This window comes from Pelobates fuscus, chromosome 1 (assembly GCF_036172605.1).
Source record: "Pelobates fuscus isolate aPelFus1 chromosome 1, aPelFus1.pri, whole genome shotgun sequence".
Lineage (NCBI taxonomy): Eukaryota > Metazoa > Chordata > Amphibia > Anura > Pelobatidae > Pelobates > Pelobates fuscus.
The window spans coordinates 172952935-173025023 of NC_086317.1; the positions used below are offsets into that span (position 1 = coordinate 172952935).

The following is a 72089-nucleotide window of genomic DNA, read 5'->3' on the forward strand; positions in this document are numbered from 1 at the left end:
TTGATCCTGACTATGCTGACTTCTCCCAGACCAGGAACAGACATCACCACGAATTCCTCCATATTCTACAGGGAACCATAATCCACACTATTCTGGAAAGGGCTTACATGCTCATCATCCAAAGAAAGCAAGATAAGTTCTCCAGTTAATGGATTATTAATTGGTTCAATTCTTATGTTTTTTTGGAAGGATAAAAAGGGAATACACTTGTCTGCCTTCTGGGTTCCAGTTACTCCTAAATTGTTCTATTATAAGTAACAATTCAGCTGATTACTATTATCTAACTTAATTCATTTCTTGACTGTGAGATATTTTTCCAAATCAGGATCTATTTTATTTTGTGTTACTATTGAAGTCTAATGGACATTGCTATTTAATCCAAATTAGGATCTACTTTATTTTTCACTACTGAAGTCTAATTGTCCCAAGTGGGATCTATCTTTACTTATGCATTATATTTTCAATTTACATTGCTGCATAGGATTATAAAAGTGGAAATACCAAAATTCAGTAAATTATATTTTCTTAAAGTGACAGTATCAGGTTTATTCTTTCACCTGCAGTTGTGTTCCAACTCCCAGCGGAGAGGCGGCCTGAACGGCCCAGAGGAGTAAAAACCACACTACCAAATGGAGCCCGGCGCCCCTGTCGCTGGAGTAACACCTATCCCTGCTTTTGCAAGCTGGGGGATGCCGCCGGATTAACGCAGCCATGTCTTCGGGGTTAGTACTCTACTGTTACCTGTTTAACATTGTTTGCTGTCCCGGGTCTGCAGTTTATTGGCCTTATGGCCCCCTTGAGGTGGGGGTGGGTGCTGGGGGGTGACCCGGGACTTGGACTACAGCTGAGACTGGGGGTGATGGGACGCTTACACTCTGCCGATGATCCCGCTGGGTCTCCCATGGGGGTACCTCTCACCCTGAGCCCCACACTGGTGGTGACACAACTACCCAGGCATGGGTAGCCAAAACCCTAATCAGATCTGATACCACGTTGCAGGACACAGCAACAGACACCCTGTAAGAAATGCCCACTTGCCCCTCCACCCTTATACGTTTATGAGGGATGGCTGGTGAGGCAGGGATGCCTCCCCGTCCTCGGTGGACTCTCCCGGGCTTACCTTCCTCAGGGCCCACCTGGATGGAATGCCAGGGGCTGCTGGTGGGGGTGGACCAAGGTGGGCACGCGTGTTGGGGGACGGGGGTTACTGTTTCACGTTGGTAATGAGACTCCTGAGACTCTTGCGCCCACGTCGCCACTCGGGGGGATATAGAGTGATCCTACGGAAGCCCTCACAGTTCAGGATTAGAAGTTAGCACCAAGTTACTGATGCCTAAGGTGTCCATAACCTAAACAATTGATCTGTCCAGCATGTGCCTCAGGCTACCACCTGCGTGAACACAGAAACGGGCATAACACTTAACATTCACCCTCCCAGGAGGTGACCGCCCTAACCCCTGCCAGTGGCCACAGCAGTCCCCGGGGGAGACCTTCAGTGGCATCAATGCACTTATAGCCAATGTCACTCACGCGGTATGAGCACACACTCCCGCACCCAGCCCCCTGTCCTCTGGGAGGGATTGACAGCAGTATCCCTGTAACATGCCCTAATTGGGTAGATGCCCAGAAGCTGAGCTCCCGCTCCAGAGGTTCCCCCCCAGGTGGTTAGTTAGTCGGGCCGGCTCAACGTAGTCCAGTGATGTTCCTACCCACAACAAGTTTAACCCAACATTTATGGAAGCCACTATGGAGACACAACTCGTGGGCTGGACGTGGGCAGTCGCCAGGTGTCTGTCTCCCCTACGCAACAGACTCCCCTGTATAATTGGTAAGAGTTCAGGGGTAGTGCAAAACCCTAGCAGGCCGCACGCATCCACGCATAACTCTCACAAAAGACCCAGGGTCACCGTTGCCTATCCATACAACCACTTGATAGTACTCCACCCGCCACTGCTACCCCCCCACCTTTTTTTTCTCTTATCTCTTTCTCGCTCTCTCTCCCCTCTCTTATTGCCTATCATTTCACACACCTCTACCAGCTTCACCTCTCACCATGGCGACAGACAGACCGGCCCGCCCCACTGAGTTTTAGGTCCAACAATGTCAGGGGACTTAACATACCCGAAAAACTGAGGCAACTCCTTAGGACACTGTGGTCACACAGAGCCTCAGTTGTGTTCCTCCAGGAAACACACTTTAGGTAGAGCAATGCCCCCGCGCTTATTGATAGGTGATTCTCAACAGGCTTTTACGCGATTCACCCCAAAGCCAAACGCTCCAGTGTGGCTCTCCTTACCGCACAGACGGTCCCATTCCAATGCATATAGACCCTTCAGGGCAGATTTCCATTCATGAAAGGAACCATAGCAGACCAGATACACTTTCGCCACAGTCTACTGCCCCAATCAGGCCCAGCACCTGTTCCTCACGAAAACACTAACCCTCCTACAAAAGTTTAGGGAGGGCCTCCTGGTGCTAGCCGGAGACCTCAACTTACCCATCACATTGCATACGCTGCGCCGAGCAGGCTCTTAAAGGAACACTATAGTCACCAGAACAACTACAGCCAATTGAATTTGTTCTGGTGAGTAGAATCATTATCTTCAGGCTTTTTGCTGTAAACACTGTCTTTTCAGTGAAAATGCAATGTTTACATTACAGCCTAGTGATAACTTCACTGGCCACTCCTTAGATGGCTGTTAGAGATCCTTCCTGGGTCATGGCTGCCTAAAATGCATCCACACATTCAGTATCTCCTCCCTCTGCATGCAGACACTGAACTTTCCTCAGAGAGATTCATTGATTCAATTCATCTCTATGAGGAGATGCTGATTGGCCAGGGCTGTGTTTGAATCATGCTGGCTTTGCCCCTGATCTGCCTCCTTGCAAGTCTCAGCCAATCCTATGGGGATTGTGATTGGATCAGGCTACCACTTCTTATGATGTCAGCAGACTGCTTGTTTTTCTGCGTCTAACAGCAGGCAGAGTTACAGATTCAGGCTTGAATACAGTAAGATTTTGCTATATTTATGGAGGCATGAGGGGCACAGGGGAGCTATATGGTGGTGTTAACACTATAGGGTTAGGAATACATGTTTGTGTTCCTGACTCTATAGTGATCCTTTAACATAATGGGATTGGCTGATTGCTGGAGGATGGTGCATCCTGATGCCAGGGACTACTCATTCTATTCTGCAGCTCATAACCGATATAGCAGAGTAGACTACATCTTCCTGGAATTCCTCCCACTTTTGATTTCCTCTATCATAGGAATTCAGGACGTGTCGGATCACTCCCCGGTCTCAATCCTTCTAAAATCACCTCTGCTTAAACCAAGTTCCAGTGGAAACTTAACGAGAACATGCTTACTGACACAGAGTTCATAATGCAAACGACACAAATACTTACCCAATACTTTACCACCAACATCACGCCCAAAGTTACCCTTTATCATATCCCTAGCCTATACCTTAACACTAGCCTATACCCTAACCCTAGCTTATACCCTAACCTATACTTTAACCCTTTCCTATACCCTTAACTGTAGCCAATACCCTTAACTGTAGCCTGTACCCTAACCCTAGCCAATACCCTTAAATGTAGCCTATACCCTAACCCTAGCCTATACCCTTGCCTATACCCTAACGCTAGCCTATACCCTTGCCTACAGTCTATACCCTAACCCTAGTCAATGCCCTTAATCCTAGCCTATATCATAACCCACACCTATATCCTAACCCTAGCTTATACCCTAACTCTAGCTTATACCCTCAGCCCTAGCCTATACCCTCAACCTTTGCCTATAACCTCAGCCCTAGCCTATACCCCAACCCTAGCCTATATCCTAACTCTAGACTATACCCCAATGCTAGCCTATAGCATAAATATAGTTTTAACCCTCAACCCTAGCCTGTACACTTAACCTTGCCTTAGCCCTAACCATCATTAAAAAAAAAAAAAATAGTTATGAAATGTAAAATCAAATTAGTGATGAAGTGTATTGGGGAAAATAATGTCAGTTTAGAGCTGTGGAGACATTCATAAACCACATGACCATCAATGGTATCTTTTTAACAGAACTCATGCTTCCCTGCTGGGTATCTTCTATATAAAATGCATATCATTAAAAGAGTCTGGCATGCCTTTTATCGATATACATTTGTTTTGTTTGTCTTAAGTACCTCACTCTGATAGTGTTAAAGGAGCATGGCAAGCACCATAACCACTAAAGCACAATGCAATGATTATGGTGGCAGGAGTGCCTTGAGACCTCCTCCCACCCTTATACGTAGCAAGACAATTTTAGAACAGTTTGTTTTCTTACTTGAGGTCTTCTGGCCACCACTCACCATCTCCAATAAAACTACAGAGACCAAAAATCACTTTAAGCTAAGCACAGTATGCAGGGCTTAGCTCATTGACTAAGAAAGATCATCTGATGCTTTCGGCCAATGAGCAAGCTCAGGATAGCTAATAGAAATTCCAAAGCAGGAGCTTCTGGCTCTCCTTTAGCTGCAGAGGTGGCAGGGAGCAGCACCCATTCTGAACTGGTTTGACTATTTACCAAAGGGGGTTGCACTACAGTGCACTGCAGTGTGTTTGATGCTTGAAATGTTTCTTTAAAAAACATTCCGATTCCATAACAACTTAATTTAAATGATGATGTTGTTATGGTGCAAGGTGGTTAAACTGTTAGTTATTTAACACCAAAGTCTGGTGCCCGTTAGCTTTTCCCCTTCACTTCCTTTCTTCGCCTAGGGCTAGGCCCTAAGGCCTAAGGCTTCGAATAGGAAGCCTCAGACTGGACACTGCTGATAGGCTGAGAGGGCCAGCCTATCAGTATCTCACCATTCACAAAAGAGAGTGAGAAAAATACGTATCTTTCTAACTGCATTTTGTGAATAGAGTTGAATCAAATGTTTTGACCCCTTTACGTAATCCAGCACCTGGAACCTCCTCGCACCATAACAACTTCATTACAATGTGTCTCTTCCATATATGAAAGTTCAAGATATAAACTTTAAAAAACTGTCAATGTATTTACTTATATATTTCATCATTACATGTCTTTAGAACTTGGAAAAGAATAAGAGATATCTGATTAAAAATAAAAATCCTACTATATTCCTGTAATATTTATGAATGTGGATTTGCTTAATATGTTTTGACAGAAAAGAGGGACAAAGGGATCTGGGCCCAAACTAGAGACTGTCCCTCCTAAATGGTGAATCTTGAGATATGGTATTGGTTTGTAAACTCAATTAGGGCAAAAATAGCTGATTTTGAAAATGTAAATAGCTCAACTGTAGTGATAGTCACAGCTTGGCTCTGTCTGCCTAAAATTGGTTTTGAAAACACTGTTTATAAACCCCACGTTTATGAGTGGTTATTTCCAAAACAATGCATTATACCACCTGCTCAGTCCCTGTGCTCCACGTCTTTATTGCTCTGTGTCTGCTGTGCTTTTGTGTTTTGTATCTGCTTGATACTGAGTCTGTCCATAGTCTGCCATGTCCAGCCTCTGAGTCTGCTGTGCTCTGTAATACTGAGTCTGCAGTGCTCTGTCATACTCTGCAGTGCTGTGTAATACTCTGTCTGCAGTGCTGTGTGCTCTGAGTCTGCAGTGCTGTGTGCTCTGAGTCTGCAGTGCTGTGTGCTCTGAGTCTGCAGTGCTGTGTAATACTATGTCTGCAGTGCTGTGTGCTCTGAGTCTGCAGTGCTGTGTAATACTATGTCTGCAGTGTTGTGTGATCTGAGTCTGAAGTGCTCTGTTATACTCTGTCTGCAGTGCTGTGTGCTCTGAGTCTGCAGTGCTGTGTGCTCTGAGTCTGCAGTGCTGTGTAATACTCTGTTCTGAGTCTGCAGTGCTGTGTAATACTCTACAGTGCTGTGTGCTGAGTCTGCAGTGCTCTGTTATACTCTGTCTGCAGTGTCGTGTGCTCTGAGTCTGCAGTGCTGTGTAATACTATGTGTGCAGTGCTGTGTAATACTCTGTTCTGAGTCTGCAGTGCTGTGTAATACGCTGCAGTGCTGTGTGCTCTGAGTCTGCAGTGCTCTGTTATACTCTGTCTGCAGTGTCGTGTGCTCTGAGTCTGCAGTGCTGTGTAATACTATGTGTGCAGTGCTGTGTAATACTCTGTTCTGAGTCTGCAGTGCTGTGTAATACGCTGCAGTGCTGTGTGCTCTGAGTCTGCAGTGCTCTGTTATACTCTGTCTGCAGTGTCGTGTGCTCTGAGTCTGCAGTGCTGTGTAATACTATGTGTGCAGTGCTGTGTAATACTCTGTTCTGAGTCTGCAGTGCTGTGTAATACGCTGCAGTGCTGTGTGCTCTGAGTCTGCAGTGCTCTGTTATACTCTGCCTGCAGTGCTGTGTGCTCTGAGTCTGCAGTGCTGTGTAATACTATGTCTGCAGTGCTGTGTGCTCTGAGTCTGCAGGGCTCTGTTATACTCTGTCTGCAGTGCTGTGTGTTCTGAGTCTGCAGTGCTGTGTAATACTCGTTGAGTCTGCAGTGCTGTGTAATACTATGTTTGCAGTGCTGTGTAATACTCTGTTCTGAGTCTGCAGTGCTGTGTAATACTATGTCTGCAGTGCTGTGTGCTCTGAGTCTGCAGGGCTCTGTTATACTCTGTCTGCAGTGCTGTGTGTTCTGAGTCTGCAGTGCTTTGTAATACTCGTTGAGTCTGCAGTGCTGTGTTATTTGAGTGTGCATTGTTCTGTAATAATGAGTCTGCAGTGCTGTGTGCTCTGAGTCTGCAGTACTGTGTAATACTCTGTCTTACAGTGTTCTGTAATACTCAGAGTCTGCAGTGCTCATTCTTACAGAATACCACGTGTAGACTTTGAAAAGATAAGTAAGAATCCTATCAACACTGTTGCTCAAGCACTCACACAATGCTGCTCATTGACTGCCACTTGGCCAGGGGAGTGAAATAAGTGTCCTAGGGGCTATTGTTTTAACAGTCCGTTTGAACTTGGTTTAAGACAGGATTAAGTACATTACTGATACACTGCTCACACTAAATGGAAACCTTGTTTGACTACTTGGTCGACAATATAACAACAACAAGGATTTACCCCTTTTAATGTCTATTTCCCCTCTAATCTATGGATTTAGCGGTAGGAACCATTTCTGACTGAACGTTCTATTCCTGATACATAATTATATTAAACACATACACCACTTAGCATTCTGCAATGAGAAAAAAAAATAGTATTACTAAAAAACATAACTTCAATCATGAGTAGCTAATGTTTTTTTTTTTTATTAAATGTATTACTACCACACCGCTTTTTTACTCTTTATTTTTAAAATTAAATTGAATGCAAAATGAAAAAAAAAAAGAATGAAACTGCATTTTTATGTTATCCCAGGAACAACAATCAACAGTTTCTTATATCTCAAACTACTCTGTTACAATATGTGTAGGAATTTAGAGATAATCCCATCAATAAATATATTCCTGTAATATAACCCAGCCTTTATAATTGCCACAATAAACGTTAAGTGTTTTAAAATTGTCATATACACCAGCAGCCATATAGCACATTCAAACCCCTCCTGGTGTTTTTTTTTTTTCACCAAGGCACAATATACACACAATATTATGGGCTTTATTTACTAAACGGCGAATTGTAGTGAACTGTAAACTAAAATAGCAAAATAATGACTAAACTATAGAAACTATGTCGAAACGTTGCTGTTTAGAATCCAATTCACTGCAATTCGTTGTTTAGTGTTTAATCCACTAAAATAGACTCTGAACATATTTCAAAATGCTTCATGAGAGAGCGAGAGAAAGAGAGAGAGAGAGAGAGAATATGTGTGTAAAAAAGTATAGTATGAATATATTCGTATATATTTTTTATTTTATTTTAGGGAAGAGTCCTCGTGGTGTATACTAAACCTAAACAAAACAAAACAAAACACCATCTCCTAAATGGGTTCAGTTTCCTTTTATTGCTTTTCCTCCTTTGTGTCTGAAGAGAGAAGTCCTATAAAGAAAAGAGAACTCAGATTTTAGCACAAGCAGTCTCATAGACCTGCAGGCCCCAGGCATATTTGATTTGTAGTGTACCTTTTTTTTTTTTTTCTTTCTTGCACTTGTTGAACAGGTCCAAAGTTCAGCTAAAGTTTGGCTGATAAACAGAACCAATAAATGTCGATGCAGTCGTCCCTAGCATAAACAGGGAGAAGCCGGCCCCACCTCCTCTTCTCATTGAGTCCTGAGAGTCCTACTGCCTTCCCACTTATTTGCATGAGTTATATGGGCTAATGGAGGCGATCATGGCTAGTTAGTGTTAGCTTGATGTGCAGGAGGAGGATTCCTGTGAACGCTGGAAGAACAGGTGCCCAGAAACAAGGGTTTTTACTTCTACCTCCCTTTCTTCTTCCTACCCCTCTATCCCCCCTAAACTTTCTAAAATGGTATCCAAGTTATCATCACTGCAGCAGGAACTTCTCAATGCCCTCCTGAATTCTGGAGTAACCAAAGATGTTCTGATGCAAGCTTTGGAAGATATGATCCCCACACCCAGTTTTGGGGTCAAACTGGAAAACCTACAGATGTCACCAGTGCATGATCCAGACACCAAACCTGTTTTCCATACTCTGACTAATGGCCACAGCAAGGGGAAACTATCTGGAGATGAGGGTTCAGAAGATGGAGATGACTATGACACCCCACCAATACTCAAAGAGCTCCAGTCTCTTAACACTGAGGAAGCTGCAGAGCAAAGGGCTGAGGTTGACAGGATGTTAAGGTAAGATTACAAATATATATTTTTTGGGGGGGGGGGGGGGGGGGAGGGGAGGGAAGTATAATAGTATAAATATTGTTTATGGTTCTTCTGCTAATTTACTTCCAGTGGACTAAGATACTTTATTTTCAATACACTGATTAGAATTAAACATTAGTATACTAAATGTAATTTACTCCAAAATTACATTAATTAACTCTAGACAGTAATTTTAAAATACAATATTTAGCAGTAAAGAAAAAATAATAAAAAATGAATCAGAATTCAAGAATCTGCTCATTTTAAGTGACATGGCGTGGAATATAACTTTGTATTAATTAATTCCTCCGTTTTATTGTTACCTATGACATATTTATGGATGTGCAAAATATCACTGGGATTTTGTTGTAATCATTTAACCTATTCCTAGCCTTTACTGTAAACAAGGACCACGACAGAAATTAAAACGTCCCGCCAGATCCTATAATCAGGCAGACTAGTTACTAATTATCTAAATCGTTTAATATTTCCTCTCTTTAGCAAAATATCAACTAAATACACCGACGTTATTTATTATTAACTACCCGAAGTGTCTTAAAATACTATATCGAAAGGTCTGGCTCAGCAGACTGGACTTTCATCAAGGGAAGGTGAATTGGTGGAATAGTGGGATTAATAGCTGGGATTAGAATGCAAACATTTCATTTCTTCAGATTATCGCTTAGTTACTAATATTTAGTTTGCATTTTATTTCTTAAATTTTGGTATATATGATAACTTAATTTTTCAACTTTATACTCTGTTACAGTAAAGGCAAACTGATTGAGAATATTTTAATTTATTTAAAAAAATTTAAACTTATTTAACATTCATGTTATGACGTAGAAAAAGTTATGTTAAAACTTTGAAATATTTAACAAAGACTACGAACATAAAAAAAAAACATATTTTAACCAACAAATTAAAATATATTTAATATTTTATTCTTTAAAATGTTTTTTTTTTAATTTATAGTTTTTGTTGAAATGTTTTCTTTATATATTTAATTATAATTATTACCATTATTAGCACTCACAATATGATTGTTGCCATTTATTATAATTAATTATGATTATTATTATTATAATTTTTCGTTTGGGCATGCATATTTTATATTTTATTAACCTGAATAATCTTTCTGTTTTATCAATTTGGTTCTGTTTGATTTTGTGTAAATAATAAGAGAAAAGTGAAAAAAAAATTTTTTAAGTGTGGCAGATAGGACACAAACTCCAGCACGTGGTGGTTGAATTGTTATTAATTTATTTCTATAAATCATCAACAGAAAGATACACAAAAGGTGGTGATTTACTTGAATAGGGGCGCTGGCTATTCATTGGCAACCTGTAAACTATTTTGCTAAAGGAAATACTTATAAAGACAGATCTTGGCAATTCTACTATACACATAAACTGTCAGGAGTTACTCTACAGTTTGTAAACAGTCTAAAGTCTGTCTAAAAGAGATATTAGCTCCGTAGTCATCCTTTATTTTAATGTCACATTATCATGAACCTCTGACCTCTCTTAAGAACAATTAAATCACCATACTATGCTCTTTGTCATCAAACTATATTATAAGTAGTTTATGCATTCTAGTAAAGGTGTGTATTTGCATGTGTTTATTTGAGTGTGTGTTTATTTATAGGTGTGTGTGTGTGTGTGTGTGTGTGTGTCTGTGTCTGTGTGTGTGTGTGTGTGTGTAAGTGTAAGTGTAATATAATACAAAGTACATTATTAAGATTTTAGCAGTTTTCTAAGTGACTATGAGAACACACATATATTCAGTTACTGTTACATTATTATATATCCGAGATTCTTTAGTTAAAAAAAAAATGTTTTCAGGAACAGGAAATCCCCTGGGTTTAATTAATACAAACATTATATTATATCAATAATGTTAAACATAGTATACAGTAAATACCCAATAATCCTATTAATGCCAGGGGCGTGGAAAAACAAATCTTAACTTCTCTGGTACCAGTGAAAGGGACAATATTATGTATTAAATATTCACCTACGCTCGATGCATTGTGGGAGATATAGCTATACAATAACACAAGAATGGATTGTGTAAATATATTTGTTAAATCCTCTACAGGAGTGTTTTAGGTAAGCTTTTTTTTTTAAAAAAAAAAAATTGTTTTTAGTTTTGGTCTTGTAGATGTGTTTTGACCTCTTATATATTGTAATACAGATGCATTACCTTTACTGATAAATCTGATTTCTTTTTTTTTCAATACTTTGTGCATTTGCATACATGTGTAAGTATCATTTTGTAAATTTAGTATAATTCAGTTCTTTGGTATATTTTTCCAGTTGTGAAGAAAATTGTGAGAAATATCCAGGTTCAGTAGGTTGGTATTTTAATTGAATATAGCTAATAATGGGATTTATTCACTAAACAGCGATCTTACAAGTGACCTGTAAAACATAGATGTAAACAGTCAACTTAGAAAACTAGTTGCCCACCTGAACTCCTAAGTTTGTTTTTTTAACTTTGCTGTTTTTTTCAGTAAGGGGCATGTCAACTAAACTGTGAGATTACAACTGACTTGCCAAATGTAGATTTTAATAGCAGAGCTGTTGTAGATAAATAATTTTTAAAAGTTTTTCCAACAGATTGTGATCATTTGAAAAGTTTATCCAAAACAATTAAATCGAGGCCATGGTTATTTGGTCCTGAATGTTGCAAATTAATTCTAACTTCTCCACACCATAATGATGCGAGAACAGACAGCATACTATTATGCAAATATTCTCATAACTATATTAAATATCATAAATATAAATAACAAGCAAACCAGTTCTTTCATCACTGGTCATTGGTTTAGTTTATATTAGTAACCTACATAAATTCAACTTTGATCTATTTTTAGGATAAAATGTGTTTCACCTTTGTAAAATATACATTGTATATTTCAAAGCCACACCTAATATCCCTTCTAGTTAGAACTCAAAATAAATCTTGCTCCACCTGCGTCTGACGGTGACTGAATAAATCGACATAGAAAAAAGTTATTATTCTAGGCATACTATGAATGTCCAAATCATCACCAGACAACATACACTAGCTGGACTATTTACTAAACTCTGAATTGTTGCAAATTAAAATCCAACTGCAAACTAATGCAAAAATAGCCGAACTGTGATTATCGTTGAGGTGGAGAATTTTCTTCAAATTATCTAGGTTTGCCTTAATTGTGCAATTCTGATTTAAATTCACTACAGTTCAGAGTTTTGTGAATAACAGTGAATTGAAAGCTAAATTGCAAAATTAAGGCTGCAATGTTAGTTTGGAAAAGGGTTCTCAACACAGCTATAGTCACAATTTATTTTATTTATTATTATTGTTATTTTTTTTTTTTTGCCTTAATTTTGCAATTACATTTTTTATTTTCTAGAATTCTAGAATTTTCTAGAATTCAGTGTTTTTTTCCTGGAAGATTAGCCAAGGAGAAGTAAAATATATTTGCTCCCTCTTTTGTCACTAAATAGGGTCCGTCCACTAAACAGAGACTTTTGGACGGTGGCTTGAGATTTGACTTGCCAAATTTACACCAAAAAATAAGAGAGTCTGACTTCTCTTGAAATATATATTGTTTTCAAACTAGGCTATTTTGCCACAAGTTTAGTCAGTTCTAAAGTATAAACAACTTTATTGAATAGACTGCATAGTTTTAGCAATTTAAAAGAGTAAAGCAAAGAGGTGTAATCTAGAGCTTTACTTTAATGTATTTGTTTATTTTGGAGGAAGGTGACAGTTCTGCACTCTATCTGCAATAGCAAACAGTTATATTAATGTCCTGCCTTATTGTTGGTGAATGTTTACAAAAGCTTTACTCGGAGTTCAAAAAGTATCCATTTTGCATATTTTTGAGGTGGGTGTGTGTTTGCCAGCTGCCTTTGTGTGCATTGCGCCATATGTTCACCTTTTCTAATATTCTTGTAAAGACTGAAGACACAAACTATTACTAATCAACCTGATAATTCCTCACAAAACAAACCGGACATTTACATCACTTGGTAGTTTTTCAAATTTTTAGTTATTAAAATGCAATTTGTTTTATTTTTATTAATCAAAATAAAATGTATTGATCCCCTTAATTCATCCCCTCTCTTAACCAGCCAGAAACATATAAAAACACAAAAAACTTTTAGCACAAGATAAAATTTTTTTATTTTTAGCACCCTTTTATAGTCCACTTAAGAATGCAAATTTTATATATAAAGTGAAATATAATTAGAAATTCCCCACTTCAAAACATATATATCTTGCTATAAACACGCATCTTGTTTCTATGGGTAAATAGACATTTAGTGCTGAATTTGCAATAACCCCAAACATATTGCAACTTGTTAAAATAATTAATTAAAATTTTGTATCACGGTCTGACAGGAGGAAAAATTGTAAACGTTGTGGCTCTATTCAATAAACACTGATTTGTGGTTCGTCAACAGTTGACATATAATTTAGACCGAGTTAGATTTGTAGTGAGTTAAATATTGACTTTCAAAATTTGTAACAAATCACCTTCTAGCAAATAAACGATTAGAGCCTGTTTTTGAGGTGTATAATTATTCAATTAAAATCAATGTTATAATAAAAATAGGTGACGTGTATTATTGGATAATGTTCGGTACAATATTAGCCATAAACATCTAGTGATATTTTTTAACCAACTCTTTTTTTTTAATCAAACATATCAGACTTGACTGAGATATAACCACCATTAAACTGTTTCCGTTTCTAAAGATATTTTCTGGCTGTTCAAAGGTAAATATATACTGTGAACCTTTGTACACACTTTATATAAGTGGGAATGGATGATTCTTTGGTCTTTCTCAGCAAACATTTTCCTAAAATAAATATTTTAAGTTAACAAAAAATCGTACTGAAAATATATCTTTAGTATTAGCATCCCACCACACTTTAGTAACTAAGGTAGCTTGCTAATGTACAAAATATATATATATAGTTAGCTTGAATATAATTTGCTATAATTTATAAATTACATTTGGCTTTGTCATTCATAAATAAGGTGGATATATCTTTATTTTTAAATTAAATGTGACTACACAAACACAATCATTTGTGTGTGTGTATATATATATATATATACACTCTCCTTATATCCTTACACAAACCAACTTATAGTATATAAACAGCTAAACAGCTTTATAAAGTTCCCAGAAATAATAATATAGCTTAATTCCAGGAAACTGAGATTTGTGGAGATCTGAAAAAGTCAGAAAAATTAATTGAAAATTTCAGTTCAAAATACCTAATCTAGAAAAAAATCTTCAATTCAGTTTATCTGGCCCAATATTTCCAGCTCTATCGTCACATCGTCACAATTTATAGCTACTAAAATTTTTGGGTTTTGCTCGCTTTAAATAATGGCCTCATCAAATTATTTTAGTTTAAGAAGTTTGGATTTTGCTAAAGGTGATATCAAAAGCATTTGTATTAATGAGACAGAATTAAATAAAACATGGAATTTGTCTAAAGTTAAATAAAAAAACGTAAATTTTGCACCCCCAAAACTGGCATACATTACAAACTATGTACTTAGTTCTAACGTAATATCCACGCTTTATCTTTTTACCTGTGTGATGGCGCTATGTCCTTCAATAGGCTAATTATTTAGGTTGAGTTAAATTTCAAATTTAAGACCAAAGGAGGCCTGGAAGAATAGCTGATTTAGATCATTTTTCTAGCTGAGCAATTAAGACCTTAAATTTGAAATTCACTTTGAATTTCAGACAATTTAATAACCTTGTCCGTGTTTTTGTTTTGGTTTGTTTTGTTTTTATCATGTCTATGTTTGTAGATTATTATTCTTTTTTATTTTTTTTTATTTAAAGTGTGAAAATATGCCACTAAACAACTTTTCAAAAACTGCAGATTTGTAAATCACAGATTTCCTCCTATAGAGATTGAATAGATGCACTCCATTATAGAATGTCATGAAGTACAGATTGTTGTGGCACTAACATTATGTTTCTCGCAGCAACCAGTCTGTTCAGGAAACTTTGACTACAGGCAATGCTATTACCATTAATGCTTCAGGATCTTAATGTACCAGTGACTCCAATGTAAATGGGAAAAGCCAGAAAAGAATCACATAGCCACGCACCACTGACCCATTGCTTGTTTAAGGCACCTTTGATTAAGCTTGTTAGCTTTTCCTGAAATTTATGGCCTTTCTATAGTATGTTACACCATAAAACCAAATTATCTCAATGTGTATCCAACAACATTATTTTAATAATTTTTACTTGGTAATGTGAGCACCTTTATATTCAAGGCTATTATTGTATATTTTCTATTTTATTCACCCCCCAGGTGTCCTGCATCTACAGACTATGCAGATGACAAAATATACATATTACTTCCATTTAAGATCTGCAATTTCAACGGTTTCGGGAGCTTGAATTGCTTTACTACAACCCATTCTGCAGAATACACCACTAAAAGTAGGAGGAGGTCCAAAAGCAGCAGGGATTAGCTTTCGCTGATGTGATCTAAGCTAATAATGCTGTTTGTAAATTGGTGTACTGGAGAATAGCTAAGACAGGTCATTGTGGAATCTGTATATGTTGTCATATGCATTGCTATTTATTGCAGTTCATAGACCTTAACCGGCAACTACTAGCCTATTCCTATTGAATAGGCAGAGTCACTGCAATTACAATACAAAGCTATGTGTTTCATTGTGATGACTTCAGTGGAGGACATACAAGGGCATTGTAAAGTTTTAGGTCAAAATTACAAAACTGGTAAAATGATTAAACTACACTATTTTCCAACATTATCTTGAGCTACAAATTGCTATTTCCTTTTAAGTTCTTTGTAATGCTCAGTTAATAAATTTAAATCCCAAGAGTTTATATTGCTGCATTCTTTCATTTTTATAAAACAGTCTGGTTATATGTCACTGGTTTACATTTCTACCACTGTTTGTTAACAGTATGTGTCTGCTATTCTTTTGATGCACTTTTTTTTCTTTAGAATTTGATATCAAACACATCTGACAGGGTTATTCACTAAAGTGAAGTTTGCAAAGCGGAATTCAAAGCGAATTTCATCGTTTAGGCTAAAAAAAAGCAGATTGATTAAAAAAAAAATCTCAAAATCAATTCTGTTTTCAGGCAATTCTCACTTTAGTAAATAACCCTATTAGCGTATACAATGTACGTTTAGAAATTAGATGACCTTGACATTTTTCATAGCAAAGTCCTGTCTATCTTGAGCAGGCTTCCCCAAACTCCAGCCCTCCAGATGTTGCTGAACTACAACTCCCATGATTCTCAGCCTATCTATTTCATTCATAGAATCATGGGAGTTGTAGTTCAGCAACATCTGGACGCCAGAGTTTGGGGAAGCCTGATCTAGAGTCTTCAAATGGTATAATTAAATGGGTCATAATATTGATTCTCATGGAAACCCTACACTGCCGTGATATTAAGTCAAGGTTTTGAGCGGTGACAGTACAATTAGTAAGAAAAGCTCCAAATGAGAAAGTCAAGTATTGCCAACTCTTATTAGATTATAAATGACTCCCCTCCTGACTGTGTGACCCGTAGAATCTGCCCACTTTTGCCCATTCCATGAAGCTTAGTATTTAAACCTTTCAGAGTGTGACCTTTGAGTCATAGTTTCGAGGCCAAGCAGTAAATTATTGTGAAATGAAAATCTAATTTGTAAATTTATTGGAACATTTTGCTAACCCAACTGCATGGCACTTTTGTTCATACATTTTGCAAATTAGGCGAAAGAGTAATATGAAACTTGGTACTGTTATGACTTTTACAATGCTTTTATTTGTTTTAATTGAAACTCAGTTTTTAGTAAATACACCTCATAATGCTGAAAGAGTTTATATATATTTTTCATCACTATTTATCACATTGTAATAGTTTATTATATTGAAACCTAAATCAGTGCACAAGAAATCTTTAGTATATTTTTAGAATAGATTTGCTGTGTTTTATTTGCTCTAATTCCTATCATTTTTTATTTTTAAATTATGATTACGGTAATCACAATTTGATATTTTAATAATTTAATGAAAAGTAGCTGCAAAGATCTTTGTACCATGACAGGAAATACTTAGAGCTTATCGTTTTTATTTATATATTTTTGAATAAGTTTAGGTGTTGTATATTTATTTACTTTATCAGTCTGGGGTTATTCTGTCTCAGCAGAGATGAGTTCAGTAACATGTAACAAAACACCTGCATGGCTTTGTATGTACCTTTTAGATTGTAAGCTAATTTTAGCATGGTTCTCCTAACCTACTGTTCCAGTATGTCAATTATTTTTTGTTGAAATTTAGCATTTGTTTTGTTTACCTATTGTACAGCGCAGCGGAATATATTGTCTCTATATAAGTAATTGTAATTCCAGAGCACTACCCAATTATCTCCCCAATCCAGGGCTGTATTTACCACAAGGTAAACAAGGCATTTGCCTAGGGTGGCAGTTTCAGGGGGGTGCCAAAATACGCCACCCCAAGCTCCCAAACAAATGCCTTGTTTGCCTGATGTCCTGGGGCTGTCCTTCTTAGCCCTCTCCGCAAGGTGTTAAACTACTAATATTCTAGCCATGCGGCAAGGAAGCGCTGTCCTCCGCTCTTCTTGCTCTCTCACGCTCTGTGAGTGAGTGTAGCTGTCAGTGTGTGTCTGTGAGTGAGTGAAAGTGTGTCTGTCAGAGTGTGTCAAACCAGTGAGGATGGGTATTTCTGTGAGTGATTGTGTGTCTGTAATTTTATGTGTATCCGAGAGTGTGTGTCTGTCAGTGAGTGGGTGTGTCAGTGTGTGTTGATTAAACAGTGTGTGCCAATGACTGCATGTGTGTGCCAATGACTATGTGTGTGCCAATGACTGTGTATCTGTCAATGAGGGCCTGTGTCTGTCAGTCAAAAAAGTGGCCTTGACACAAATTGGGGGGGGGGGGGGGGGAATTTAGATTTGAGGGGTTGCCCGAATTTAGTTGTGCCTAGGGCAGCACAAATCCAAAATACACCACTGCCCCAATCCCTTCTAAACTGGGTCTGAATAAGAAATTTTAAATGGGAAAAGATCGGTGCAAATTGTGTGAAATCTGAAATTTCTGCTTGCACTTCCTTACATGTAAGGTGGAAATACAATAGAAATTTGTTTTTTTCACGTGAATGCAAATTGTTAATGCGTAATTCAACAAACATTCAGGCAGACATATGGACACAACAAAGCATGAAGCAAATATTTTACTGTTATGAAAAAAAACACACACATACAAATGCACTAAAGCAAATGATATGAAAAAACAGGCAATAAACTACACAACAATAACTGTTATGTAAGGTGGAGCAATAGTAGTCAAATCAATATTATCTGATTAGTATCTAGGAGAACAATCATATCACAAGCGATAAGAAGGTGAAACCTCAAGATATGGAGGTCTTGGAGCAATCCTACACCTGAGTCCACATTAAAAGAGACTCACCAAGGTGGACACAGGGCTAAGAAAGTGAGCACATTAGGCACAAATAAGGGGCGTGGGGGGGGGGGGGGGGGGGAGGAGGTTATCACATCCCATTGATGAACTGCTTTGGTTAGTGGGTTTGAGGTAGTAGTCTGCTGTGAAATTCCCACCCATTGTTGAAATCAAGGGGTCTTTGATAATAGAGATGTTTGATTTTTTTTGTCCTCCTTCAAGACAATAAGGCATTCCTGTTGTCCCCATCTGTGCAGTATGTTATGCTCTGGTCCCTTAGTCACTGAGTGGTGATGAGGTGAAGTGCATCACCAGGGGCTATTGAGAACTTTAACATCTTAAGCCATCCAGAAGTATTTACTTGGGTTGTTTCAGCCATAATAGTACGGTAAATAAACTTTAGATGACGACAGGGAATTTACCTGTATTGATCTTCATTGATGCCACTAACTTGTATGTTCTGCAACCTGGTCCAGTCACGTAGACCCACCACATAGGTTTTTTTTTGTTTTGTTTTTTGAAGATGTGCTTGGATATTATTTGTTATTTTTAACTCTTACCACTATGTGAGTAGACAGATCACAGCTGTTGGGTGATTGCTTCTGTCTAGTGTTTCTTCCATGGTTTTCATCTGGATATTATACACAAATGTAAACATCCCAATCTCATAATAGGTAGTAAAACCATTTTGATAATCCGGTAGTGCAAGGCCTTTTCATATATTTTCTGTCTGGTTCAGGAGCTTTCTCTGTCTCCCATCCATCCTGTTTTTAAACATTATAAAAGTGACTGGTTCATTCCAACCTAATAACCCACTCCTTTTAAATTAATGTAAGGTGTCGTTTGATAATCTTTATTTTTTTAATAGGCCTGCACAACTCAAATTTGACAACTTTATTAAAATAACATTCAAAAATACATTTTACAGGGTTTGTATCAAGTAACAAAAATATGTATAATAGATCACACAGACAGATTGAAGAAAACAAAAAGATTGAGATGGTTTTAAGATTTGGATTTAACAGAAATATCCTGTCCGTATATCTTTCCATTTCACAATGTTGTCATATCTTTAATATCACAAATGCAAAGAATTACAGTTTAATCATAACTATGCAATTATTCTTGATTAGTTATATTGTTGTGACTTCAGCTGTTTGATTGTGTTACAGTGAGGATCCGTGGAGAGCAGCAAAGATGATAAAAGGTTATATGCAGCAGCACAACATTCCCCAAAGGGAAGTGGTGGATATTACGGGTTTGAACCAATCCCATCTCTCACAACACCTCAACAAAGGAACACCAATGAAGACCCAAAAACGAGCTGCTTTATACACTTGGTACGTGCGGAAACAAAGAGAGATTTTAAGACGTAAGTATTATAAAAATCTGCATTTCTGCATGATATGTTACTGAATTCTGATCATTTTGCTGGCCACTGTTGTTGTCAAAATCCATAATGGGTTAGAGAACTTTTACCAGAATAGTGCTGCCAAAGTACCCATTGCTTTTGTACTGAAAAAAATATTGCATTTGTTTATATAATATAATTTATTGATACAAAAATAATAATAACGTCCCTTTTATATGAATATGTACAATGTACTAATGAAGAGATCAGAGAGTTATTCATTACGTAAAGAATAGTAATTTTTTGGGAAACCCAGCTGCACAGTTATATATATATATAAAATGTATATTTTGGAATATCTACTAGTTGGAAGAGTAGAAAACTGGCCAAATGTCCTGTCGCTGGATCTTTGCTTGGAATGTCTTCTGCTATTTAGCTGTACCTTTTGATTGGCTCTTGCTTAAATCTGTTCTTTAATGAATATAAATTATTGTGCATAGGCGCTGTTTCTGTAGATCAGATCAAATATTCTCACTTTTATTTTCAGAATTCAACCAGGGTACTGGGAATATGACAGACAAAAGCAGTCAGGATCAGCTGCTGTTTCTCTTTCCAGAGTTCAACCAGCAAGCTCATGTCCCAGGGCAGCCTGATGACTCCTGTTCAGAGCCTGCTAATAAAAAAATGAGACGCAACCGCTTCAAATGGGGTCCTGCATCACAACACATTCTCTACCAAGCTTACGAAAGGCAAAAGAATCCCAGCAAGGAAGAGAGAGAAGCTTTAGTTGAAGAGTGTAACAGGTAAAATAAATGCTACTTTCACACTTGTATCCTTTGGATCACTGCTAAATTCCGATTAGGTCAAATAAATGATGCAACAATTACGTTTAAAATAGAAACATAGAATGTGACGCAGATAAGAACCATTCGGCCCATCTAGTCTGCCCAATTTTATAAAGACTTTCATTAGTCCCTGGCCTTATCTTATAGTTAGGATAGCCTTATGCCTAACCCACGCATACCAACAAACTTTAAGGCCTGTGGTTTCTAACCATTTTTTGCCAAAGCACAGGGCTTACTTTCATTTTCACTTGTGTCCACAGTTTAGTATCAATTAAGGTGTAAATTAATGTCAAAGAACTGTTACTTACTAAAAAGTAGAATGCATTACTGTGGAAGAACTGGGTGCCTCACATGGGGAGACACTAGTTTATGGAGATTAGAGTATACAAATATAGTGTTATTTTGAATTAAGAAACTACTTTTAACACACGCCCTTAGATTTGAAACTGTTTTTACAATTTATGGGTTTTTATTTTAACTATATCTTATAACTTGTATCGACCATATTTCTGTGTATGCTTTATAATTTCCTATTTAAAAAAATATATATATATATATATATCTTTCATAGGTTTAGAATAAAAGTATATATATATATATAATTTCATTCTAAGTGTATTTATATATTATTTATATGGAATTGTAATATTTTATTAATTATATATTTAGGCAGAAATTCCAGAGAATTGAATTAGCAAGCCTTATATTTGACCATGTAACTTTCCAAAACCCCATACAACCTGTACATGGAGAGTATTGTTGTACTTGTGAGACATTCTTGAACACAAATGTGAGTGTTTTAGAGCAGTGAAACTTGACATCATCAGTGAAAGTGCATTTTGTTTGTTTGAAAAATGCAAAAAATAAAAATATGAACGCTAACTTTGGCCAGGGTTTGTGACTAAATGGCTACTAAGAAAGACTGGACATAACCAATTTTTAGTACTCTTGGTTGTCTACTTTTGCAAATGGTATGCCATGACGGGGGTAATTTTCATTCCTGGGCTGTTATAGGTTCTCAAGGGCAACATAACCAAATCTGGCAAATTTCAATTTGTAAAAACTGAAATGGGCAAGCCCTATATATGACCCTGTAACTTTCCAAAACACTATGAAACCTGTACATGGGGGGGATCGTTGTACTCATCGGACATGACAGCTTACAAACAAGTCTGTTTTATTGCGGTAAAAGCTAACAGCATTATGACATTCACACTTAAAATGCCACGCAGAACTTGGAAAATAAAAATTTCTTATAGTTATAGTTACATAGTTTATTTTCATATTAGAATATGTTTCATACATAAATATTTGATGTGAAATGAAAGCCCTGTTTCTCATGAACAAATGATTTAGAATAAGTATGCTTAAACAAACATAAAGCTCAATTTCTAGGTTTTAGTTTGGTTCAGAACTTGTACAATTGCCTCCGTCCTTAAAGAGTTAATATTAACCCTTTTGGTTCTTTTTTTTAATAGAGCAGAGTGTCTTCAGCGTGGTGTTTCTCCATCAAAGGCACATGGACTAGGGTCAAACTTGGTCACAGAAGTACGTGTTTATAACTGGTTTGCAAACAGAAGGAAAGAAGAAGCATTTCGTCAGAAACTGGCTATGGACGCTTACAGCACTGGAACACCACACTCTCATAGCATGAACCCTCTCCTGTCACATGCATCGCCACACCACACTCAACAAAGCTCTTCTCCTCCAAGCAAACTGCAAGGTAGGAATGCAAAAACTGCACTTCTACAATTTCTTGAGTTTCATGTTAGCATTTTCATAATATTTTTTTTTAAATGTGCATCTTACAATCATGATAAGTATGTTAAGAAGGATAAATGAGAACTGTAGCTTTGGTTATCACTTGGGAGGAGGAACACACAGTGCGTATGGTCCTTTCTGTAAGAAGGTAGGGATTTTACCATGCTAGTGAAAGTACATAAAACTGCGTGCCGGTGGTATGTGGCCAACAAGGGGCCTGACTTGCTACTCTGAAACAGCTGTTCCTGTGCAGGTGCTTGTTTTTGAAATGCGGTAATAGGTAAAAGCACACTGTAAGCCTTCCCCATTAATTAAAAATAATTGTATATGAATGGTGCTAGCTGAATATATATCCCCCTTCCAACCTACCCTGTGAACTGAAAAGACATAACTTGGAAACGTTGTCCCCGAAACAGCTTATCTCCACTTACAACAAGTTAGCATGGTTGCAAACCTTCTGTTTCTGTAAATATACAGCTTACAGCAGAAGTATAAAGCACAGAGTTTTAGATTCTTAACCCGAGTATGTCCTCTTACTACTTCTGCCCCTCTTTCATCTTTCTTGTGCCAGGCAGCTATGGACCACTGTATGCTGCCAGATAGATACTATATTCTGGCTGCTAACACAACTCAAGTGCGTTTGACAAGTTTTGTCCTCATATTAATAATAAAAAGATTTGCATCTCTCTGCAGCATAACACTGCCCCTGTAGCCACACCTCCTCTTTTTACAAATCGTTTTCCTGATTTAAAGTACAGGGAGGATAAAACGTGAATATAATGCCAAAACATACCAAAAATAGTTTTGGTGTGTGAGGCATATTCAATTGTTCTCTAGGCAGAAACTTTTTCATTATTCATCTCATCATAACCACTTCAGGTCAGTGTAGAGAGGCAAAGAGTCTTAAGCCTGGTTTTATGTAAAACCACTGTATATTGTTTTGACTATGCTCCTGTCATCTGCAACCCTGCCACGGTTTGCCACTTGTCTAACACATAAGTTCCCAACGATATAGGCCCGGGCTGCACACATTTGAACAACTCTGATTTAAATTAAACTAATCCAAAATTATATGACAACAAATGGGGAGACATTGCATTCATGCTCCTCACGCCATAATTGCTGCAATGCACTGCAATCATTATGAAGCTTACAGTGCCCCTTTCGTCAGAATTCCATTTTCAAGATACGCTCCGTGATTACTATATTGAGGAATTTTTTTTCACATGAGTGGCGAGACACTAGTAAGAAACATACAACTGTCTACATAAACTTACATTACCAAATGTGATTGGTCAGTGTTATTGCAATTGAAAACAAACTATAGGCTGCAAAAATATATTTTTGGTTGTTGTTGATATACATTAATTGGTTATCCTAACATGGTTTATGCATTTAGTTGGCCTGGCACCTGTTGACATGTTCTAGCAAATAGTGTTTTTGTATCTGGCCTGTATCTCACTAAAAATATAGTAAATCGTCACCTTCTGTTTTTGGCTACAATTTAAATTGTTTTTCCTTTCTACATGTCTATCTTTTTTATAATAGTGTCTGCTCTCTGCAAGTTATGTAAATTATTTGCGTTTGTGTATCGGTAACTTGACTTAATACATGTATTTAATTTTTATTTTTTTAATGTATGTAGATATCTGTAGGCTAAGCGTATTGTGATAGCCTTTAAGGTTATATTTACAGGATGGATGCTGGTTTTTTTTTATTATTGATTTTGTTGATGTTCTATCTGTACCTTTTGTTAGAAAGGTATATTGGCATATCCATTTAATCAGGGGACATGAGCAACAGTGTTCTATTGTTGATCTACATCCAGGTGATAACATTTATGTCTGGAGGAAAAATTATGTAAAGAAAACTCTGTGTGTATAAAATACCAAAACAATCAGACTGTAGAAGATAGCTAGTGACGGGATAAAGTGAGTAGCTGGTAAAAGGCATTGTATGATAAGAACACCATTGTTCTTCTACCTGTAATCTACATGACATCCAACTCAAGTGGCAAACAAATGAAAGCAGACTTCTGACAAGCACAAAGGTCAAAACAGGGTCAGAGTTGGGTCACAATCTCTTCTTTCCCAGAACTGATCTTTCTGATGAACGGACTTGTTTTAATAAGCTCCCGACTATTAGTTTATAAGATATTTTATATATCCGGGTCTAGGTCTCTCAAGACAAATGCATATTACCTCAATATACCAGAATGATGCCACTCTCAGGGAGAATATTAATAAGCAATTAGTACTTTTCATTACATGGGCTAAGGGTCACTTTATAATGCTCCTCCACCACCCCAGACTTTCTTAACCTGTGACCTACTGCTACTTTCCATTCTGTGTCCTGACAGTTTCGTCGGGTTTTCATGTATGGCGCAGCCAAACTGGTAAATCCACTTTTGGCAGCTCCATAACTTTGCCCTCTCTAAGACGAGCACATGCCCAGTTGTTCCAAATCGCGTCACGTCCTCGGTGGGAGGAGGTGACGCAAGCCTGGAGTTAGGTAAGAAATTACAACTAATGACAAAGTTGACAAATGATGTAGATCTTGATTGAAGCTCCACCTTTTGTTATCTTTGTCAACATGCAGTTTCTACATAAGAAAATAGTCACTACTTTTCCTTATGTATAATTTATAAAACAATGTAATTTTATCAAGGTGGCTTCCCAGGGGGACACAGTGGAGCACTGCTAATTCAATATATAAAAGTTATAGTCTCTTTAACAGTGGACATTAAAATAAGTGTACTTTTTCTACTGAGCTCTGGAAAACACTGGATTTGCGAACACTGAAAAATCCCTGAAAATGATTCACATTGTATCCGTCAGTGAAAGAGTCAGTGCTTGCTTTAAATGGGGAACATTGTATTTGTACATGCTCTCTAGGGTGTACTTGAAAGCAAGACCGACCTCACCATAGGCTTCCTGCTGCAACACTTTATAAATAAATTATAAGAAAACTGAATGACTGTTGAACTGAGGTATCAAAGAGTCACATGAAATGTTTTTTAGGGAAAAGTTGGCATCACAAGTTGCCAGCCTTCCACCAAGGCCATAGCATATGCAGACCACAATAAATATTGTTGCACATGCTCATGTCCATTTATTATACTCTTGGCCATGCAGTTTGTTTTTGCATTTGGAATTTTGGGTTGTTTGCCTCCCATAGTGTCCAACTTGAGAAGTAGGCCCTATATATCGTGTGGTGTTTGATGTGCAGGTGTTTTCAGCAGTTTAGTCAATATCAAAGTGGATTCTTTGAACAGATATTATGGCCAAGAATTGTAGTAGTTCTGCCTAGTTGCCTTTTTCCCATGTGGTATATTAGTAATTCCAATACATTTTTCAAACTGTGAAATAATAAATGTTTGTGTGATCCCCTTTGATGCATGTAATGCACAGGCATATAAATAAAATCACAGGACAAACCGCTTGAAGCAGCAATGGACCAGTTTTTGTTTTGTTTTTCTCTTGAGTTGTTTCTTAATAATCTTAAAGTCTGAAATGGAAAACCAGCTATTAATAGTAATAGAGTTTTTCCTGGATGTATCACACCATTGATTCTGTCGAAAATAAGTGTATCGCAAAATAAATAATAAATGTTGCATAGTATTATCTGTGCAGGGAGAAGACATGAAGATGGAGTTCAGTAATACATTGTGCCTGGGGACAGAAACTAGCAGACTAGGTAAACAATGTGGCAGGATCTAGGGGTCTGAGGCCTTCTGTGCAATACCATGAGAATAGTGTAACTTCCGTTATCACATAGGTTAACCTGCTCTATTATCACATGGGTTAACCTGCCGCCAGCACTCTCACCCTATCAAAGTCATCCAGATTGGATGAATCTAATGATAATGTGGAAGATACACAAACTCTCTGCATGGGAATTTGCTTCCAATGGTCCTTGGTTTGGCCGAACAGTTCCAATTTCTGGGTCTTGTCTCATCAATCCATGGGAATTGTCCTCAGCCGATATTAGACACACATGACTTGCGCAAAGTGCACTCAAGACATTCATCCCATGGGCATTGTGATTTAACAGCACTTTGTTCTGCTCTGAGAGGGGAAGGGCACTAAGCTTGGTTGGCACATGGTTCCTGACACCATCTCAGACAGGCCTCACTCTATGGACGTTGGCAGTAATGCAGGTCCCCTCTGCAAACCAATGCCCCAGTTTCAAACCTTCAGAAGTCTTTCTTGGGTTTTTTTTTTTGTTTTTGTTTTTTTTTTTATTTCAATTTATTTATGTCTCAGGCATTGTAACATAGTTTAGATTTCATCTTTTTAAGAAACTCTGAATTTTTTACTTTTTTTTTTGTGTTTACCAGTACCGGTTTCATGAGTGATACACACACAATGGTTTTATCTTCCTGTAGTATAAACCAACAACATTATTGCATATCAAAAATTAAAAAAAAAATGCAGAATATAACAACTTGTAAACTACTTTCAGCATTATAAACACTAGTTTGAGTACACATTGACACTAGGCAATATCTACTCTTCTTTATTCCATTGGTGAGATACAGGTCAGAGTCTTGAGCTGTGTTGTATCTTTACAGGATGACCAAATAGTGACCCTAATTCAGGAATGTACTACATAATAGGAGTGTATTGGAGAAGTTTGCCTCTCTTATCACAGACAGATTGCTTACAAGATGCCCCAAAAGTACACTGTCAGCAAAGTCAGCTGTTTTCTGTGTTGTTCTCTGGAGTTACAATAATGCAACAGCATGCAGCCTTGCGTTGTCATGGTATTGTCTGTCTTATGCATGGTTAATTGACAATTACACTAAGACTTAGGACAAGCCTTGTAGCCTTTGATGTGTCTTCACCCTTCCAGTGCGTACTCAGTCACTGCATGACACCTTTTGTTTTTTTTCTAATAGGGGGCTACAATTACTGTATGTATGTTCATTTATCTTTACCCAGAAGGCCTTTAAGACCTGGTCTTAATTTTACAAGATCTAGACGAGACAGCAGGAGCTGTCCAGGCATATAGGTCCCTCTGACAGCCTATTCTGTGCCTCTTTTTCAGAGAAGAGGAGTGATGGTTACATCCCTGATACGGTTTCTGAATTGGAAAAAGGGATCTTCAGAGGTCATAAAGGGTCGGTGTGAAAATTGATTGAATTTGCTGGAGACTGGTGCTTATATTGATTAGATTCCATAGAAGAAGGAAATTGGCACAGAATATTTGTATATCTGGCCTTGGAAGATTAAGCATATCAATTATAATGTCTGACCTTACAACAGAAAAATTCTTTGTAGACCTGAGGAATACAAGCTTAGAAAAAGAGGATTATAAAGGGTTAAGAGAGGAAACTTTGAAAAAGTGATGCCTTTATACCCTAAACATAAAAAGTATTTAAACAAATTTAAAATATGCGTTGATGCTAAATGAAATACTTATTAACTCTTAACGTTTTACAGATTAATCTGTTAACCCACTCCAAAAATAAAGCTATTTTTAGATTAAAGGAACCCCTTTAGAAAATGTTTAAAATCAACATTAAATTTAGTTTTATTTGAGTGCAGAAAATGACTCATCAGTGCTGCCTGGTCTTCCAAATACATGGCCTTTAATCTTGATGAGTTTTGTCGTATTAAATGTTTTTGTTGTAGGACTATTGAGAACACTGACGTGATCCATCACTACAATGCTTCTTTAACAGTACACACCGCTATGTGCATGCTGATGCTGCACATGAAATAGATACAATTATTGAATCTTAGTTCAAATCCCTCTGTGGCCATCTGAAGACAGTCTCTACACACAAGGGGATTTCAAAATGTAAACAGTGCCATTTCTGTTAAATGGCACTGCTTGCTTCTACTGGGCTACAGGGGCAGCATTGTTGCCCCACAAATGACTTCTTTACAATGAAGTGATTTTAGTATTTAAAATGTGCCTTTAAATGCAATGTTCATATTTTGTTGAGATAAGTGTAAAAAAATACAAATGTTATTTTGCTTATTTACATCTGTGAATATTGTGTGCAGTTGGAGTCTCCTAAAATAATTGCAAAAAGCCTAAACTAAGTACCCATTTTTGTTGACTTTCCAGTGTCCATCCAAATTCTTGTTTCCTATGATAACATTGTCTTCACATTTGTTTGTTGTCTGTAAAAATAGCACTGATTTCCAAGAAGACCTCACAGAGTTCCCCCAGGACAATAGATTTATCTGTTTTGCACTGGAAAAGCAAGTACTTGTTGGAATTGCGTTTCAGAAAAGCAAATAGCCCTGGATTGTATTTTATAGCGGATTTTGCTATTGAAATTGAATATAAAAAAAATGATGGCAAGATAAAAAAAAAATTGTAGTGTGAAGCTTAAGATAGACCATCTGTTAAATTTATGGAAGATAGAATTCAAAATTGGCCAAGAAGATCTACAATAACATGATTTAGACTTATCTATTCACAACCCATTGTCGAATATACTTAATGCATATACGCATTTAGGGTCCGTAGTTTTATCTGATATGGTTGTTGGTTTGCTTGGGACCTCATGACTATAATGGAGAACCAAAGTATTGCAGCTAGAGTTTTCATAGATTTCCTTTAAATAACCAAGGAATATTTTCTGCAGGCTTCTTTGGCTTGAGACCCACACCAATGGTTTCACCATTGGTAGATCTAATAATTATATTGATGATCAAGGCTAATATAAATGGGCAAGGAACTCCTGTACTTCTTCCATTCTTCTACATCCAATTGGACTTTTCAACTTGAATCTTATTCTGGAGACATATAAAAGATTGTCTCAGTACTTTTCTCTTTTCTTAAATTCTTACCCTAACACCATAACTTCTGCTTCTGAGTGCTGTTTGCTTATTCCCGTTTCTGGCTCTGCTTTGTCCAGGTTGAACTTGATGGACACATGTCTCTTTTCAGCCTACGTAACCATATGTAACGAATGTGTACCATAAATGTGGGTGTAAGAAATCCAAAACTGAATTAACAGGTTGGCAGGAATATGGTGGCTGTAAATTTTTAAAGATTTTTATCCATTATTATACAGCACTTCATATTTTAGATTTCATAATTGAGTTCTCTAGTTTTGTTACATTTGTGTTATTAAGCTATATTTTGATATAGCCAACATAAGCGTTATAAATCTACATTATCTATATGTGTATAGAAGCACCTATTTTAACTAACTATAATTTGACATTATTGGACCAGGCTTTGGGTAAGGTAATGAAGAGAACACTGGAGGTGCATTTAGATTAGAGAGCTCACTAGATCAGTGATGGCTAACCTTGACACCATAAATTGTTTCTGGTCTACATTTCCCATGATGCTCAGTTAGCTTTTAGAGTATAAAAGCTAGTTGAGCATCATGGGAAATGTAGTCCAGAAACCATTTATGGTGTCAAGGTTAGCCATCACTGCACTAGATGTTGTAGTATTGAAATATCTCTAAAATATTTACAGGAATGAAATAAAAATATAATGACTCAGTGTGATGACTAAAAAATATTTAATGCTTCCAACCAGGTACTTGGTCATCCACTATGTAAAAAAAGACTTAGAAGTGTCAACACTGAATTAAAACAGATTTATTGTTATCATTAGATAGTTTTATGTTTTAGTTTGCTGGTTTCCCAGCGCTATGTTCATTCCTTTAATTACGAAGGGAAATTCCTTAAAACGATTTCAAGTATTTTTGTCATACCATGAATTTAATCTGATCTTCCATGGAGTCAGATCAAATGTTATGTGTAAGTTACTCCCTCATATAGAGGTTGGGAACCTGTGACAAAGTTCATGTTTTGCAACTACAGAGCCTGAAAGCTGTTTATAGTTTTGTGTTGTGGTATTAAACAAATGACTTCACAAAATGGCTTAACCTTGAAATTATTCTCGCCAGGTTCTTTTGATAAACGTGGCAATGCTGGGAAAGCAAATGAATAGCTAATTAATACATGTAACTGAATTGGTCATTTTTGATTCAAAAACATTCCATTGCTCTTCAAAAACACCAGTGGGTTTAGTTACAAAATATTTATTCTTTTGGTAACCTGACAACCGATTTGCAAAGTTTAGGCTGTAATATCGAAGCTGGAAAAAGTTTCAAGTTCAAATAATTGTGTCCATGCTTCACAATTATTCCCCTTTTTTGTAGAGAGGACATTTTTACAACAACCATTTTTCTACTTTGCTTTCAAGTTCAGAATCTTTAGTGTGTGAATATACCACAAGGTACATATAAAGCTATACTGACTATATTAAACTATTCTAAATGGGCCTTTATAGTAAATGCATTTAGAAATTAGTTTGTATAGACCCAAGGCTTTTTACTTGTTGTAATTTGCTGTTCTTATCAAGGAAACTGCCTTTAATTACCTCCCAACTTCGGCAAGGTGTAAAAGAAGGAGGGCCAGTGACAGGGTCCATATCCCTGGCTATGCCGAAAGAGGTCAGGTCTACCCATAGAATTTGTACTCAGCCTCGCGTGAATGCATGTCAGGCTGCCTGATAATAAAGTAGGCCGGCCTACCAAGGGTGAAATAAGCAGAGAGCTCTCTACAGGGTCATAATGCCCTGATCATAGCGTGAACATGACTAATGTTCCACTATGCTTGTTGAGGACAGTTCCATGATGTCCCCATAAGTGAGAAACCTGGGGGAAAAAATCAGTCTGGCGGGGCAGGAGCAGAAAATCAGGACTGTCCTTCGAAATTGGACTGGTCAGGAGGCCTGCCATGAGTTTATCTAAAATGTACTTGAATTACACTCCCTGTAATTGGTATTATACACATTATAGAGGTTATTTACTAAGATGAAAATTGTTGAAAATTCAAAGTGAATTTCAAATTTACGGTAAGTTGAACTGGAAAAGTTCTCCAAGTCAACTTTTACTTTGATTTTGAAATTTACTTTGAATTCCGGGAAATTTTTACTTTACCAGATTATACTGTAAGTGTGCTTTTTTTTTGCAATTTAAAATATTAAAGATATGTCCTGCCCAGATTGGACATTTTTGGTCCTTAGTTACAAGTTTGTTGTCAAATCTGCTCGGCTTGCTGTTACATTAATTAATAAAACTTTCACACTAATATAAATCATAACTAAACAGATAATCCATGTATAGTTGAAACATTGTGAATAAATATTAATTATGAATTAGCTTTTCACAATTACCTTCCATAATGCTAAATAAAGCTATTTTTATTCATCCAACCTACCTAGTGGTCCTATCACCAAAAATAAACTTTATCTAATCTGCTTCTATATAGCTTACTGTGTCCAAATCTCTTATCTTTTCCCAAGAGCCCTAGTTTACATAAAATACTTTTTTCCTCTTGTCTAGCAGTCAAGTTTACAAAATTTGACAATGAGTGGAGCTTAGGCAAGGTACGCGTTTCATTTGCCAAGCAAATTTACCAACAATTCATCACTAAAACCAATCCCACAGAAGGGCAAACAGCAGAGACATAGGCAGAGGAGAACAAAATGGCTGCACCCAGATATTGAGATCTGGACCAAGGAAAAAAAAATACTAAACATAAATAATGGCAAGGGTGTGGGGGATACAATCATTAAAGTACAGGGGGCATATGGAAAGTCAAATCAAACTGGGAAAAAAAAAACATGACAGGGTTAATTTAAACAAACCCATCCTAAGGTCTCCGATTACAAGACATTAAAATTATTATATTTGAATTGTAAATACCTTCTTAAGTTATGTTCTGAATTTCCAAAGACTATGTAAACAAATTAAATTATATTTTCAAAATTCTTATAGGAAGCCTAGTTTGTTTTATATATTTTAGTCTGAATTGGAGTTTTATTAGAGATCAGCAAGTTATTATTCTGAATTTATGTTATAAAGTACAAATATTCTGCCCTGCTGTATCCCAAGTAGTCATAACTTGTGCATTATTGGCGACATGCTTTTAGAAAGACTGAGGAAAGCCTTTTCTAAATGTTTTACTTTAAACATAGACATTTTCAGTGGAATTGCTAGCTATTTCTACACTAAATTTAAAAAGGCAGCTATGGATACTAAAACCTCTTAATAAAAACCTGGTCATTTTCGTTATAGGTAAAAATATAGAGTATCATTCTGCCTCCTAAAATTTACATTCTGTCTTTTATTATATTTAAAAATGTCATATTATCATATGCTTCTAAATGTGCTTTTCAAAATAATAATTAATGATAAAAAAAAAATGAGCACAAAATAATTGATCAGATTTGTTCATCTATCACTGTGTACATATTCAGAACGAGTAGAAGAATGGTCTATAGTACAAATATGTGATTTCTTTTGTTTAACACTAATATAATTTATAGGAAAAAATGCTTGGGCTTTATGTGTTTAATATACATATAATGCCACATCAGTTAAACATTTTTTTTAAAAAAAGTTGTTGGTGAAATGAATACCTAAATGGCTTTGAAAAAAAAAATTAACAAGTGATGTCGATAACCTTGGAATACTTGAGATAAACGCAAAAGTACAAAGAATATAACTGGCTTTGAGCACTAACATATTTTACTGTTGTATACCTCTGCATTCATGTGTCAGTACATTCTGATGTTGAAAAGATTTTCAGGTTTTATTGAGGCAATAAGAGCTTTGCAACCACTGCTGAGTGGGTTGGGCTGGTTGCAATAAACAGGTTTATAAGGGACATAAAACTAGACGTCATAGTTTTTGTGACAGGACTCTCAACAAGTCTGAATGTCAGGATACTTGAGTAGATATGAGTGCATCAATTGCTGAAATGCCTTGAGTATCAGTAACATAAGTGCACCTCATGCAGTTTGCTCAAATAGAAGCAAAATATTCTAAATAACAAATCACAAAATAAATAAAAAAAAATCAGAAATTACATGGGGAGTTAGCTCCAGAACATCTGTTTGAGCAAATATATTATGGTACAATGAGATTTTTTAATTAAACTATAAGCTGTAGGTTCTTGTCAAGAAATTAGCATTTATTTTTTAAACCAACATAATTAAGTTAGAGAGAATTTCAGCAAATTTTTTCCACAGATATTTTTTTGAATTGTCTGTATTTTTAAAATCGATTATCAGTGTATCCCATCTTACTGTTTTGTCTGTTGTAGCCAACTGATTTTGTAACTTTGGTTGTGCTGATACTTTATGCATGGTCCTACTGCCCATTGCAGTATGAGCGCGTCTAATGATACTCTCGCAATTTGCTGCTTGAGGATAGACAAAATCAGGACACCGGGCAAGATCTTGAAATTGGGACTGTCCCGCCAAAACTGTGACGATTGGGAGTCCCGCATATTGATAGAGTTTATTAGAATAAACTTTTTTTTTTCATATTTGTGAAGAACATATCACAACATATATAAAATTCAAAAAACATAATCTATTATGTGATCCTTAAAAACAAAAGGAAAGAGATGAAAGTCTCCCAAAATGTCTTAGCAGCTTCTACATCCTGCAACAAAGACTGTACTTTCAATCCTGTTACTTTTCTTTTATCACTAAATATGTCAACATTAGACATATTTGTTGCTGTAAGCTTTTATTAAAAGTAAAATAATTTGGCATGAAATAATAATATGAAAGCAATTATCAGGCCTTGAAGTTTGCTGAGGACACTTCTGTGTGGAAAACACCCTACTGGGAAGCATTGAGGAACAATGCTCCAGGCTTAGAACCTTAAAAGTATAACATGGGGATTAGACTGGTGAGAACAAGCCAGAATATGCATTTCAGTGATCTTGTACCTACTAGAGAAACAGGGAGACAAAGTAAAAGGTTCTGAATAGAAAGGGCTTCTTGTGATATGCTAATGTGTGACATTTCCCAGTTTGGTATAAACTCACTTCCGTGTTAATTAGCTCTGTGGTATTACAAGGCTCCCTTGCTGTTTTTATCAAAACGGAAATAAAATTACTTAATAGAAACAAGTAAAGAGATAAGTAAGTAAATGTGACAAAACAATTAACAATTTTACCCTAGTTTTGTTTTCAATCCTGAAGAAAAATATGGTTTGTCTGATGTCTCTATTCAGATTTTCCTGTAAAGGGGATCTGAATATTGTTAAACATATCAGAAAAGTCTTTTCTTGGTGAGCTTCAATACTGTTAAGTTTAGAAGAATAATCCACAGCTGTAGTGGTTATGGTGCCAAGACTGCCTTGGCACCATACCATGGTAAATGTAAAATCATATTAGTACATTGCTGTAGTTATGGTACATGGAGTGTTCCTTTATTTCAAACATATCACAGTTTTGTGTACAGAAAACAGTATTTATTTTTTAAAAGTATATCTCAATCTATGAATTTTGTTACAATCTGGCTATTGTAGATATAGGTTTAATGTCTTAAAACATTTGTTTGAGTGACAGGTTTACTTTGCTATATAATGTAGTGGTGAGAAACCTTTTAATTATTATCCATATTATTTACTGCTTATTAACATGGGTTCACTTTCAAAAACGGATTGCTCAGTTTTGTCTTAAAGTCTTTGTACTTTGTTTGTAATTGGTAGATAGGAAAGGAGTTTCAGTTGATTGGTCAAGATGCCCAGAGTATCGTGTAAATCAATACATTAGGCATGCTGGAAGTATTACTATCTGGATTATTTCCTAACATGAGAAAAGAAGCTATTTTGACTATTTTGAACACTATAGTCACCTAAATTACTTTAGCTAAATAAAGCAGTTTTAGTGTATAGATCATTCCCCTGCAATTTCACTGCTCAATTCACTGTCATTTAGGAGTTAAATCACTTTGTTTCTGTTTATGCAGCCCTAGCCACACCTCCCCTGGTTATGATTGGCAGAGCCTGCATGGTAAAAAAAAACTGGTTTCACTTTCAAACAGATGTAATTTACCTTAAATAACTGTATCTCAATTTCTAAATTGAACTTTAATCACATACAGGAGGCTCTTGCAGGGTATAGCAAGCTATTAACATAGCAGGGGATAAGAAAATCTTAAACAGAACTTGCAATAAAGAAATCCTAAATAGGGCTCTCTTTACAGGAAGTGTTTATGGAAGGCTGTGCAAGTCACATGCAGGGAGGTGTGACTAGGGTTCATAAACAAAGGGATTTAACTCCTAAACGGCAGAGGATTGAGCAGTGAGGCTGCAGGGGCATGTTCTATACACCAAAACTGCTTCATTAAGCTAAAGTTGTTCAGGTGACTATAGTGTCCCTTTAACCCCTTAAGGACACATGACGTGTGTGACACGTCATGATTCCCTTTTATTCCAAAAGTTTGGTCCTTAAGGGGTTAAGGGAACACTATAATATTAGGAATACAAACATGTATTCCTAACACTGGAGTGGCTGTTTAGGTCATCGCCCTCCCTCCCCCCCACCTTCAGACTGCATTTAAAAGATGATTTAACCTACCCTTTCTTTATCGCCATGTTGGTCTCGTCATGACTTACCTAGTCTCTGTGGCTGAAGTCATCAAGATTGATGATCTTAGCCAATCCAGTGCTTTCCCATAGAAAAATGCATTGGGAGCTATTTCACATGCGCAGCAAAATTCCTCAATGCACCAATCAGCATCTCCACATAGACATGCACTGAATCAGTGCATCCCCATGGAGAACGTTCACGATGCAGTACTGAACTAGGAGGCACCACTACTGACCATCTCAGTGACTGCCACTAGAGGTGTACCTAGGCAGCAATGCAAACACTGCCTTTTCTCTGAAAAGGCAGTGTTGACATTGAAAAGACTGCAGGGACAATCTTTAGACACCATAACCACTACATCAAACTGTCATTACTACATTAAATTGCCAAGAATTCCCACTTTTAGTAAATAACCTTGTAAATATATTTTCTAAGCTTCTGAACTATTCTAAAGATGTAAAGATACATTATAAATCGCTGGTAAGACCACACCTTGAATATGCTGTGCAATTTTGGGCACCTGTTCTAATGAAGGATATCATGGCACTAGAAAATGTGCAGAGACGAGCTACAAAATTGATAAAAGGAATGGAGCATTTTAGTTCCGAAGAACGGTTAAAAAATTTCAATCTTTTTAGTTTGGAAACACGACTCCTCAGAGGGGATATGATAACTTTATACAAATATATTCGGGGCCAGTACAAACCATTATCTGGAAATCTATTCCTAAACTGGGCTATACATAGGACATAGGACGCATTTAGGCTGAAAGAAAGGAGATTTAATCTAAGGCAAAGAAAAGTGTTTTTTATTTATTTTTATTTACAGTAAGAGCAATACGGATATGGAATTCTCTGCCTGAAGAGGTGGCTTTATCAGAGTCCATACAGATGTTTAAACAGCAATTGGATAAATACTTCCAAAAACATAACATACAGGGATATAATTTCTAATTAGTGGGGTAATAGCTGCTTGATGCAAGGAGATATCTGACTGCCATTTTGGGGTCAAGAAGGAATTTTTTCCTAGTTTGTTGCTAAATTGGAAGTGCTTCAGATTGGGGTTTTTGCCTTCTTTTGGATCAACAGCAAAAGCATATGTGAGGAAGGCTGAACTTGATGGACGCAAGTCTCTTTTCAGCTATGTAACTATGTAATATGTAATACAGACTCTGTAACTTTTTGGGGTCTTTACATATTTTGAAAATACTTTAAGGGAATTTCTTTCAGGTTTCTGAGGTTTCATGATATTTTCAAGTGGTTTGGCAGAAAAACAAAGAGTAAAAAAGCCCACCTCTCAGCTTTGGATTTTATACGAGAAATTCCAAACATATTGTAGTGGTTAGCTCTGGTGTGCAATATGATGGTAAACTTATTCAGCACTGCCAAATTGAGACATACTCCGGTTTTCAATTCAATTCAAATTTTAACAATGTTTTAGAGATAATACAAATATCAAACTTCCACACGTTCAACATTCCAAATTTGAGTTTCAGAAGAGCCCCTAAATTTGTTAAGATGCTCAAAACCAGCTTGACAAGAATAAGTACTGTAGCTGAAATCCTCTTGCTCCTTAAACGGATTCTATAGTGTTAGGAATGCAAATCTGTCCCTCAGCTCTTGGTCGGTGTTCAGGCTCCTCCGACGACATGCAACAAGGAGACCAAATCCGCAGAGAGCGCTGCGAGCGCATTAGGCTCTTTTTATAGAAAAGCATTGCCTCATTGCCTCTCACTGACGCTTGATTTTCTCAAGCAGAGCGTGAGCACGTCCAGCGTCATTTAAAGGAGTCAATCTTTGTTAGAATCCGGGAAGTGCCTCTAGTGGCTGTTTGGTAGACAGCCACTAGAGGCAGTCTTAGTCCTGTTTTACATAGCAGGACTAAGGGGGACAGGGACACTGCACCTACACTGTCCCTTTAACCACTACAATAAAATGCTTTAATGCTGCTCTCGCACTGTGCTTTCTGGAAAATTTTCTCCGGTGAGAGAAGCCAGTCACCAGTGTAGAAACCTGGGACTCAAAGATGGTACACAGTTTGGCACTATTTTCGAATGTTCTGTAATTTTTTTTGTTTGGGTCTAACTCCGAATGAATCACATTGAAAGTATGGAGCTACTATGCTTATTTTCTGGGGTTTTCGGTTCTCTTTATGTCAGGTTAACAGACTGAATTTTGTGCTCTGTTTGTTGTACTTTGAGCTGACGTGATTAAGCTGTATCAGATCTGTTGCCAGGGCAATACATGATACTTCCTAAACCTCTTTACATGTATTTTATGTAATCGTTAAGGAAAGGAAATAAAATTTCCTGGAAGTCACAGATCTTATCAAACAGTCCATATAATACTGAGTTTTTCAATCTAACAGATAAGTCTATTCACTAAACAAAGGGTTGCCATGGCTTGAGAACTGACATAGGCAAAAATATGATAGTTGAGAAAAACGTTCCTCTTCATTGAAATGGACTCTTCCAATTAGGCTATTTGAAACTGCAGTTGATAGATCAGTTCTGAAATCATGACTCTGTATTGCTTACTGTTTTCATTCTTGCTCATTACAACTCGTATGACTGTTATTATTGACAGACAGGCTATAAGCCTTATTTTCCTTGTTCCCTGTTAACTTGCAGTGAGTTATGTAATATTATTCCTGATGTATCCCATCTAATTTTACCAAGATATGATTTAATTGATGAAGTCGTAACTATATATATATATATATATATATATTCAGTATCTCACAAAAGTGAGTACACCCCTCACATTTTTGTAAATATTTTATTATATCTTTTCATGTGACAACACTGAAGAAATTACACTCTGCTACAATGTAAAGTAGTAAGTGTACAGCCTGTATAGCAGTGTAAATATGCTGTCCCCTCAAAATAACTCAACACCTAGCCATTAATGTCTAAACTGTTGGCCCAATTAGACATTTCCCCTCCCCGCTGTCATGTGACTCGTTAGTGTTACAAGGTCTCAGGTGTGAATGGGGAGCAGATGTGTTAAATTTGGTGTTATCGCTCACACTCTCTCATACTGGTCACTGGAAGTTCAATATGGAACCTCATGGCAAAGAACTCTCTGAAAAAAAGAAGTGTTGCTTTACATTAAGATGGCCTAGGCTATAAGAAGATTACTAAGACCCTGAAACTGAGCTGCAGCACGGTGGACAAGCCCATAGAGCGGTTTCACAGGACGAGTTCCACTCAGAACAGGCCTCGCCATGGTCTACCAAAGAAGTTGAGTGCACGTGCTTTGCGTCATATCCAGAGGTTGTCTTTGGGAAATAGACATATGAATGTTGCCAGAATTGCTGCAGAGGTTAAAAGGGTTGGGGGGTCAGCATGTCAGTGCTCAGATTATACGGCGCATATTGCATCAAATTGGTCTGTATGGCTGTCTGCCCAGAAGGAAGCCTCTTCTAAAGATGATGCACAAGAAAGCCCGCAAGTTTGCTGAAGACAAGCAGACTAAGGACATGGATTAATGGAACCATGTCCTGTTGTCCGATGAGACCAAGATAAAATTATTTGGTTCAGGTGTTGTCAAGAGTGTGTGGCGGCAACCAGGTGAGGAATACAAAGGCAAGTGTGTCTTGCCTACAGTGAAGCATGGTGATGGGAGTGTCATGGTCTGGGCCCACATGAGTGCTTCTGGCACTGGGGAGCTACAGTTCAATGAGGGAACCATGAATGCAGACATGTACTGTGACATACTGAAGCAGAGCATGATCCCCTTCCTTCAGAGACTAGGCCACAGGGCAGTATTCCAACATGATAGTGACTCCAAACACACCTCCAAGACAACCACTACCTTGCTAAAGAAGCTGGTAAAGGTGATGGACTGGCCAAGCATGTCTCCAGACCTAAACCCTATTGAGCATCTGTGGGGCATCCTCAAATGTAAGGTGGGGGAGCACAAGGTCTCTAACATCCACCAGCTCCGTGATGTTGTCATGGAGGAGTGGAAGAGGACTCCAATGGTAACCTGTGAAACTCTGATGAACTCCATTCCCATGAGGATTAAGGCAGTGCTGGTAAATATTGGTGGCCCCACAACATATTGACACTTTGGTCCCAATTTGGACATTTCCACTTAGGGATGTACTCACTTTTGTTGCAAACGGTTTAGACATTAATGGCTGTGTGTCGAGTTATTTTGAGGGGACAGCAAATTTATACTGTTATGCAGGCTGTACACTTACTACTTTACCTTGTAGCAGAGTGCCATTTCTTCCGTGTTGTCACATGAAAATATATAATAAAATATTTACCAAAATGTGAGGGGTGTACTCACTTTTGTGAGATACTGTGTGTATATATATATATATATATATATTATGATAAAAGCTATCAAGCTGTTCAGTTTTAAACATTTTACTATTTATAAAGCAGGGGTTCCCAAAAGGTAGATCCCCAGATGTTTTAAAACTACAGCTTCCATGATGATTTGTCATACTAAAGACATTTCAGACAAATAGCACTGTATACAAATCAAAAAAAGTCCAATGCCATTTTTGACAGAGGTCCCACCATCACCATTCTGCCATTCTGCTGTCATGGGTCAATTAAACTTTCCAAATGCACTTACCAGATAAATTTATGCTGAAATCATGGCATGACCATTTATATAGCTTTTAACCGAGCCTCCATATTTATCAGAACGTTGTGTGCAGCAATTAATAGAGTCATTAGAATAATTTATGACAGTGACTCCATTTTGTGTTCTGTATATGCTCAGGATAGCGCTATATTTGTGCACAGATTCATTCTTAGATATTCTATGTATGTGCAGGTGGAAAAATTCTCAGTAATTGTAAAATCAAGAACTTAAGTCCCCACACAAGCTAAAAGATGCAAATTTGTAACTGACTTGCCTTTAGTAAATAGAAGACCTCACGATTATTTTCAACATCACTTTGTTCCTGACTTTTTGAATATTTTTTTTTAAATCCCCTTGCTTAATCTACATTGTTATATTCCTGTAATAGAAACCAGAGTATCCACTTTAACTTCCCATTTAGCTACTGCCTATAATTTATATGACAAATCTATGCCCCATTTATCTTTCAATCTCCTGTTTAAATAATGTTGTAAGTTTTTTTTTAACCAAGCATAAATTGGAATAGACTGTGCATGAGGTTAGAAATACAGCAGAAGAATGTGTTTGCGACTGTGCTTGGCTTAATTCATGTTTACTCTGTTCATAGCTAGGACACTTCCCCTGGTGAAAGTCCACTTACGTGTCTGAAGAGCATTCTTAGATAAGCAGCCACCAATAGCCTAGTCTTAGCAGGCCTTCCAAGTGACTTAAAGGTTATTAATGCACAGACATATAAAGAGATATTGAGAGAAGTAAGAAGATTTGTTGTATTTAGAGTTTCAATGTGATTTCTTCTTTGTTTCGTAATATGTATTTATTGTTTTTGTCTCAGTTTTAGTTGAACGTGTAGCCCATACACATGGGTTGTTGCTTATTTAGTTAAATCAGTAAATCGTTGACTCCTTCAGAATGTAAACATTTTAGCTTTTGTTTCTTAATTTACCGTCATTGAAATGACACAAAAGTGTGAATTGTCGTAAACATATGTTCATATTAAAAACACACGTCGTGCTACTACTTGCTTGTAAAAAATGTATGGATTGCATTTAGGTTTATGTCCTATTGTGTGTTATTGTAATAACATTTCAAAACATTTCAACAGTAGTATACAATTGTCAGAACATACAATTATATGATTGGATTGCAGGTTCTTGTCTATTGGATTAACGCTAGAAAGTTTCTTGGAACTATTACAGTTGTTATAATATGCTACTGGAAATTAATGAACTAGAATTAGGAAGTGCTAGTGCATAAGCCATCAACAGTATGTATATTATTGCTGCCTATTTTCCTGCTGTTTCTAGTGCTTTAAGACAAAACTAAAGATGTATCTGTAATTCTTTTCCTACCTCTTTGTCTCTCGGCTTGCTATTGACAGATAGCATGATGTCTGTGAATGGGAACAAGGTAGAGCAGAGAGTTTTCCTTTTTACTCAGAAAGTAAAGATGGGTCAAGGCAAATGGAATGCAAATCTAAATGTGTGGATAGGCACATATGTCTACAATGATTGACAGAAAACATAGCGTTGCTATCGACTGTATGGTGGTACCTCACCCCTTAGAATTGGCTTACAAATTAAATGCCAAGGAAGACTGTGCATACTTGGTTTTTGAAGTTCCCTATGACTCCGATAACAATTATTAATGAAGAAATATGGATTTAACGCTGTAACGATTGGTCCATCCATCTGGTTTGCATACTAATCCTCCTCGCTGCATCCAATTGAGGGGACTGCCTGACAACCGAGGCAGTGTCCCTGCAGCCAATCCTGCCGATCCGAGGCATCTAAAGGTGATGAAAATGTGATCACATGACTAGGATTAGATGGATTGCAAGATTGACTATAGGGGGCCTGTTTTGTCAGACAGATACCCCAACATAACATTTATAATTAATAAATTCCCATAAGTGTGTGTGTGTGTTTGTATTATTTTTACAAAAGTATGCGATTTTATTCATTACCATGTGAGAGACCTGCCTGACAACTCAGAAAGTTCAGAGAATTTAATATGCAAGCCAAATATTTGATCCAGTAACTTTCAAAAACTCCATAAAACCTGTACATGGGGAATACTATTGTCCTCATGAGACATCGCTGAATACAAATATGAGTGTTTTAGAGCAGTAAAATGTATAATGACAATGATGCTTTCGGGAAGGGCAGTTTTTCTGTGAAAAATGCAAAGAATAAACACTTACTAAAAATACTAAAGTGGTCATAATACAGTCATAATAATTACCCAACACCAAGTAATGTGCCACACGGTAACTCATATGACTAGCACTAGAATATTTATTGATATGGGAACATTTAGAAATTTGCCTATTTTGCCAAGACGTTTGTCAACTCACCACAACCTACTGTTCAGTAAATTAACTGACTATTTCAGTCACTTTGTCATTCTCTCCTGAGTGATTTATCATATGAATACCGCTCATGGAAACCAATTGTTCATAAAGAGATTATAAGGGTATCAGATGTTGTTATTGTGTTGAGTCAAAAATCCTTTAAAATACTTAGAAAAGCTTCTGATTATCTCATCACATTATTTTATCTCATCATTGAAATACCTGATGTTCCGTAATCTCATTATAACAGCTAACATTTAAGAGAGCCTATAGTCTCGAAAATAGCTTGATGGGACTACAGGATACCTTCTATCACTTAAACAAAAAGTTAAATAAAGACTACCCATCTTATTTATATGCCTACTCAGCCTCTAAAGACATCAGTATGCCTACTGATGTCTCCCCCGATCTTGTCCAATTTATGCTTCTCATTTGTTTAGAGGTATGCATGTGCAATCTAATACTGCGCTCCTCCAATCAAATGCTAAAATGAGCAGCCTTTGATTGCAGGATCAGGTTTGACTGTCAGTATCACATCCACTAGAGGTGTATATAATCATTCAATATAAACATTGCAGTTTCTACAAAACTGCAATATTTTACAATGAATGGTTAAATTCACTGGGTTACTGCACCCAGACCACTTCACTGAGGTGAAGTGGTCTGGGTGAGTTTAGTGGTCCTTTAAGCACGTCGTTTGAGGGATTCCAGAATTGTTACTCACCCTGTGCTTGTTTATTGGTTTGATAGTTTTAAATGATCAGTCTGATTAGATTTGTAGGTTTCAGGCTGCTATTTATATTGTTACGTAAGGAGTATAACCAATCAGTCTTCTGTAGAATAATTAACTCCTGGAATATTGAAACACAATATCTCCAGTGTTCTATGTTCTATGGAAAAGTAGGATTTATACACATATTTGATTTTGCAGGGGTGAGATATAATCAGCAAGGAAACAGTGAAGTCACTTCATCGTCAACTATTAGTCACCATGGAAACAATGCTATGGTGACCAGCCAGTCTGCCTTACAGCAAGTTTCTCCAGCGACCTTGGATGCTGGCCATAACATGCTTTCACCTGATGGTAAATTGGTGAGTACACCTGGCCTATTGTAGCTGCAGGACTGATAAGATAAGAGAACCACACAGGCAAAATAAACAAGATTCTTTTCCCTTTTAGTTTCTCACAGGGTCAGCTGTACACAATGAAGCATTGTAGGATAGGAGTAAAATTGTGAGCACACACCATTTACACTAAAAAGCCGTGCTTTGACCCCAGCCTTCAATAATGTTAAAATATCCATGATTTGATGACCAGCAAATTTAACAAAGAGCTGTTCTCTTTTTATTGATTTAATCCCTTGCAATGCAGAAACGTGGGTGGAATTGTATTGGTTTTCTGTGCTGATATCTGTTGTTCGCGTTGATAACATATCCCCTTTATCATCAGGAATAGGGCAGCAAGATAACCATATATCTTTTGTCATAAAAATAAAAAGTATTTTTTTTATTTTCAAATAGCTTTTATTGATACATTTTTATAAAACATAACAATATCATTTTTGAAAACAAACAAGTAATGAACATAGTACTATTAAGGAAAATAAAAAAAAAAGTAGAAAAGAAAATATAAAAGTAACAAGAAAAGTGTTTTTCTTTTAATAAACTTTGCCTTCTCTCTATAATTAATTCATTTATTTTCTAACTGGGCATGGCAGAGCATTTTTGCAGATTCAGTCGTCAAAATGTCCCTTTAACGTTTATTACTACTTTTGCATATTTTACATATTATTTGTTTATTTCTGGAGTCTGTGATATTGCTTAACCCTTAATCGGTGTGCAAAGTGCAGATCCGGCCTATTAAGTTATTTTTATTAGGATATTATGTTGTGGTGAGTTGACAACAAGGTTGCAAAATTTAGTGCAATATAAAGTTTGAGTTTCTTCCCAGTTTCAATATTGCCTATATTTTACAAGTCAGGTTACCAAATCAGTACAGTTCCCAGTTCATTTATACTGATCTTAATTTAGTTTACATTATTTTTGGTTTATATACATATTTATATATATGAAATAAGGCAGAGGGTCCACTCAAAGGACTTTCAAAAAAATCATTTGAGTTTAATGTGCTGTAAAAAATATATACATCTGTGTTCCAAACAATCAACGTTTCGCCCCCTTTGGTCTTTTTCAAGAGATATATAGCACGGTGAACCATGTATTATGGGAAAATAATGTCATCAAGAGTTTCTGGGAATATAATTAAACCAAAGGTCACGCTAATCTTAAAAAAAGGCCCAAGTGGAGCCAAAATTTAGATTTTATCATGTTATCATGAACTACAATAAAATAAAGTTGTTTCCAGGTTGAAGACCTATAAGTGCCATATATATATATAATTGCTGTCCCCCAGGAACACTAAAACAGTTTATCAGACTTTTAGGAACACATGGAGGAAAGTGATATAGTTTTTCACTAATTAAATAGCTTCCTTTATTGAAGCTGTAGCTCTATCTAGTGAGCACTATAGAGCTAAAAGCTATTTAATTGATTATTGTATAATCCTAGTTTGGATGATATGGGTAACAGGTTTATTGAGAGCTCATTAGGTTTTATTAAGTATTTTGAATTTAATCTTGAGTAAATAGGGCAACAGTGGCGGGACTAGTAAAAAAAATGGAATATGATGATAAATGGTTGGGTTAGATAGATGAGTCTGAGTGGGATTAAGAATGGATTGGAAGTGGATGAAAGTGTTAAGAAAAGCCATTGAAATGTTATCTGGTTACATTGCTGTACACAATAGAAAGATGTGCCTTGTCTGCCCAGGATCTCCTTAAAGATAGATTGTAGTCACATTGAGATCAAGCTCTTTCATTGCCTAAGAGGATACTGGTTTATGATTACTTTCAGAGCAAGTAGAAAAGACACAAAAAGGACTGTTTTAGCAGCATTTTATTCCATCTAGCATCCAGATGTTGAGCAGTTTTTCTTTTCTTGTCCATGGTACTAACCACTTTTATAATATAAACACTGTATAAAACACACAGACACACACACATATTATGCACACATTATTCCAATGTCCTGCTTAATTGCCTGCATACAATGACTCACATAGCTACTCCATAGCTCATACTTCCAATAGGCCTCCCATTATTTTTGTCATGTTTTGTCTGATCATTTTATAGTTGTGACTTTATTTGTTGAAATATCTCTGTTTTGGTTTTCTTACCATAACTTCTCTAGTGTATTTGTTTGTCTTGTAATATATTCTTATTGTTTTTATTATTCCAGATCTCTGTTTCTGTGGGAGGAGGGCTGCCTCCAGTGAGCACCTTGACCAATATCCACAGTTTATCCCAGTCAGTTCATCAAAATCCACATCATTCTCAGAATCTTCTCATGGCCCCTATCTCTGGAGTAATGGCTATAGCACAAAGTAAGTAGCCTATCAGTATTGTAAAGTGCTGTGGAATAAGTTGGCACAAGTTATAGGAACACTCCAGGCACCATAACCTCTACAGTTTGCTGTAGTGGTTATGGTGCCTAGTGTGCCCTGGCACCATTCTAATCTAATTTTTACAACCATTTTAGAAAAGTCTGATACCTTAACTGGGTCATGCCAGATGACTGTGTTCTCCTGCAGTTTCAGCGCTCCGCTGCAGGAGAATCCAGTTAGCTCTACTGTGTTAAGCAGCTGAGAATTTTAGCTGAGCACTCCCAGACAATTAGTGTGGCCCTGTATCAGCCATGCTTAGACAGGATGCAGTGCATGTGTCTAGGGGACCTAGGTAAGTTGTCAGAACTTTCTAAAAAGGTTTGAAACATTGCATTGATATTGGCCTAAAACAAATCTATTGCAAGACACACATGTATTTTTGATCCTTGGAATGATACTGAAGTTACCATTCACTACTTTGCTAATATGCTTCTATAGAAATATAAATTGTTCATGTAAAAGCCTGAATGTTTAAAGAGGAAGTCCTGCTGTAGCACATATTGAAATCTAGCATATGTTTGAATGTAGTGGTTGGTAGGTGTCTTAGAGACCTGTTTAATTTACCACCTGAAACTACGCTCTATTTTGAGTTAATATTAAACTACCAATGCAAACACCAGCAAAAGTAACTATAAGGTTTACATCTGTAACTTTCACATCAGATCTACTTGAAAGTCCTAATGAACACTGAATATCATCTTCTCAACAACATTGCTGACATTATATGCTCTAGGCTGGGAAATGTAACTACTGAATGTGTTTGATAACCAGATACAAAGCACTCTTAAAGGGACTCTCCAGTGCCAGGAAAACATATCCGTTTTCCTGGCACTGCAGAACTCTACAGTGCCCCTCTCCTTCCCACCCCCATCCCATGTTAAAACCCCTTCAGTGTCTTACCTGGATGCAGCGCCGATGTCCTCTGCGCTGGGTCAAGCTCTGCCACCGCCCCTTCCCTCAACGGCCGGCGAGACCTTCAATACTTTCCTATGGGGATTCCAGTGACGCTGGAGGTCCTCATGCATCCCTCTAGAATGTAAGCTCATTGAGCAGGCCCTACAATTACATGATGGCGCTATATAAATAATAAAATAATAATAATAATAATAGCATGAGGACGTCCAGCATTGTTTAAAACACTTTTTGTGTTTTAAGAACACGGAAGTCCTTCTAATGGCTGTCTGATAGAAAGCCACTAGAGGAGGACTTAACCCTGCAAGGTAATTACTGCAGTTTATAAAAACTGCTGGGAGTTGGCACCCAGACCACTCCAATGGGCAGAAGGGGTCTGGGTGCCTGGAGTGTCCCTTTAATGTGTTGAGCAATGTGGATCTCCATACATTTCTTTGTACTTGTTTCTGAACACAAAACCTCACAACCTCTGAGAATGTTACATTAAAGAAACACACTAACTTATAGAAGCACAGTAGAAATGCATGGATTAAGCCTCTCAATTTGGGAAATCCATATGAAGAGTCCGTTATATTTTTTTTAAATATCTTGCTTAGTTTAAAAAAGAAACCTAAATTTAGACCTCATAAATAACCAGATTATTGAAAGCAGTGCTTTTGCTTCACATAAAATGTTAGCACTTTAAATTCAGTATTGGAGAAAGAGAAATTCAGTATTAGAGAAAGGCAAGCATTGTATTATGATTACCCAGTAATTCACACTATTATTTAATCTCTGTGAATTATGGGAAATAATTCACAGAGATGACTAACAATGGTGAGCAGACCCTGTAATTCACAGGGATGAAGACTGTTTTGAAAAATGCTAAATGGAAATTGGAGATTTTATTCTCTAAACAGCAAGAAGCAGTTTGCTAAGTTTGATATATATATGTATATATATATCCCCTTTTTTTTTTACTTTTATTTGGATTTTAAATAGGCAAGCAAACAGTTTGCCACGTCTCCTTGTTTTGAGAATAAATATTCAGGTAAAATTTGTACAAAGGCTTCTAAAATGTCATTATTTGTACTGAAATTGTAGAAACAATGTATTAATATATTGTAATTGTGTATTCTATAGATCTGAACACTACCCAGGCACAGAGTGTACCAGTCATAAACAGTGTGGCAGGGAGCCTAGCAGCCTTACAGTCGGTGCAGTTTTCACAGCAGCTTCACAATCCCCATCAACAGCAAATCATGCAGCAGTCGCCTGGTCACATGGCACAACAGCCATTTATGGCCACAGTGACTCAACTACAGAATTCGCACAGTAAGTACTTAATGATTATGTACATACCAGTTATTTTCTTACTTGTCGATACTGCACCTAATGCTCCTGAATGGAAATAGGACAATAACGCTACATATATTGAGGCATGAAAACAAATCCGGGTATGATATTGTTTTAATATGCTAAATGTATTCACCATAAACTGATTACTGGCCAAGACAAATATGGGAAAAACTGCAATATTGTATAATCCTAAATCAGTAAAGCTCTAAGACTGATAGAGACAGAATTTGTACAGTATGCTTTCTATTGTTTATTGCTTATTTTAGAAAATAAGGGCAAAAATGTGTCACTTCCCCTTTAAATTTTTGGCAATAAAACTTGGATGAGTTTAGTTTTATATTCATAATATGACATATTGTAATTAAGTAAATAACGTCAGCAATAAACTGTAGACTTTGTTTTAAATATAAAATATAGAAAATATAACTTCAATGTTTTTTTTTAAATCTTTGTAGTGTATTCACACAAGCAGGAGCCTCCCCAGTATTCACACACATCCCGATTTCCGTCAGCCATGGTAGTCACGGACACCAGCAGCATCAGTACATTAACAAACATGACTTCAAGTAAACAGGTGAGAAGTGTTATTTGCATGAATAAAGTTGACTCATTTTGAACTGGATCTAATCACTTTCACAAGATTAGATACCACTTGAATTAATCAATTTTGCTGTTTCACAAACCATTAAATCTGACACAATGTGAAGTGTGGTGGTGACGAAAAATCAATTAGGGTTTGGATGTTTAAAGTTTTTATATCAATGGTCAGGAGATGAGAGCCTCTTTCAATACATTACCCAAAATTTAGACTCCCACTTAAAAGGTACACTGCAGACCCCTAAAGCACTTCTGCTTGCTGAAGTGTTTTATGTGTAAAGAGTGTGTCCTATTTTTTTCATTTTGCAAAAGTGGAGATTTTTTTTATAGAAACTGGCACTTTTATAAATTAGCCTTGTTACACACCCTGACTGTCAGTCAGACAACTGCTCCTGTTACTTCCTGGTTTGGTTAGCTCAGTGGATCTACACTCAAGAGGCAGCAATTGTCCCGAGAACCTACCTTGCTAAGACTTCTCACTGTGCTGCATTGGTAAGTCTGTGATTGGACAGACCCAAACAATCTAGACGGGTCAGAAGGGGAGGGTTTTGCCAAGGTTTTAGAAAAGATATCTGCAGCTTTTGCAATCTGATATTAGATATACCACCAGTTAAAAAAATGTTTGTAGTTAAATACATGCAAATAGGTATTTCTTTTATTTGGACAGTGGAGCATCCCTTTTCATATTTTGTCCACTTTTTTATTTGTGGAATAATTTCTTAATTTACCTAGCCAAATTTTTTTTTCAAATTAATTTGCTGTTGCTTTTATTCTGGTTTTGTTCTGATCATTTTGTTTTGTAATCAAATCAGATTTAGTGAAATCCATCCACATTTGTCATCTGAATGCCTCCAAATTATATTACCTGAATTTACTGTTACATATTAAGAGTGCTGTTTAGGTTTTATTGTATCTATTTTACAAACAATTACATTTTATATATAAAAAAAAAAAAATGGTTGTGTAAAGTAATTTAATCATTTGACGTATTTGGAGCTGAGGAAAAGTGACTGCATAGTTTAGAGATACATGGGAACATTTGTCACACTTATTGATTATATGATAAACATGAGCCAACCTTGAATGTGAAATACCGTTTGCATGAGGATTTTGTCACAGCTCCCAGCTTTGATAAGAACTGTACATAAAAAGCTGGAATGTTAGAATGCCCAGTGTCAATTTCCATTTTGCTTTATCCCTTTTATGATTCAGATAAGATGTCCAGACTGAACCTATAGTAGTTTCCAAGCTCTTAGGGGTATAGTAATCAGAAATAGATTTGTGGTGATGGTGGGGGCGGAATGGGGGGGTGGAGGGGGTGGGGGCAGAATGGGGAGGGGTGGGGGGGAGTACGACACACAACTGAGTTATAAGAAAAGTCAGAAAGGGAAGACTTGGAAATAATCCTCCATTTAGCCAGATTTAGCGTAAGCAATTTATTCACTATACGTTAATGGACTGAAAACAAAATTGTTTTTGTAAATTGAAAATTTTAAAAAGTCACAAATTGGCTATTAAGCTTTAATTTTGTAAATCTTGTGTCTTTGTTGGTCAAACATTCTAAACGGTCAGTGGGTTATTGTGAGTTGGCAACTGTTTAGCAAGTAGGCCACTGCACACCTTATAATAATGGAAAACTATGAGGCATGTGATTGTAGTATTTTCCATAAATTCGACAAAATTGTTATATAGAGCCAGTAATGTTATCATTATTTTGTTACGTAAAGTATTTCTGAAAACGTGCGTTATTGGTTATGCTTATCACTTATTGTCTTACAAAATAATTCATGGCGCATCTTTAAATAAATTATAACAATTTTTAATAAAAATGGGCTGGTAAAGCATAATTAATTTCAATATATAGGCATTTGTAAACACTAGGCATATAATGGCCAATTTGCCGGAGACTTATAGTGTGCAGCAGACCCAAGATTATAATAAACATTTGTGTGGAGAAATGCCTGAGAAAGTTCAGGGATATTTCAACCTATCAAAAAGCAAAGATAGTAATATTTAATGCATGACCTGTTTTATGTAGCTAGTGCCCGATGAACTGAATACTGAAAATGTAATTCCACGTTTTCCTGCTTCTCAGCTCCCTTTAGGTTTCCCAGTCTTTGTAGTGAGGAAAAATAACATTTATCTAAACTCACAAATCTTAATCAGTCAGGCAATCAAGCACATCTAGACTCCTTGGAATACTATTTCCTTGAAAGGACTTATCAATCCATCTGCTGGGCACTCAGCCCTAACAAAACCTGATTAATTATTCTATCTAACCCAAGCAGACTTTGATGCTTGTTGAAACAAGCCCTACAACTGCAGGACATAATTGTCTAATCAAAACGCACCAAGGGTTGCAACCCATTACGATATTCTAGATCTTGAGTTTGTACTCAATATAAATCCAGTTCCTGAACATGCAGCTATTATATATTATTTCTATTATTATTATATATTATATATTACTATGTAGAAATATAATAAAATATTGAACTCTTTAAGGACTACTGGCTGAACAATAGCTGAAGCACTGGGTAATGTACGCAGAACAAGATATTGCTTCACCGCTTTATAGAAGCCAACACTTTTTGAGATTTTTTTTTTCTATTGACCATGTTTTAGTATGAGATAAATTCTAAACGATGACATTTGTCTGTAAACCGATCCGTATGGACAGTATATGTACAATCTATTTGGGGTAATACTAAAATTTGTTAGTCTCAGATTTTGGTTTTTAAAATCATAAAGAGGAACTTGGTAAATAAGAGGAGTCTTGAAAAGCAGACATTTATTGAATGTCTTATTAGATCCACGGAAACAATAAGCTCTGACAGGATTATTATAAGTGAGAATTCAAAAGTGAATTTCAAAATGAAGGTCAAAATAACCAAATCAGAAAAATACTGTGTCAGCTTGCTTCCAGTTTAGCTACTTTAGCCTTACATTTGAATAACCATGTAATTGTGTGCACTAACTGCTTATATATGTTACATAGATGTGAACATATATAGGTATGACAAATTTTCACATACAGTATGTGGATGGCCAGTGAAATTCTTTAGGACATACTCATTTGAAATTCCACTGTCAAAAGGTTGCAAAATCCACTGCAGATGATTCTAGAATTTATTCCTTCTCGACAGATGTTTTAATAAGTATTAATACACATTAAACAAGAAATTCTGCATTGTTCTTGCACTTTCCTAAGATGAGTCATCCTTACTTTTGTTTGTACCTACCCTTAGTTTATCCCCTACTGGCTTTAATGTTGACTTAAACTCACACCATGAGCTCACCTTATGAAAATCCAACGGTCCCAAATTGCTAACAAACTTCAGTGTATTGAGTTTATAAATCTAGTCCCTAGATGTCTGACTTGGAGGTAGTTTCTGTATATGTCTCTTGGGGGAGGGTGCAAAAAGTAGGAGCTAGGCCGAGGGCAGAATTATTTTTTAAATACTTGAAGGATAACTTCATGGATAACTAAATGGCCTTTAGAAGATGCTGACATAAATTTACATGTTACATGTGACATAAACTTATTTCTGGTTATCATTCTATAGAAATGAATTGATAGTACACAAAAATAGTAAGCAATAGTTAAACAATACTTAAGAGTACATTCATATAATCTCTTTTGAACTCCATTTACAGCATAGGCAAACAATCAGTGACTGGACGTCCGTTTTTAATCACGCATCATAGGATCTTCTTGGCGTCTCCTTATCTTAGCCCAACAGTATTTGTTCTAAGAGAATACTTCAAGGCCGCTTGTGTTTTACTATTGATGTTTGTATACAGGGAGAAGTGTTAAACAGTCTTACCTTACTGCTATTTATAAGTAGTAATTAAAAGCACCAACTACACCAAGGAGACATGCAATCTTTTAACTTTGTGTGAAATGAAGGACATATGTGAATATTTTATGACTAAGTAGTGCTGCAATAAAATTCATTTAGTAGTACCATAAAATAATTTTCTCAAATTGTGCTAACGTCTCATAATGTAAGCTCAGCAATTAAATATGTATATGTATTTTTTCTTTCTTTCTCATTCAGTGTCCTTTGCAAGCCTGGTGATTTTCTGCACTTCAAAGACATTAACACTCAGGGCATTGACTATTGCCTCAGAAAACTTTTAACAATTTGTTCTGCTGTGGACTTTTTAAGCAGGGTATCTGATCAAGGTGGAATGCTCTGAAAGACTAGAGATGAGCGGACAATGAGCTGCCCTGCTGCCTTATTCTGTCTTCATTTGCAGTATTTCCAGAAATCTTCAAGATGGAAGATTTTTTTTGTTGTTTTTCTTTTAACACGGGAAACAGGAAGTGACCAAAGTGGAATTATGGGATTGCTTGGACAAGAATACAGAGACTGCTCTGAAACCTAGAGAACTGGAAAACTAGGAGGAGGAAACTATGCATTACATTCATTTGAGCCATTGTAAATATTGCTGTAATAAAAAACAAAGAAATGTAAAAGATTTCTTTATAAGAAATGAATTTGTGGAATATCAGTAAACTGTAAACACAGTACAATTGTATTTGTACATAAGCTTGGGTTTTTCTTCACAAAAATGACGCAAAACAATGGAAAAAAGGTCAACTATGCAACTATATGAAGACGTTTGAAGCACGTGCAAGGATACAATCAGGGATATTTAGATAGCTTATAATTATACAAGAATGGAATATTAAACCAGAGGTCTTCCCTACCATACAAATTAAGAACTATCAATATACCTTAGACTTTCACTCTGCACATACAATTAACCATGCGTTTGCTGGCTTCCATACAGGAAATGAAACAAAGTCCAAAAAAAGCAGTATAGTCCAAAAATAAAAATAATTGTTTTTTTTATTTCAATCTATTCAAAAATAGAAAAAAAGGACTCTGAGGAAGTGGCCAAGAGGCACAAAACGCATAAGCGTTTGATATTTGGTGAGCCCCAACACTGCACCCCCCAATTTACACCTTGTATAAGTTTTCTATTGTTGAATGGATACATTTTTTTTATTTAGAATCAGTTTCATTTCTTGTATTGGAGCCCGCAATTGCATGGTTAAATTTACTTTATAATTATATCAGGGATTTTGTTTAGAGCAGATGTTAGCAGTTTTCTAAAAACCATAAGTAATATAATAGATTATGGCATCACATGACTTTTCATGACCAATGATGTCATGAGTACAGGGCATTTTCTTAAATCTTATCCTAATGGGTGCCTGGATACAGGTTAAAAAAATATCTTGTCCTAAAATACAATATAGTCTTCCTTCATAACCTTGTGACAAATCCACTAAGTTTTATTTATACCGGTATAGAAAACATTGTGACACATTTTACATGTAAAATCAGTTTAAACACATCTAGATCACTTCAAAATGGAACCATATGTTATAGATTATGAATATTTAATGAAAGTATGATTGAAGTGATCATGGGAAATGAGAGTATAACAGGTAACATCTAGTTAAATTTTATATAGCTAATGTAGGAATTCATATACCGTATGTTTACTTTACCTTAATAACACACAATGATATAATGGTGCAATATTGATTTCAAATGGAATTTTGGCAGATGTACTTTCCATCTTGATTCTCAGTTTTCTTTGAAATTGTATCACTACCTGACAGAATAGTCTACATGATATATTCACAAAACCTAGGTTTAGGTAAACATTTGGAGTTTAGTGAATAAGCCTGTAAGTGGCAGCTTACAGTAAACTGAAAACTGACATACAAAATATAACCTAAATAACACAAATATCTACAATTTAGGCAAGTTGAGAAATATCATATTTTACCCATTCATTGTCAATATAGTATTGCTAACTCTTTATATATCTGACACATTTAGGGACCAATAGTAATTTTGAAAAAGTAGGGTTATTGGTTTTTTTTTTTACACTATGGGCTGGATATTATTAGAAAAGAGAAATATATTTCTGGTTAGTGAATAGCATTTCTCTCATTGGTATCTATGGGACACCGAAGTCTGGTCCATAAGGTAGAAAGAAAAAAAACCCCCACAGAAATAAAGACGAGACATGCCAATATCATTTAAACAGTGTTATTTAAACTTTTAAAGTGCATTAAGTTATGCCTATGTAAACAATAAGCCTATAATATACTGTGTTCCATTTTGCAGTTTCTCCTGTACAACAGTATTAAGATAATTTTGTATTTTTATTTTTCCATACATATATTGTTAAAATAATGTTTGTTTTTTTCTAAGTTGATCATCCAAACAAAACATTGAGACCAACAATTACTTCCAAAGAAAAAATTATGGTCACATTTTGTTCAATGCTTGTATATGTTGCAATTATACAATTTGCGATAATGTCTGTCACAATAACTGCCAGAAATACAAAACTACTTAGGAAAGGAAGATTTCCCTCAAAATGATTTGTTCTAATGTATTATTTTTGTACAAAATTTTAAACCAATCTTTTTTTAAAAATCATATTTATATTTGTTGTAAAGTCAATGTTTCAAGTAAAATGAACATGTATACATGCTTTTATTGCATTTTTATGTTTTTTCACCCCAGATATATAGCTATATAAGGGGTGGCAAAGATTTGCAGGTTTCTGGGAAAGCCACTTGTGGGGTTGTGCATGTGGGAGGGAGGCTGTTCTGCAGTTGTATGTGTTTCTGGAGGTTGCTGTTTGTAGTGTAGAACAGTATGTATGTGCATATGTAAATAGGGGCTGTAGTATTTGCTTGTGGAAATGGGGCTGTAATGTGTGAGGGGGAACGGGCTGTAGTGTATGTTTAGGGGTGATGGGGCTGATGTCTGTGTGAGTTGGGAGATAGGGTCTGTTTTGTGTGGGGGGGGTGTAGAGGCTGTTGTAAGTGTTGGGAAATAAGGGCTGTTGTGTGTGTGTTGGGAAAAGATAGTTTGGACCATCATCTTGTCAGCCCCTACTCTTACATTACTCCTGGTGGCACATTTCCATGTTAAGTCACTTCAACGATGGCATGAACAATACACTTGCTCTGTATCCCTGGAGGGCCCCCTAGCATCAGAATCAGAATGGGCAGGTCGGTAAAGGAGATCATTGATCTCCCCAATGGAAATGGACCTCCCGCTCTGGGATGGTTTTTAGGAAGCATTGGTCCTGCATAGGCCAACCTACATTTTGATCGACTTTGCAGGTGTTTGATGGGAGACCTTTGATCAGCCATGCAGGTAATCCAGATAAATAAATACAATAAAAAAGGCTGCGCACAAATATAAAATCCAATGGTTAAACAAAAAAGGAGAGAATTAGTCCAGCTATTGTGTCCTTACAAGTGTCCTTGGATGTTGAGGTCTTCTACTTGTATAGTGGTATCACTTGATATGAAAGATAAAAAGGAACAAGGAACAACCAATGGTGTAGTACGTAAAATTCAGGTATAGGTGTGAAAAGTAATAGTATAAAACTCACATTTACCAGAGCTAATGTCCAGCTCTGGAGTGAAGTGCGTACAGCGGTTTAATCCCCGCTTATGGGATATAAGGCAGGTTCCTCTCCGTGAGTGGTTTTCAATTAAAATAAGAGCAGACACACTGCTCTTTGATGACAGCTTGGGTGGATTGATCCCCACCTAAGGATTTCTTTGAGTACAGGAAACTTCCAGGAGTATTCAAGGTTTTTTATAAAACCAGTAAAAAATGATAAAAATAACAATAAAAAGCCAGGGTAAAATAGAAGTTATGTGTCTATAAAAAAGATAATTGGCACAAACAAATGACCAAATAATACTTTAATATATAAAACACAATATTTTAAATATCCATAACGCGTTTCGTCACTCAAGGACTTTTTCAAATGGAATAACATGTTTAACCTGGCAGGTAGATATTATATAGGAACATAATTATTTGAATTTTGGCGCCAAAACTTGGTCCATCCAATCAGAATTAAAAGCACGTTTAAAACTTAAAATACGTTAATAACTTAATAAAAGCTTAGTTTATAATATAGCAACATGATTCTAATTAATATAAATCAAAAACGAGGGTGAAAAAGTATAGATTTAAACGTTTCAAAATGGTCACATGACCGGCATCACTTCCGCATTTCGGAAGTGTAGCCGCAATGCTCAATGGGAAATGTAGTTCAATTTGGCCGTGAGCGTTAAAATTTAAAATACATTAAATAACTTAATGGGAGCTCTGTTTATAATCTAGCAACATAGTTCTGGCTGATATAAATCAAAAACGAGGGTAGGAAAGTGTGAATTTAAAAGTTTAAAAGTTTTAAAATGGTCACATGACCGGCGTCACTTCCGTTTTTCGGAAGCATAGCCGCAATGCTCTGTGGGAAATGTAGTACAATTTGGCCGCGAGCAACGGCCGTTTCCCATTACATTAAAATTTAAACATGTATTTACCCATATTCATTTGTTGCTAATTCAGAGATAAATTTATTGTATTTATTTATCTTATTTCAAAGGGTTTGAGGGATTCCCTTTTTTTAAGGTTGCTGCCAAAAGTTATCTAGCGCTGTCTTATTCTTTTTATTTATCATCTCCCAGAATTCCCTTTTAGGACAGCTGCTTTTTAACTCTCACGATATGTCTATCTTTGAATTTAGGAACAAATATACAATTGATGTTAATAATGTATTTAATACAGAGGTAATTAATTCTATACCAACAATTCCCCATCACTCTAACCAACAAGATCTATTTATGAAATTAGAGAAAGCCCTATCCACAGAAATCAAGCTCAAATGGGAAATTGCTACTTTTAAAAAATGTATAGATGAGCAAATTACTCCCGTGGATTAAGGCTCCTAAAATTACCCACTTCTGACCAAGACGACCTTGAGTTCATGGAGGAGTGGAATAATAAATTAGAATTATGTACCTTTGGTTTAATGGAAACTTTAATAGTTAAAAAAAGCAAAAAACTGTCTATTTTAGATATTGAAATAAATAACCTTAGAGAGAAACTTTTACCATTCACCGAAACGAAGGCTTACAAACAAAACTCTGTACTAATTCAGAACAAAATTGAAAAAGTTGAAGTCGATCAAAAACACCTAAAAATCAAAAAATATATCAGAGACAAAACCGACTACTCTAATAAGCAAGTGCGAACATACCATCTTAAAAAAAGGTATACTTCAGATAACTACCCCTCCAGATCTAACCACCAAAATCATATGTACAATTACTCTCACTCCCACAACAATGTATCACACCAACCATCCTCTAAATACCGTAATTATGCCACACGGAGAACCCATCACCAGTCCCCTTCCACAACAAGGCCGCAATACACGTCCTCTCATCAAAATCACGTCCCTTCCAAAGTATCCTATCAAAATAATAACAACACGTATCAACTACCCTCATATAAACAAAGGAAATTCCCTCACGAAAACCACAACCCTATACCCCAATCGCCCAGATACCAAAACACTTCTGGCTTCAATTTCTCACCAAAACCACAAAGATTTAGGTATACTAACAACCACAACGAATATTCTAATTACTCAAAATCACCTACTATCCCAAACCACACCAACAGATACCAGTTGTTATCAGTCGATTCTGACTTTGATGGAGAGGATCATTTTTTAGAGATACGCACCCACCAACCTGCACTAGCTCAGACACCATACCCACCACGTCCCCAAAAAAGAACTCTAAATTTAGAGGAAGACGAAGTGGAAGACGTGAACAAAAGAGAAAGACTGGAAAGATAATAACACCTTCCACTAATTCTTGTAACGGCATTTTTAATCTCTCTCAAAAAGTTTTATCAGCTGCACAACTGTCTGTTTTAAGTAAGGGTCTTAAATTTGCCCCCACTTCCTCTTTTAATTCATTTCAAGCTTTTCTTGATATAAATAAATTTACTAGGAAGGCTACACTGAAAAGATTTTTTATAAGCAAAAATGATGAAGAACATGCTCCATCTACGCTACCTTCATCTTCTGAAACAACAAATAGTCCTTTTCTAAATACGCACCTTAGAGAAAAATCTAAGTTTTATCCATCCCATTTTAAATCAGCCCCCCTGATTTTATTTGAAAAACTTGTTCTTAAAGATTTAGAAAAAATTAAATACAAAAAATACGACCCAAATAATCTCACAAACATTGAGAGACAAGCAATCAGAGAACTCCAAAAAGACCGAGATATTGTCATTAAATCAGCTGACAAAGGGGGTGGAGTAGTTATCCAATCAAGTGAAATGTACATAAATGAAGCTCACAGGCAATTAAAAGACGAAAATGTATACGAGCAACTTTTAACTGATCCCATTAAGAATATCCAAATTATTTTACTTAAATTTTTAAACAAGGGTCTAGATTTAAAATTTTTAAACAAACATGAATATAATTTTTTAAATAACAAATTTCCTATTGCCCCTGTTATTTATTTTCTTCCTAAAATTCATAAAAATGAAGAACATCCCCCAGGTAGACCTATCGTCTCTGGGATAGGATCACTTTTAAGCAACCTCTCACAATATATTGACACCTTACTCCAACCTTCGGTAAAACTTATGAAATCGTACCTAAAAGACTCCATGTCACTTTTAAATTTTTTAAATGATTTTACCTGGAATAATCATTTTATACTAGTCACTTGTGATGTTCAATCACTTTACACCATTATCCCCCATGATATTGGTTGCCAAGCTATAAAGGAAATTTTAACTCAAGAAGCTAGGATTCCTGGTATCCAAATCGATTTTATAATAGAAGGTATCAATATTATTTTAAAAAATAATTATTTCTGGTTTTTAGACTCTTTTTATCTACAAAGGAGAGGTACTGCCATGGGGACCAGGTTTGCCCCCAGTTATGCCAATTTGTTCATGGCTGACTGGGAAAATGAAGCCATCTGGGGCAATCATACCTGGCGGGCAAACCTGGTCTCTTATTTTAGATACATAGACGACCTTTTTTTTATCTGGGATGGACCAGAAAAACATCTTATTGATTTTATCAATCATTTAAATACCAACAATAGAGGCATTATCCTTACACATGAATTCAGCAAACAATCCATCAATTTTTTAGATCTTAATATTTTTATTAAAGAAGGCCAACTCCAGACAAAAACTTTCTTCAAAAAAGTATGTGTAAACACAGTGATAGACAAATCCAGTTGCCACTATAAGCCTTGGTTAGAGAGTGCTCCTAAGAGTCAGTTTTTACGCCTCCGTAGAAACTGTTCTGAACTCATAGATTTTAATGAACAAGCAGAGGTTTTAAAAAACAAATTTATGGAAAAAAAATATTCAGAATCAGATCTAAATACCACAATTAATACAGTAAAACAAAAGGAACGAAATGAACTTTTGATATACAAAAACAAAGAAAATAATGAAAATATATCACTTCCAGTTATTTTTAATTTTAATAATAAAAGTAACGATGTCAAAAAAATAATAAAAAAACACTGGCACATACTAAAACACGATGAGGTACTCAATCCCATTATACCCGCTCACCCAAATATTGTTTTTAGAGGAGCACCCAATTTTAAATCAATTTTAACTACAAATTTTACTAAAAAATCTCCTCCCAAAAATTTATCCTTTTTCCCTCAGACTAAAGGTTTTTACAGATGCAAATTATGTATTGTGTGTAAAACTGTGGATCATGTTATTTCATCTAAAGTTACAAAATTCATGTCTAATCAAACCAAAAAAGTGTATGATATTTATGATTTTATATGCTGCAATACTAAAAATGTTATCTATCTGCTCGAGTGCCCATGTGGCCTCCAATATGTGGGGATGACCACAAGGTGCCTAAAGATAAGACTGAGCGAACATTGCAGAAATATTAAAAATGGATACCTAAACCATACAGTATCCAAACATTTCATTATGCACAATAAAGACCCACGCCTATTAAAATGTGTTGGTATAAAAAAATGCTCTACCTCCTGGCGTGGAGGTGATATAAAAAAGTTACTTGGAAAAACAGAGATGGAATGGGTGTATAAACTTCAGACTCTTATACCCCATGGCCTCAATGCAGATTTTGACTTACATAATTTTTTATAAATATTTATATAATTTGATGCCTGTACCTTTAAAGCAAGATTTCATTGTTATTCATTTTATTTACATATTCTATTTACATATATCCTGGTCTTATTGTTACCTGCAAATTACCCAACCTTTTATTTAACCTGCCCATTTTATCAGTATTGGCCCTTTTTAATATAAGGTGTATTTGTTCCTTTTATTTAAATGTACTTATGTTTTCTTCCTATATTATTCCCCTTATTTTACTAGTCCCCTTTGGGTATTTGCCTCTTAATTTTCCATTTTTTAACTACATTTCCCATAATCCATTTCGGCCTCTATTGCCGATAATCACGTGACCATTTTTTACTGTTCAAAAATAATATTTGGCATTTTAGTTTTTTACAATTTATCTCTGAATTAGCAACAAATGAATATGGGTAAATACATGTTTAAATTTTAATGTAATGGGAAACGGCCGTTGCTCGCGGCCAAATTGTACTACATTTCCCACAGAGCATTGTGGCTATGCTTCCGAAAAACGGAAGTGACGCCGGTCATGTGACCATTTTAAAACTTTAAAACTTTTAAATTCACACTTTCCTACCCTCGTTTTTGATTTATATCAGCCAGAACTATGTTGCTAGATTATAAACAGAGCTCCCATTAAGTTATTTAATGTATTTTAAATTTTAACGCTCACGGCCAAATTGAACTACATTTCCCATTGAGCATTGCGGCTACACTTCCGAAATGCGGAAGTGATGCCGGTCATGTGACCATTTTGAAACGTTTAAATCTATACTTTTTCACCCTCGTTTTTGATTTATATTAATTAGAATCATGTTGCTATATTATAAACTAAGCTTTTATTAAGTTATTAACGTATTTTAAGTTTTAAACGTGCTTTTAATTCTGATTGGATGGACCAAGTTTTGGCGCCAAAATTCAAATAATTATGTTCCTATATAATATCTACCTGCCAGGTTAAACATGTTATTCCATTTGAAAAAGTCCTTGAGTGACGAAACGCGTTATGGATATTTAAAATATTGTGTTTTATATATTAAAGTATTATTTGGTCATTTGTTTGTGCCAATTATCTTTTTTATAGACACATAACTTCTATTTTACCCAGGCTTTTTATTGTTATTTTTATCATTTTTTACTGGTTTTATAAAAAACCTTGAATACTCCTGGAAGTTTCCTGTACCCAAAGAAATCCTTAGGTGGGGATCAATCCACCCAAGCTGTCATCAAAGAGCAGTGTGTCTGCTCTTATTTTAATTGAAAACCACTCACGGAGAGGAACCTGCCTTATATCCCATAAGCGGGGATTAAACCGCTGTACGCACTTCACTCCAGAGCTGGACATTAGCTCTGGTAAATGTGAGTTTTATACTATTACTTTTCACACCTATACCTGAATTTTACGTACTACACCATTGGTTGTTCCTTGTTCCTTTTTATCTTTCATATCAAGTGATACCACTATACAAGTAGAAGACCTCAACATCCAAGGACACTTGTAAGGACACAATAGCTGGACTAATTCTCTCCTTTTTTGTTTAACCATTGGATTTTATATTTGTGCGCAGCCTTTTTTATTGTATTTATTTATCTTATTTCAAAGGGTTTGAGGGATTCCCTTTTTTTAAGGTTGCTGCCAAAAGTTATCTAGCGCTGTCTTATTCTTTTTATTTATTATGCAGGTAATCCAGGCTTGATAGCAGGGGCTCATGCAAGTTGTAATTAAATTGTAAACTTTATACTGTAGAACACTTACAGCTGAACAACAGTTTCCAGAAATATTTGCTGTCAGGAGAGGACTGGTAAGGGTGGTAGGGAAGAAATTACATATACATACCTCTAGGCCTGCTGAGTGCTCCGAGCTTCAAAAACCGCATTATCTTCGTTCCAGTTTTTGTACTTTCTGGCTCAGACAAGATACTTTGATTACATACCTCTTGGTTGTGTAAACAGTTTTCAATTTATCTTTCTATCCCAGTGCTGATCTTCTTTTTTTTCTAACTACCCTCAATAAATAAGAATTTGCTATTCAATCATAATCTTGTATTAAATGCAACCAGTCCTTAAAAGAAGTGGAGGGGTTCGTATTGCATGATGATAGACGTGTGCTGTAATGAAGTCCAATGTGTTTATTAGATTCATTAGCGTTTAGATTATTTTTTTAGGAAAGCCAGGTGGAAGGCAGTGGATTGTTAGGAACAAAGGAGAGAAGTTCAGAAAAAAAATGTGCAAAGGGACAATATGTGTCCGTTGCTATCTGGCAACAGATAGCATACACATTTGGACAAAGGAATCCTCTGCGGCCAGAAGTCAAGGAAAGGCTTGCAATGCTTGGCCTGGCGTGTCAAATAAATATGAATGGACCTTTTTTTGCATGAAACTCAGTGTGGATAGTCAAACTCACATGGAGCATGCACAATATGGGTTTGACATCTGGAGGCTTCTGGATTTCTTAAAAACTTCAATAATTAGTTTTGGGACCTGGGACTCTGCACCACACCACTTCAATGAACTGAAATGGGCTGGGTGCCTATAGAGTTCCTAATTGATACTTGGTTTATTCAGTGGTTATATAATATGTAACGAAAATAGAAGGTAGAAAGTGTTATAGTGTTTTTGGATGTTACTGAAGTGGGTGATATTGGCCTCTAGATATTTTAAGTATTAATATAATATATTTTAAGCTATTATATTTAATTAGAATTAAAGTTGGGGATGATGAGACACAAACACAATTAGGGTGGAAAAAACGAAAATATTGAGAAATCCATTATTCTTTTTTTTGTTTGTTTGTTTTTTTTAGAAAAAGAAGAAAAGTTTTATAGTTCAAGATTTTTAGGTATGGCATTTTTGCAAATTGCGGTAACAGCTTTAAATCATTGCCGTGGATTAAATTTGTGTTAATATGTTGTACTTGTATATTTTGTTTTTTGAGTTTATGATCTGTTCATTCCTTGCTGGAGAGAGGTGGGGGGCTCGAATTTGAGAAATTCTCCACAGAAGAAACTTAATCTCATTGAAATTCAAAAAAATAAAAATAAAATTATACATATATATGGGATCCAAGAGATTAATTGATTGACAGAACATAAAGATTAGTTTACATCTAAAGAATACCACCTACTGATCATATACTGATGTGTGAAATTAATAATCAAAAACACACGATAGTAAAAATGTATGCACCAAACCACTTACCAAAAATGTAAAAATAAAATCAAGAGTTAAAAATGAAATTAGCTGAATTATATGTTGATTTGGATAAACTAAAAAAATAGAATAAACTTAATTCTTATGAAATAAATAGCAGGCTTATTGTTATTAAGGAGAAAATCAACAATATATTGATCCAGAAAGCAAATTATATTCTGGAGCAGTTTAAGAGAAATTGGCATAAAGGAAACTGTCCAAAACAATCAAAAATTAAGGGCAAAAAAATAAATAAATAATAATTTATGAGAATTATACTATTCTTGTACCAGAAATAAATTAGTCAAGCTTTTAAAGAATTTTACTCAGCATTTTATAATTTATCACAAAGACATTTGCCTGTTAACATTTCTGATTTCTTTTCTAAATATGTACTTTCACTAGGATCTCTGCGGCTCATGTGATTGAGTTAAGTCACCCTTTTTAATTAAAGCAAATAAATCTCCAGAGCCTGATGACTTTACTAACAGTTTCTACTTATCGCTGGATAACAACATAGTTGGTGAACTCCCAAATATATTTAATCATCTTAATTCACCGGGTTAGGTCCCCAGTGAGATTTTAAAAGCATATATTGTGCTGATTCCAAATCAAAATAAGAACCCAGAAATCATCACAAATTACAGGCCTATCTTGTTTATAATGTTAATATTAAAATTAATTCCTCGGTAATTGCAGCCAGATTAAAAAATTGTATACCTACAATAAATAATCAAGATCAGGTAGGATATGTTGCTAGTAGATCTCCTGTATAACATTAGAAGAGTTATTATATCATTGATGTGGCCTGTCGGGAAGGAGTATCTTTCCTCGATATGTGGCTAGATGACAAGAAGGCTTTCAACAGAGTATGGTGGGACTACCTCGGACATGCCCTAGAGTTGTTTGGATCATATGGCACCATTGTTAAATCAATAATGGCTTTATATACTTCCCCTCTGGTAAGAGAGATAGGGGGTGGTTTTGACCCAGACTGGTTCCATTTAAAGAACAGGACTAGACAAGGTTGCCCGCTCTCTCTTTTTGCAGTTGAACCCTTGGCTGTGACAATCAAGGAATATGAAAATAATTCTTGGTTATGGGTGATAAAATAACCATGTACTTACACCATGTAACCCATTCAATGATATAGATGGAAGGATTGGAAATATATGGAGGTTTCATGGTGGGGGAATTGACATCTTAAAGTCTTATATCTTACCTAAGTGGATATACCTTTTTCCCCCTTGAGATTGGTCAGTCTAATTTTAATATATTTATCTGATAGGGAAACATCTCTTTATTAACTCAAGTAGACTGGCTTTGAAAGTCAACCAAGGAGGCTTGGGGGTACCCCGGTTAAAAGATTATTTGAGGGGGGGCGGGGCCTGACCAGCGAGGCGGATAGACGTGCCACTGCAGAGCTCCTCAAACAATAGGGCAAAATACCACTTTATAGCCCTAAAAGCTTATGAAAATTCAGCCCAAATAGCTTCATTCGTCCCTGGAAGGGGCAATAAACCAACCTTGCAGCCTGCGATCATACCGAAACTAGCTGACAGACCGACTTGCGCCATGAGGCCTGGCGACCGTAGAGCGGGAGAGGCGGCCGATCCCCCGGTCCGGTGCCACAAGATGCTGACACAACGCAAGAAGGAACCCCGTTACCCCCCCCCCCTGGACCGTCGGGGGTAATCGCGGTCCACAACCGAGAGAGCAATCGAGACCGGAGCGGGTGCAGAGGGGGAACGCATGGGGAAGCATGCAACACAATGATTTATCCAAAATGGCGGACGCCTCATGTTCCCCAGAGCTTACAGACCCACAGCATGAGACCCGGCAAAGCCTAGAAGCTATCTTCGACGACTTCTGGCGTAAGCTGGAGGCCAAACTGAAACCGCCAGCCTCACAACGACTAAACAAGTGCTACAAAAGCAACAAGTACGGCGCCATTGGGAGGGCTACCGAGACACAACTCAAACGGAGCAATGCGGGCCTAACAGCACGTGAGCAGGAGAAATCCGGTAAGCCTACATCAAGACCCAAACCAGCACCACCCATCAAAAAGGGGCACAAAACTGCCGCCCTGACTGCCCGACGTCTTTCTGGGCTGGGAGCCCACCGGGGGATTACCCCATGCCGCCCATGCACCCGTGGGGATGCCCGGGACAGGGAGATCCCACGGGCCTCCGAGCCAACCACCGTGTCTGGGAGGCTCCATGGACTCAAGGCAAGGGCTCTCGCTAAGGCCCGGAGCCAAAACGCTGGGAAGCAGAGTGGCAGTGGGAACATCCGAACAGAACGGAGAGACCGCCACCACACGCAAAGCCCTCCTTCTTCCAGAGGACATCACACTCAGACCCCAGCCGGGAGAAGCACTACCGACATGTGGACACTATCTACGAGCACCGCCTATACCTCACTAGCAGGCGCCGTGAGAATGCCGACTAGGGGAGTTGGCTGACTTTCGGTGATGCACTGGGGGCTAGTTTGCTGCCCTACTACCATGTCCATACAGACTTTCGGTGGTGTATTTCTATATTTCTATATTTATTTATGTTATGAGATTAGCAACCAACATCGAATTTCTGAGAGCTCTTCACTGTTTATTCATTTCTGTTTTAGCTTTGTATTCTGTGCACAATACTAAAAAGTCTTATAATGCCCGCTAGCCATGTGCCTGTTTAGCCTGTCTCCTGTTAACACCAGGTTGACAAGCCGGATTACCCGGCGATGTAACTGCTCGCCTTTCTTCACTCACTTTAAGGCACCCTACCATGCCTATCAAGCCTCATACGTTAAGGTAACCCCCATAGCAACACTTGCTCTATTACCGCTACTCTCTTTACTTTAATCGATAAACTTAACTACACACATATGTGCGGTAGCACGATCTCGTATCCACAATGGCGCTGACAATTCGATAACTCACACAGGCTTCCTAAGCTTCTGAATTTAGCCATTGCTGTACTGACATATTCAATCTAGCTAGACTCGCATCATAAAAATGCCACTTCTGATGACGTTAAGGGGCCCTATATGCATATATTACCCAACAGACATTGCTTGCCTGTAATAACCCACTTTTATTCTACCCTAAAGCGCGACTAACCTTGTGAATAGCTTAATTGCCCCAGCATGTAATATGGTGCAAACAACATTTATTAGTCTGTTATTTTGTTTAACCCTGTACTATACATTTGATATGCAACACGTTGGGACAGCTCCTAGATAGTCAATGGTTACAACTAGCATAGTTTAGAAAGCCTCTAACGTGCATCCCTGTTTAAAGCTGTTAAACTTAATTAGCTTCTGACTTTAACCACAATGTCCATCATACCCTTACGCAACTGTCAACTTGATTGTAACTAATGTTGGAGACATGTTTATTTAGCCTGTTTTACTTTTTAAAAAATTGTGCTGTCAATGCTAAGAATCAGAGCAAATATCACTATGTCAGACACCTGAGCTTGTACATGTCTGTAAGTATTTTATTTTATTGTCAGTTTGCATACCCGTTCTTGTCTACTTTTCTACGCTGCATGTTGCATGTTCACTGACATAGCTACTACTTCGCCTGACACCAAGCTTGTATGTTAAAGATAAAAATTGGGCAGTTGTAACTTATGTTTGCTATACCAGAACCGCCGGTAACTGCTGTTGTGGCAGTAACGGCAAGTTTGTAATTTCTATGCACACCAAAATAAAGAATTAAAAAAAAAAAAAAAAAAAAAGATTATTTGAAAAAATAATAATTATTATTATTGCCATTTATATAGCGCCAACAGATTCCGTAGTGCGTGAAAAATATTATATGAGGGGGGTATTTAACTATAAATAGGACAATTACAAAAAAACTTGCAGGAACGATAGGTTGAAGAGGACCCTGCTCAAATAGTTTACAGGCTACAGGAGGTGGGGTATAAAACACATTAGGACAGGAAATAGCAATCAAATAAGGTGGGAGTTAAGCAGAGCTGAAAGAGAGAGCAAGAGACAAGTATGTGAGGTAAAGGTTACTCTGGGAGGCCATAAGCTTTCCTAAAGAGATGGAGAGCAAAAAACAAGTTGCAAGAGTGCACTGAGGACGGACAGCAGCTGAAATAGCCTGCCCTTCGGTGGGCACTTCTTAAACGATTGAAGACTAGGGGAGAGTTGGTAGGAAGGCTATTTCATAGGAAGGGAGCCGCCCGCGAGAAGTCCTGCAAGTGTGAGTTGGCCGTACGGGTGCGAGCAGCGGACAGGAGAATGTCATGGGTAGAGCAGAGAGACCGAGAAGGGGCATACCTATGGATCTGTGAAGCAATATAAGAGGGGCTAGAATTGTTCAATGCTTGTTATACGTATGGGTTAGTACTTTGGATTAACTCATATAGGATACAGGAAGCCATTGTAAGGACTGACAGAGGGGTGAGCTGTGAGAGGACCAACTGGAGAGGAAAATTAGTATGGCGGAAGCATTCATTACAGACTGTAGCGAGTCAATACGGCTTTTGTGAAGATCAATTGGGAGAGGGTTACAATAATCCATGCAAGAAATTACTAGAGCATGGATAAGCTTCTTGAGTAAAAAGGGGCGGATGCATGCAATATATATATATATATATATATATAAAAAAATTTTTTTCATTGTTATATTTTTAAGATGGAATCTACAGGATTTGGTAACATTCTGGATGTGAGGCTCAAAAGTGAGGTCAGAATAAAGTATAACGCCAAGACAGGGTGCTTGCAAGGATGGACTTGGGCTATCATTACCCAACTGGATAGTAAAATAAAATCAAGCAGTTCTTGATGCCAATTGGCGATCCTAGTAAAGAGCTAGAAGCATTATTTTGATTAAGGATAAATACCCTATAGAGGTGTGAAATCTAAAAGTTTAATATCTTGAAGTTGTGGGAAAAATTAGGACAAGTGGGACAAAACTATAGTGAGGTTACCCCTAATTCAGTTAACATTTAATATTGTTGATCTAAACTTGCACAACCGGGAATAAAGCCAGCATAGTCAGAATAGATAATAATAAAATCAAGTAATATGCATCTATGAGTGTTGAAAATCAGCTAAATAATAGATGTTTAATTACATAAAAATAGAAGATGAAACAAGATAAGTTAGAAAAAGTACTTTAAAAATGGAAATGAAGGGCGGTCGCATGTCGGCAGAGCTCCGAGTGACAAAAACTATTATTAGCGATATATACAATTTTCACCCCAACTTCAGTTACCCCAACTGGATCCTTCGACAGCCCCAGGTAATATGGGCAGAAAAACTAAGAAACAGAAGGCAGACAAGCCGAGAGTGGGGATGAGTATCAGAGATATGTGGCGGCAGGCACATGGCGGCTCACTTCCCAAAATGGCCTCCTATATGGGAGAGAGTTCTGATTTTTCAGACGATCTAGCCCCAGAACCCGCGGACCACCACTCACCAGCCCCACGAGAACCACCTCCACCGCAACCACCCGCGGTCTCCTGCATGGACTCTGCACCGGTGACAAAAGCCGACATGAGGGAGATGCTGGCAGGCCTCCGGAGGGATATCCACGCGGACATGGCCACATTCCGCAAGGACCTACAAGGCCTGACGACACGCATGGGTATACTGGAAGCCGACTCCTGCAACTCCAAGGCCCAACTTAACTGCCTTCAACAAGACATGAACGAGCTCCAACAGCGACAAACCACCATGGAGCAGAAGTTTGCAATGCTCGAAGACTCCAGGCGCAGTAAAAACTTCAAGATCAGAGGGGTGGCAGAGGCAGTTCCCGAAGCAGAGCTGCCGCATTTTCTACGACGATTAATCGGCGCACTACTCACCCCAAAACAAGCGAAGTCAATCACAACCGAGGGTCTGTTTCGGATCCCAAGACCGACCAAAGCGCCCACAACAGCACCAAGGGACCTGATTGTAAAGTTCCGAAGTGGGCAAGACAAAGCAGCGGTGATGGGCGCAATCAGAGGAATCTCCCCATACAGCTTTGAAGGCTCCTCACTCATGTTCTATGCCGGGGAGCACCCTCGCCTGGAGGAAAACAATGCAGCCACTCACGGAGCTATTGCGAGCAAACAGTATTCCATACCGCTGGAAGTATAATCATAAGTTGGTAATCCAGAAGAATGACACTTTCTACCCAATCCAGGACCTCGCTGGAGCAGAGACTATCCTAGAGACTCTGGGTCTCCCACGAGACTCCCTCAAACACGGAGGACCTGGCAAGGTTGGAACGCATACCTGGGACCCGGCAAATACAGACCCATTTGTGCCTCGGAGGACCTCAGCTGACACCTAGGTGGAGGCCCGCCACATGGACCCCCACATCTGAACCCATGGACTAGTTCTTCCGCTCGCGACCGAGCACTCCACCATGCTTAACACAGCTGTATTAGGTTCCCCGCAACACCCACCTCCATACACACGATAGCGAACAGGGAACCCCGAGAGCAATTCAGACACCTGCGATCCCCATGTATACAGTTCAATCCTGCTGGTATGGCAACTGGAGCTCCCCCATACTTGCCGAGCCATGCCCCCGAGCAATACCAACTCAGCACTGTTTAGCCTTTACAGCATGTTACCCACGGCCTACACCTGTCCCGACCACAATCTGCAAGCGACATGCGCACTGCTGTCACCCAAGTCCTGGCATGTCGCTGGCTCCATGGCTTGATGTAGCGGCACTGAGGTACCTAGCTCACCGGCATTAGCTTGCACTTCTATTAATTAGGCACGCACACCCCTCACATAACCAGTCAGTACAACCACCCACATATCGCATGCAGCTTTGCCTCTCTCCAGACAACTCTCATTTCCCAGCCCAAGCAGTTGGACGAAATGCAGATTACCCTTCTTACTTTAACACGAATATACACATGTATCATAAATTTAGCAAAGCGCAGCCTTCTCGAACTTTATAGGGCTATACATGACCCCTGGCAACACTAGCATGACCCATCATAGCCCCGTTAGGTACAACTTATACCCATACTCCTGTCTTCATTCATATTTATATAAAAATGTGCAATGTTACTATGCCATACAACTGTTTATCTCTGTTTCGAACTAGCCTGCACCAGCTGTTGTGGCGTTGCAGGCCTACATGTATATCATATGCACTATTAAAATAAAGAATAAAAAAAAATGGAAATGAAGAAATTGATGTTTGGAACTGGTTACGGGAGATTCAGATAAATCAATCCAAGCAGTTATTAAAAAATGGTAGTCTGATTTAAATATAAGAATCAGCTGTGGAGACTGGAAAGACTTGTTAAGTGTAGTTTATAAATATGTACACTATTTAACAGAAATCCACTATAAACTGTTAAACAGATGGTATTTGGTTCCAAGCAGATTGTCCAAGATTTTGCTGGACACTTCGGACAGATGTTGGAGATGTGTAATAAAAAAGAGGTAGGATTTTACATTTATGGTAGGCATTCCAACTCATGCAGCTGTTTTGGAGTATGATCAGGAAGAAAATTTAGTTATCCAAATTTTGGTTACTGCCAAAATGTTAGTGGCTAGGCACTGGAAAAGCTTGATGGTTCCATGCTTGTTCATGGTTAAAGAACAGCTTATATTTCAAATAAAGATGGAGAAAGGTATGTTAAGACAAGCACAAGAAAAATGAAGAATATGGCTAAGGAGTATAGAAGAACTGTGACTGATAGCTTTGCCCTTTTACGTTAGTGATAATATAATTGGAATCATTTAATACTGAGTTGTTTCAATGCAAGAGCCCTTCTCTCTTACTCTCTCTTCCCGTGCAAGGAATTGCCTATGTACTTATGTTTTGTCTGATAATTTACTGTGATCCTTGGTTATTTGCATTTTAAGAGCCAGCTGTCCCTGACTTACTGAAGAAAATATATGAGTAATCTTGTAAGAATAAATCTCACTATTTGGGTCCAACGATATTATGCAATATGTACTCTGTATATATTGTTTGTTATTGTGAGTTTTTTGATATA

The 72089-nt window shown here is 36.9% G+C and overlaps 1 protein-coding gene across 2 annotated transcripts; it reads left to right on the plus strand.

Annotated features, from left to right (window-relative positions):
• Positions 1-8236: 8236 nt before the first annotated feature.
• On the plus strand, positions 8237-53581 carry HNF1B (HNF1 homeobox B). 2 transcript variants are annotated; one of them, XM_063452735.1, is made up of 9 exons: positions 8237-8761; positions 19432-19631; positions 20158-20413; positions 21934-22178; positions 43484-43644; positions 45850-45994; positions 48089-48280; positions 48760-48878; positions 52963-53581. In XM_063452735.1, the coding sequence occupies exons 1-9, from the start codon at positions 8424-8426 to the stop codon at positions 52981-52983; spliced, it is 1677 nt and encodes a 558-aa protein (XP_063308805.1). In that variant the 5' UTR covers positions 8237-8423; the 3' UTR covers positions 52984-53581. The 2 variants fall into 2 exon arrangements, with proteins under 2 accessions (XP_063308805.1, XP_063308812.1); XM_063452742.1 differs by lacking the exon at positions 43484-43644.
• Positions 53582-72089: the final 18508 nt, after the last annotated feature.

Excerpts from the sequence above, each read along its gene's own strand:
- HNF1B (XM_063452735.1), top strand. The coding sequence starts at position 8,424 with ATGGTATCCAAGTTATCATCACTGCAGCAGGAACTTCTCAATGCCCTC. Across the intron at positions 19,632-20,157 it reads ACAAAGAGAGATTTTAAGAC|AATTCAACCAGGGTACTGGG; the intron begins GTAAGTATTATA and ends TTTTATTTTCAG. Across the intron at positions 45,995-48,088 it reads AGTAATGGCTATAGCACAAA|ATCTGAACACTACCCAGGCA; the intron begins GTAAGTAGCCTA and ends TGTATTCTATAG.